Here is a 70217-nt window from a genome sequence, read left to right on the forward strand (position 1 = left end):
GAGTCGGGCCTAACCCGGCCTGCCCTGGTTAGGCTCGCCTCTTTGGTCAGAACTCAGAAGGGTTGGCCCAACCTGACTCATTAACCCTAACCTGGTGGGTTTTTGTTTGGGCCAGGTCAGATCGGCTGAATTTTTATTTTTATTTTTTTTCTTTCGTGTAATTTTTTTGCTAGCTTTTTAAATATCAATAATTAAATTAAATTAATTTTTTTGTTAATATTTCAAATATTAATTCAATTTTAATACAATTAAATTGTAATATAAGAAAAAATAGATTTATTCATTTATCAAAAAATAAAATAAGAAATAAGAAATTACAACAATTATTGCCTCGTTAAAAACCTTACCAAGAAAAACCCAATTGGGACAAAAACTTGGTAGGAAAAAAGAGTACAATAATTGACAGTTAATTTACAAATTATAAAGTTACAATTTACAAAACAATTAATTTGAAGGTTGATTATGACCTCCCTCATCTGTATCGTCTAAATTACAAAATTGAAATGATTATATTAAAGTATCGCCAACAATCTCATATTGATCTTGATGACGCGATCGTTCACAATCTCAAAGACATGCGAGAACTTCAATCAATTTGGTGAAAGTTTAGTGCTCCTATCATTTAAAATTCTTTCACTTGCACTAAATGTTTGTTCAGATGAGACGGTTGAGACAGATCAGAGAAAACAGCTAGAGCAAGTCTTGATAATATCGGAAAAATACATTTTCTAGTTTTCTAATATTCTAAGACATCAAAGTTGACTCTTTGTTATGGATCTGTTGGTAGCATGTCGGGGTTTCCAAATATTGGTGAAACTTATTACTCTATAGCATGGAGGACAATATATTTGTTGTTGATGCTTATGAAGAGAAGGCTATACTTCGGGTTCAAGTTCTCTTTGGCCTACTAAGTGCACTCCAGGAGTCGAAGTCTTTATTTGTGTTTTCTGATGCTACTTCCTCGGGTATTTTGCCTCTTCGCTAGTTTCTATACCTGTTTTTATATTACAAATATACCTCTGCAAGACACTGTCTTATCTCTCCTAGTTGATTGACATATGCTTCGTCTTGTAAATTTTCATTTAACGTGTCTAAACCATTTTCTAAACCCACTAATTTAATTCTATGATCAAATATGGTAGTTAAACAAAAAAAAAAAAAAAAAAAATGAATAGGTTTCCAATATTTTTTAAATTTTAATTCCATTGACTCTGTTAGTCTTGTTAAAATTTCATTGTTTATGTTTTTTTTTTTTTTTAAATAAATCTGAAATTTTTATAATTGTATGTATTACCAATGGACTAGTATGATAATATACAAAAAAAAAGTTTTAAAGTGGATTGATAAAATTTTTTAGGAAAATAATGAAATTTTTGAGCTATATGCCAATCACTGTCTACCAAATAATGAGGACTCCTATTATTTGCTACAAAATACTAATTAAATTTGTATAAGGTAAACATGAATGAAGTATTAAATAAGTATCATTCCATCTACATGCATGTTTAATGCAAAAGTTTTAGGAGACATATTTGATTTTATACAAGCATCTTGAAATTTAACATTTCTTCTAGTATTACTAGTAATTCAAGCTAAAGAATCCTTAATTTTATCAATATTATTTCTAATTTTTTTCATATGACTTTTTACGATTAAATTAATAATGTGACATGCACAGCGTTGGTGAAAAAACTTCAAATTGTCATTAAAAAAAAAATTACTTCTAAAATTTTTTATAGCTCTACTATTAACACTTGCGTTATCTAAAGTTAAACTTATCACTTTGTGAACAATATCATAATCTTCTAAAACTTTAACAGTTTTATTATAAATTTGTTGACTACTATGATCCACATCCACTAATCTAAATCCCAATAAAGATTTATTTAATTTACATTCGTTATCAAAATAATGACTAGTCACACAAATATAATCTTGTTTAGCTCTACCACTCCAAATTTGTCCTCCATGTAGCTAAAGAGTAATGAACTTCACTAATATTTGGGAACCCCCGATGTGCTACCAGTAGATCCACAACAAAGAGTCAACTTTGACGTCTTAGAATATTGGAAAGCTATAAAATATATTGTTTTAGTATTATCAAACTTGCCCTGGATGTTTTCTCAGTTCTCATCTCAACCGTCTCATCCGAACAAACATTTAATGCAAGTGAAAGAATTTTAAATGGCAGGAGCACTAACCTTTCACCAAAATTGATTAAAGTCCTCGTATGTCTTCAAGATTGAAAACGATCGCGCCATCGTGATCAATATAAGATTGCGATGATACTTTAATAGAATTATTTTAATTTTGTAATTTAGATGATATAGATGAGGGAGATCCTAGTCAACCTTCAAATTAGTTGTTTTGTAAATTGTAACTTTATAATTTGTAAATTAATTGTCAATTATTGCACTCTTTTTTCCTTACCAAGTTTTTGTTCCAATTGAGTTTTTCTTAGTAAGGTTTTTAACGAGATAATAATTGTTGTAATTTTTAATTTTATTTTTTGATAAATGAATAAATATAATTTTTCTTATATTATAATTTAATTGTATTAAAAATTGAATTAATATTTGAAATATTAACAAAAACATTGAATTGAATTGAATTATTGATATTTGAAAAGCTAACTAAAAAAAAATTAGACAAAAGAAAAAAAAAAAAAAAAATTTCGAGTCGATTCAGCCCGGCCAGCACAAAAACCCGTTGGGTTAGGGTTGGTAGGTCGGGATGGGCCAACCCTTTTGGCCAAAGAGGCGGGTCTAACCAAGGCGGGCCAGGTTAGGCCCGACCCGCAATTTGGCTTAACCCGCCACATGGCCGGGTTAATTTTCCACCTTTATATTTGTCAACTAAAAGCATGGTTCTTGTTAGTTACATACAATGATGTATACATCTAGAAAAAGAAAGAAAAGATTATTTATTTCTATTCAATGTGATCACATCATATCAGAATCAGATTCCATATAATTTATTTTGTTTAAAATAAATCATGAAATACCAAACCCTCTAAAGTATTAGCATGATTTAGGTAGTTTTAAAAGGTTAAATAATCCAATATATAAAGAAAACAGAGAATCCGTTGTAAAAGATAAAAATAACTAGACGGTCACGTGGTTAAATAAAAAATTTTTAATATATTATTTAAGAGATTATAAATTTAAACTTTTTTTTAGGTGTTAATAAAAATAACTACGGAAAGTTTTTACTTGTTCGATAATTTCAGAACATCGAAAGTTATATTGAAACTGTTAATACTTCTAAGATGTTGAGAATTAATTAAGGTTTACCAAACCTAACTGCCCAATAAGTCGGTTAAAAAAAAAAAAAAAAAAAAAGAAAAAAAACAGTGAGAAAAGATTGTACCGTATCGCTGTCCATAAATATAACGTACTGGAAAGAAAAGTGTCGTTGAGTTTTGGTCTTTCACTTGACATCAGAACTCTCTCTCTACAATCTTCTACTTACTGTCACTTTCTCGTGTGGAGCTCATAAGCTATCCATTTCCTTCCCATTTTTATTCACCTGGAAAATCACGAGTTACACTTCACTCTTCACTCTTTTTCCTTTAAACAATAATTTTTTACTTTCTTTTTTCTTTTCTTTCGCAGCATCATAATTCGCTTCACATTGTTACTTCGTGATTTAAGCTTTTTGTTGTTCAGTTGCTTGATAAATTATAACACGGAGTACCGACTACTAAAAGGTTAAAAACAGAGCAAACAATTGAAGGTTGAGAAATGGCTGCTAGAAATCTGGAGAAGATGGCGTCAGTTGATGCTCAATTGAGGTTGCTGGCACCGTCGAAGGTCTCTGAAGATGACAAGTTGGTGGAGTATGATGCTCTATTGTTGGATCGCTTTCTTGATATTCTTCAGGATTTACACGGGGAAGATATCAGAGAAACGGTAACCTTTTCTTTGTGGACGTATATGTCATCCGTTAAAATTGATTTCTTATCATGTTATGAGACTTTTATTTTGGTTCTGTTTTGTCTTTTGTGTGCTATATTTAGTTAATTGTGCAAACTTGAAGCTATAGTTGCAACTTGCAAGTTTAGCTTTCGTGATTATGCTCATGGATCGATAGCTTGTTAGAACAGTGAATTTATGAGATTCTGGTCTCAGTTTGAAACTTTGTTCCTCATTTTACATCAGTTGGTTTAAAATCAAAGTCACTTTCCGTTGCAACTATAGCTCATTGACTCTTTCAATCCTATATGTTCTACAGGTTCAAGAGTGTTATGAGCTTTCAGCTGAATATGAAGGGAAGCAGGATCCTCAAAAGTTGGACGAGCTTGGAAATGTTTTAACAAGTTTGGATCCTGGTGATTCTATTGTTGTTACCAAATCGTTTTCTCACATGCTTAACCTGGCCAACTTGGCTGAGGAAGTTCAAATTGCTTTCCGACGAAGAATCAAGTTAAAGAAGGGGGATTTCATTGATGAAAGTTCAGCAACAACTGAATCAGACATGGAGGAGACCATCAAGAGGCTTGTCATGAAACTGCATAAATCTCCAGAGGAAGTTTTTGATGCTTTGAAGAACCAGACTGTAGATTTGGTGCTAACTGCACATCCTACTCAATCTGTTCGAAGATCTTTGCTTCAAAAACATGCTAGGTTTGTCGTCCGCTTACCTCACTTTTGCACTTTCAAATCAACTGGATCAACCTTAGCAGCTTACATGTTAAAGCATTTGTTAAAGATATATATTTTTTCATTGATAATTTGGTGGGATTCGTACAATGTCATCAACTCATTCGAAGTTATTAAGATGCAATTTGCTGGGTTTTCTATGATTAGGTTCTTGTTCATAGATCTTTTATCATTTTTGGTTGGGTCTTTTCAGGATAAGGAATTGTTTGTCACAGTTGTATGCTAAGGACATTACTCCTGATGATAAGCAGGAACTTGATGAGGCTTTACAGAGAGAGGTATGTTGATGTTGATAATAACAAATGGTCCTTACAGTATATAACCATATGAATACTTACAAATAGATCATGCCATATATAAGCTGTATCATAACAGATGACCTATCACCATAAAAACCATGATATACTCAATTGGTGAAAGCTTTTATTTTACATGTTGACATTCCTGTATTAACTTAATTTGATGCATAAACTTGATAACATCTTGATGGTCATCTTAATTTACAGTTAGACCAATGCTCGTTTCTAGTGTCCAAAAATCCTAACTCAACTTTGATGTGATCTAATCTATGTGAAGTTCTCTTTAAGATTGGGATCAAGATATTACTTTTGTTTGTGTACACCACCATTATTGAATTGCTATGCTTACTGTTGATTTTTTCCTTCTCATGCAGATTCAAGCTGCCTTTCGTACTGATGAGATTCGAAGGACTCCTCCTACTCCACAAGATGAGATGAGAGCAGGAATGAGCTACTTCCATGAAACAATCTGGAAAGGTGTACCAAAATTCTTGCGTCGTGTCGACACAGCTCTGAAGAACATAGGGATAAATGAACGTGTTCCTTATAATGCCCCTCTCATTCAGTTTTCTTCTTGGATGGGTGGAGATCGTGATGGTATGCTGTTATCCATCTATTATAATCATTCTTGAGGATCTTATCAAAATATAATCATACTTTGTGTGCATACTACCTCTTGCGTACCCCAGTAGTTAAAAACATCACAATTGTAACTGTAGATGTTATGTTATCTTCTTCCAAGATACATGAAATAAAAGGAAGGAATAAGCAAAACTAGGATTTCCCCAAGAAGGAATATAAATTGCTACTTGAAAGTTCATGTACAGAAATGTTTGTTTGGATTATTACAGTGGGGCCAAGGCTTCCTATTGATTAGCTCTCTCCCTCTCTGGGAATTATATCTTCTATGATGATGATATTTTCCAATCTTAACATCTGTCTATATGGACTGTAGGAAACCCCAGGGTAAATTCTGAAGTTACAAGAGATGTATGCTTATTGGCTAGAATGATGGCAGCTAACTTGTACTTCTCCCAAATAGAGGATCTTATGTTTGAGGTATCAAATGAATTAACTCTTTCTTTTGGACATTTCGATTTTGACCTGGGTTGTTTTGCTATGGTGGTAGCCTGTTAGGGTGTTAAATGCCCTAGGTTCAAGTAAAGAACGATTACTGCTAATTCTTGTTACCAATTATCTCGTTTGCCTTTGTAAATTGTATTTGCAGTTATCAATGTGGCGCTGCAACGATGAACTTCGTGCTCGTGCAGATGATCTTCATAGGACTTCAAAGAAAGATTCTAAACACTATATAGGTTTGTGATATTGATTCTAATTTCTGCTCGTGCTCGTTTTCTTTTGTAAATTGTCTTTTCTTTTTAAGATTTCAGAGTGTTTCTGCTTATTGTGATATTCAGATTTTGAGAATGATAATAATCTCATCAATACCGGTTATTTAGCAGAAAGCTTTACTCATACACGTGGGCAAACAGTTTGCTTTAGAATGTTGCTTTGCTTCTGTATGATCCGCATACTCTGTTGGAAAGATTTAATTTCTGTAGATCTTGGGTACCAATTCAGTTAATTGGGAATGCCCTTACTCATCATTGTTATTGGAATGCAGAATTTTGGAAACAAATTCCTCCAAGTGAGCCCTATCGTGTTATTCTTGGTGATGTCAGAGACAAACTGTATAGCACACGGGAGCGTGCTCGTCAGCTATTAGCCAATGGGATTTCTGACATCCCTGAGGATTCAACTTTTACTAATGTGGAGCAGGTCTCTTCTTCACAACTTGTTAAATCTCCTTGTCAAGGAAATTCAAATAATCAAATTGCCTAGTCTGATTGGTTTTTGACAATATATCAAATTGAACCATCTTTATAAGTCAAATGACCTAGATATTGCATTCTACATTTCTTGATCGTGATTACTGGTAGTGTTTTAAGTTTCCCCCTAGATGAGGTTCAGACAACAGGACTAGTTTCCAAAGCAAAAGATTAGTATTCCCTTGGCAATGTTTGATTCTGCCCCTCATTTTTTAATCTTATTTTTTTTTAAAAACTTTTGAGTCACAGGTTTTTGGTTTTACCTGCAGTTTTTGGAACCGCTGGAACTGTGTTACAGATCACTGTGTGTTTGTGGTGACCGGCCAATAGCTGATGGAAGCCTCCTTGATTTCTTACGGCAAGTTTCTACCTTTGGGCTTTGCCTTGTGAGACTTGATATCCGTCAAGAATCTGATAGGCACACTGATGTCCTTGATGCTATTACAAAGTACTTGGGCATAGGATCCTATCGAGAATGGTCCGAGGACAAAAGGCAGGAATGGCTTCTGTCAGAGCTCAGAGGCAAGCGCCCAATTTTTGGCCCTGATCTTCCGAAAACTGAAGAAATTGCTGACGTGTTGGACACGCTCCATGTCATTTCAGAACTTCCCCCAGACAACTTCGGTGCCTATATAATTTCGATGGCTACAGCCCCATCTGATGTTCTTGCTGTTGAACTATTACAACGTGAATGTCATGTGAAGCATCCATTAAGGGTTGTTCCATTGTTCGAAAAGCTTGCTGATCTTGAAGCTGCTCCTGCTGCTGTGGCCCGTCTCTTCTCAATAGATTGGTACAGAAACCGGATCAATGGGAAACAAGAGGTCATGATTGGTTATTCTGATTCAGGAAAGGATGCTGGCCGTTTGTCAGCAGCTTGGCAGTTATATAAGACTCAAGAAGAGCTTGTTCAGGTAGCAAAGCATTATGGCGTTAAGCTCACAATGTTTCATGGACGAGGAGGAACTGTTGGAAGAGGAGGGGGCCCCACTCATCTTGCTATATTGTCTCAGCCACCTGATACAATCCATGGATCACTTCGAGTGACAGTTCAAGGTGAAGTAATTGAGCAGTCTTTTGGGGAGGAGCATTTATGCTTCAGAACACTTCAGCGTTTTACAGCTGCTACACTTGAGCATGGAATGCATCCCCCAGTCTCACCAAAGCCAGAATGGCGATCACTCATGGATGAGATGGCAGTTGTAGCGACTAAGGAATACCGCTCCATCGTATTCCAGGAACCACGTTTTGTTGAATACTTTCGCCTGGTAAGTATTTCACGCATTCATCATCACTTTCTCCTTCAGTTTGTTGAATCTGTTTTTTATTTTTTATTTTTGATCTTTGGGATGCTGTAGGCAACACCAGAGTTGGAGTATGGTCGAATGAACATTGGTAGTCGTCCATCAAAACGGAAGCCAAGTGGAGGCATTGAATCACTCCGTGCCATCCCATGGATCTTTGCATGGACTCAAACGAGGTTTCATCTACCTGTGTGGCTCGGTTTTGGGGCAGCATTTAAGCATGTGATTGACAAGGATATAAAGAATCTCCACATGCTTCGGGAGATGTACAACATGTGGCCTTTCTTCAGGGTCACAATTGACTTAGTTGAAATGGTGTTTGCTAAGGGAGACCCCGGCATTGCTGCTCTGTATGACAAACTCCTTGTATCAGAAGAATTGTGGCCTTTTGGAGAGAAATTAAGGCGCAACTATGAAGAAACAAAGCACCTTCTTCTCCAGGTATCCTATACTGAAATTAGAAGAGAATTTAAAAAAAAAAAAAAAAAAAAATTATATGGGTGTATATAGTCTGAATTATTTTTTCTTGTAGGTTGCTGGGCATAGAGATCTTCTTGAAGGAGATCCATACTTGAAGCAGAGGCTCCGACTCCGCGATGCATACATCACTACACTCAACGTTTGTCAAGCCTATACTCTGAAGCAGATACGTGATTCCAACTTCCATGTGAAGGTGAGGCCACACTTGTCGAAAGAGTACATGGAATCAAGGAAGCCAGCTGCAGAGCTGGTGAGGCTTAACCCTACAAGTGAGTATGCTCCTGGTCTGGAAGATACTCTCATTTTGACGATGAAGGGTATAGCTGCTGGTATGCAAAACACTGGTTAAGGCAGCCTACAATTAAATTATTCATAAATTAGAGAAATTCTCTCGTTTTTCTGTAATAACAGTAAATCAAACTTTATAAGTAACAATATATTATGTAGGTGCCTAAAAGAAATACAATGTTCATCCTTGATTACTTAATAAATTTTATACATATAATAATTTATACTGGGAGGGGTCCCTTGACGAATTCTTTTACCTTTTTTAGATCACCGAATCAAAATATATATAGTGTGAGAATTTGTGTAAAAAATGTGATAATATTAATACTATATTTTCAAAGAGTCTATTCATCTCCATAAAAATGATTTGGCAACACTTTCTATGTCATTCCCTATCATTTAATATGTGTTTATTAATTTAATTTTTTATATTAATTTATCTAATCATATTTAAACACATCACTTATACAAAAGACTTTATATAAATGTTATTTTATATAAATTCTTTTGTAAGTGTAATATTGTTCCAATGTTACTCCTGCCTCCACATTATTTTTCGAAACTATGACGTTCTGGTAATGTTTCAGACACTGGGTTTCGTGTCCTTGAGCAAATTCTTCATTTTATTTTATTTTATTTTTTGCCAAAAAAACATAATGTCAACTGTCAAGGAAGAACAATTACGTTATCATGAAAGCAAAGCACATGATACAATAGTTTCATCAGATGAGAGAGGGTAATTAATTATCATATAATATGAGAATTATACAAGAAAAAATATAATATATTGTTTGCTTTCTTCAAGTATGGAGACTAGAAAAGAAAATAATGATAGCCAGCCTTCCACCGCGCCCATTATACTTCGATGCCAAAAAATCCCAATCAAAGTGCCATCATCATCAGTTTCCTTCACCCAGAACCACGCAAGACCATTACACTGATAAATCAGAATATTTTAAAGCAGCAAATAGAGAAATATCAGAACACAATATTGTCTTATCAATTAGAACAAGAAATTTCAAAATTGGGGGACAGTGTAAAGTAGAAGGACAAATGCATAATAAATAAAAATCGATGTGGGTTAAGGAATCTCCTTATTCATTACTTTATATTACACTTGGGCCTTCTTATCAACAACAGGAATTGCATCCTCTAAAGCTTGAACGAAAGTGGCGATCTTGTATGTGAAAAATCCAACTAGCATTGGTATCAAATCTAAGTGCATATATCCAAATTCAGGGACGAGGATCCTGCACCGAAAATGATAAATGTCAGCATTATAACAAGAAAGGAATGAGAGTTGACATTACTACCTTTAATCCTACAATAGATTAATCCACTAATAATGCAATTTAAAAATCGGCTTAATTTTGTAAATCTGATTCTCATCACATTTCATCAGTTTACTAAGAGGCAGTCCGTGTAATTAGAGTTTTATAACACGTCATACTTAAACTCATGAACACAGCAGTTGCAAAGCTTATAGATAGAGAAAGAATGATTTAAAAGGGGGAATTTCAAGTTCCAGATCATGGTTTAAAAGGATTTGATCAATATAGTACAAAAGACATTTTTTCATTCAAATGAACTATAGCAAACTAGTACCAATATATAACAACAAAACGAAAGGAAATGAATACATGTCCAAGGACCATTTAATGCTCCCAGACTATATTTTTCTCTCAAATTCTCCATTCAAACACCCATTTCTCAGCATAGATTAAGTTTTCAGAAGAGAATGGTAAGACAAAGCAAAGGTACTTACCCATTCCACCGGTTATAGATCATGACCAACACAACAGGAACCAGCAGCCTCGGCTGCCCAGCTGCTCCCCTGCAAGCAGGACCCAGTGAGCTAAAAACTAAAATGCAGCCATCTACGTGCATGAGAATTAGAAATGCTTTTCTGTTTCAGCCATGCATATTATTTCCCTTATTTGTATATTAACAACTTAGTTCAATTATCAGCAAAGAAGTATCAAAGAATAATTGACGATTTATAGTACAAGTATGTCGAGGTAAAGCAATAAGTATGAAGAAAGGCATCAACAGAAGATAGTTAACATCTGATGGTAAATGCAAACTAAACACATACTTAATAAGCCCCTTGGCTCCATCTGCCATGGAATCCACAGTACTGCCCAGCATGCGTATATAAACCAACGAACCGAGCAAACCAGCACCAAAGCTGTATACAGGAAATAACCAAAGAATCAAGTATCATGGTTAAAGAATGAACTTCAAACATCATTCTCACTCCTAAATTGCTTGATAGATCCCTTTTAGAAGCCAATGGTTTGTGGGCTTTAAGTCATGTTTGACATTGAGAAAGCTTCGCGAGCTACTGTCAGGTATATCATACATTTTAATTATCAGGAATTGATGAAAAACAACATTGATATCAATTCTAACTTATAAACCAAAAGCTGATAGACAAGTGGCTGGGCTCAAATGTACTAAGGAATTCAAACATTTGAGAGCATACTTACCTAGCCGCAACTTCAGGAGAATAAGAAACATAAGCTGAGATCAAACCAACACCACCTATACCAAGTGTGAGAATCTGCAACTTTCTCTTTAACTGCAAAAGAGAACAAAACAAAAATTAGAAACAAACAACAAGACTTTCATGAATAAATGATGAAATGGACCTAAGACTGAAAAAAGTACCTTCAAATATTGCTCCCTTGATTGAGCAGCCAATACTTCTGGGTCCCCTCGAGGCCGCCTCAATTCTCGAAACATTACATCCTACACGCTAAAGCTAAATTAGAACCCTGAAAATCAAACAAATCCTTCCAAATCATAGTGGAATGAACACAAGGAAATTTTATTTTCTCAGCCAGAAAGAGAAAATTCAACAACACTTCGAAGAGCAAGGGAACTCCAGGAGTATGTGTGGGTGTTGCTTCTCTCAAAGGAGGAATGACAATTAGGTGATGAATCCAATATAAAAGGTAGGCTCATAACCTAATGGCTTAAGGCTTATTGAATGATTATCAATGTATATGTCAGAGCCTAGCTGAAAGGTTGGCCCGCAAGTGATATCAGACCCTGATAGCAAATGCTAATCTCCTAAATACTAGATATCCACGAAATGTAAACCAAACCATCTTTCACTCCAGTGGTTAGTAGACGTATCCTACCTTTTCTAACTTATTCAACTTATAAGCACAAGTTTACTAAAAATTACCAGTAAAGATGCTGTTACTTACACTGCCTCCAGTTGCAGCTTTAGTTGCTTTATCCCACTTCTCTTGCTCACGGCGTGTAGGTGCCAATTTCCACCTGCGAAAAGGGCTGCCATTGCTCTGGTGATTGTTCAATTCCCACCCAACAAATACAAAAAAAATTGAGCAACTTATCACAATAATATAAACAGTATGATTGTAAATGCAAAATCATTCATTTTACCTGAATGGCGGCCTCAACAGGCTGCTCTAATACAGTCCTCGAAGGTGCTGTAAGCTCATTGCTTAAATCAACTTCAAGACTATCAATATATGCCCATAATTCAAACAAATTTTTAGTAGAAATTAAAGAAGAAAAAATACAATTTCTGAAATTATTAGTGAGAACAAACCTGTCAAGGGTCATAACTCTATTTAAGCTTAGAAACCCAGACGACTCTTCCTGTAAACACCAAAAAAAAATAAAAATAAAAAATAAAAAAAATAGAAGTTTTAATGGTCAATTAATAAGAATTATTAACTAATATATAGAAAGAAATGGAGAAGTACCTTAACAGGAGTGTTTTGAACAGAAGAAGACTCATCAGGATCCTCAATCAATCTCTTCATGCGGCCCATGAATTCATTGTTCCAAATAAACTCATCAGAAGTTAAAGGGTCCTCTTTTTCTCCGCCCCAGTACTTGCGGAGCTTAGTGGTGGTGGGTGGGCCACCATAATCACCAGGGGCGACACCGGTGGACCATTTCAATGACTTCTTCTTTGGGAGAATAACTTTGGTCTGTCTTGGGTCAGGTATTGCAGGTGTTGAGGAGTCTGGAGAGATTGGGGCTGTTGTTGAAGTAACAGATATATAGTTGAGAACAGTCATGGTTTGCTTAATGTTGATGGTGATAAGAAGCTAAAGCATAAAGCTGGTGAGAATATGTCTTAGATTGATAAATAAAAATAATTTTGTGATGGTGATGGTGATGATGATGATGATGATGACGACGAAGGAATATATCTGCGGGTTGTGTCCATTGATTTAACACATGTATGCAATACTCTAGCCGTAGTTCTATTTTTCATTTCTTTTTCATTTTTCTAACAAGTATTTCTAGTTTTCTACAGAAACGGTGGCGTATGAAGAATCAGAGTCGGGATCAGAGATTCAGGATCCTAGAACTTTCATCTCTTGTATAAACGAGACTATAACAATATATAGTAACTCTGTGTCACCCAACCATTAGATAGAGGAACTCTCTCCGTTCCGATTTGGGATCGGTGGCATTCTCCCCCCAATGCACTTTCGATGTCTCGTGACAATTGGCATTCTCCTTCTAATGTGCTTCCGATGTCTCACATGTGGATGCCCTTTTGCACGGGTGTTTGACAGACACCAAAAGATAGATAAGGTCTACTCTAATAGCAAAGTCATAAGTTGAGAGTTTTATACACAAAAGATTAACTCTTAGTGGAGATACTCTCTCTTAGAAACCCAAGACCTTCTTAATGCGCTTCCAATATGGGATCTATGATAGTTATCTTTCATCGAAAATGTTATCAAAAGAACTTAGAAAAGAATTTAATAAAAAATAAAAAAGTTCATACATATGTGCGGCATATATGTTGATCATTCAGTCATCCCATATGAAAAAAAAAAAAATGTGATGCTTCTTTTTATTTTAAACTGGAAGCAACTAACTATCTTTATATTAATGAACATATGAAATTATGAATAAGTGAAAAACATGCTTCCATAGTCCATATACAAGCCTAAGTGCCTAACAGATTAGTTTTAGCAAATACAAGCAATATACCGTCAGCTACACCTGAAAACAGAATAGCTATTGGCAAATTGGAAGCGCTTCCCATAAAACTTATCTAAGTGTTTTTGTTTTGTTCCTCTTGCAAAGGGCATAGAGATTAACCAAGTTTCAAATCTCCGTTAAGGGGTCATAACAATTTCATCCCTAAGGTTTGACTTACGTAATGTTTGTCCAGTATAATATATTTTGTAATGTTTTGGTCCTTGTTAGACTAACATTTTAATCCCTATTCAACGGGATGAAATTTACTTTCCCATTAAGTCAGCTACAATATGTTGTTTTCATGTGTTGTGTGTAGTTTTTCTGCTAAGCTCGGGTCGACTCGAGGATACAACTCAACCCAGAATGACCTCGGTGACTATGATTGATCAACCCAGCATAAGCTCATCAAGCCATAGCTCGACCCAGCACAAGCTAGTCGCGAAGAACCCGAATGATCATTCAATCAATTCCCAGATAACTTCAGATCCCAAATATTACGGGAACGATCGGATTAATAACAATCTTTGCGCAATCTTAGCGCCTAATCGTGAGAATATCGAAGTTGCAGTCCCAATCAATTGTAATCCCTTTATTTTCGCTCTTTCCTTTATGTAAATCTTGTATATATATCCCTTAAAACGATGAGAAGGGGGATACCAAATTCTATTGTAGAAGTTCTATTGTAAGCTCATAGCAAATAAGCAAAACACAACGGATGTAGGCTGTTAAACTTCGCCGAACCACTTTAAAAGTCCTTATTGCCATTTATTTTCTAGCATTTTCGCTTACTCATAGCTGATTACCCATAATCACGCACACATCCGTTCCGATCCCTACAAGGTCTATCGGATCTCACTGGTTGGTGCAGATTTATGTATCAACATTTTAGCACTAGAAGGAGGGCCTCCGCCGCTATTTCAAAAATCCTAGCAGACGTTCACCGCGATTTACCTATCCCAACACAAAAATGGTGTTCACCAGATCAAGAACTACCATTGGAAATCACGAAAACATGGAAGCTTCCCACTAGGAGGTGCAATAGGAGAACGTTGGGCGTCGACCACTGGTATCACCGGCTCAACACACCATAAACAATCAGGGGGCAGGGACGTCAAATCCTTAGAACGGCCAGTTGATGGAGATTATCAAAATAATGGTTGCACAGGCGATACAACAGAATGTGGCTGAGCTGAGGAACCAACAGCTAGTCACCCAGAACCTTGACTCGTTGCACTTCACAAACGTTACCCTAATAGGTATGAACTCTGCAGGTCGACAATCTGTTTTGTCACCGCCAGGGGGCGACCAACAACGCCAACCTCGCAAGCAACCCCTCATGCACGAGTGAGGGTCTCGCGAGCAAACAAACCTTAGGCGGCGATTAGGGAAACAACCAATGAAGGAAAGTGAAGGCGACGGACACCACCGAGAAGCTCGACGGTATCCCTAGCATCAGCGTGTCGGTTTTAACCCACGCCTAAGACAAGATCGCTCTTTGCAGGCTCGCAAAGCGAGCCATGTGTGTCATTCTGCCAATGATCGACGTTTCGGTCATGATCGATGTCGCAAGCAACGCACTGAAGAGCTTGATAACACCTACCAACCCAACCATCACGACTCAACCTCGCATGTCCACACACGCCTTGGAGGGGCTTCGCAAGCAACAAACTTGCGAACCCACTTGCTCGAGGTACAACTCAATAGAGCCAACCAGGGGAACCAAAATGAAGACTTGGATCGCATGCAAAAGATGTTGGACGATCTAAAGGCTCGCCAGAATAACCTGGTGGAGGAAATAGTAAGTTCCCCATTTACGGAGGAAGTTTGTCAGGCCCCGCTTCCACAAGGATTCAAGGCACTAGAGAGCAAGTTCGATGGGAGAGGGGACCCTAGGGAACACCTCGACAACTTTAATGACCTGATGGAGTTGCAACAGGTCAATGACTTAGCGAAATGCTAGTGTTTCGCAGTCACCTTAGTCGGGGATGCCAAAATACGATACAAACGACTCAAGGCGAACTCCATCAACTCTTGGCAACAATTCTCCGCACTATATTTGTAGCAGTTTTAGGCAAGGAGACAATTCGCAATGCCGCTCAGCTACTTTAGTAGCATTCTCCAAGAGCGCGACGAATCGCTAACCTCGTATCTGACGAGGTTCCAGAACGAGCAGGCAAAAGTCGCTGATGCCCTCAAAGAATCCATTCGGACTCTTTTGATCACAGGGATCAGGCCTAACTCGGAGCTGTGGAAGGAGCTCTAGAGCGAAGGCCATGTGAATCTGACCAAATTCTACCAGATGGCCGCAAAATACTAACAAGTAAAAAGCTCGTTAGCAGCATTAGTCGGAACCTCAATACAAGGGGTGTCAGACAAGAGACAAGATCACCCTCGGATAAGCGTGGGGGCCAAGACTGAAGTGACAGGGATCGTAACAGGTTCCCAAAGAAACCGAGAATGGATAATCGCGAAGACAAGCAGCCTTTCCTACGATATGTAGAGTATACCCCCTTTACTCAAGACATCGTCCACATCTTTGAGGTATCCCGAGAGGCAAAGAGGTTGCTCGCTCCGGAAAGAATGAGGGGGGGCTCCAGGGAGAAGAGATCGGCAAAAATATTGCCAGTATCATAAGGATGTGGGGCACAATACGAATAACTGTCGGGCTTTGAAGGACGCCATCGAGGACCTGATAAGAAGAGGTCATTTGAAAGAGTTTGTTAAGATAGAACCACCTCGAGAGAATCCTAGTTAGCAAAGTAACCCGGTCCCAAGCCAGACATAGACCCTGGGTCAGCAAGCTCCGCTAAACCCCAATGAGGTATTTATGAACATAATCTACAGAGGACCAAATATAGCGGAAGCTCGAGGTGAGCCCGCGAGCAATATGCTCGGGAGGCCAGAACAGACTTGGTCTCCCAAATAATGAGTTGCGAATAGAAGCCGCCCAAGCAGCCTAAACAAGAAGGTGAGGTTGTGGAGTTCACAGTCGATGAGTGCGAAACATCCCCTCGTCACAATCATGACGCGATTGTAATCGTAGCAAGGATTGACAATGCGAGAGTATTAAGGGTTGTGGTCGACAATGGGAGGTTAGCGAATATTATTTTCTTGGGAGCCTTCCGAGGAATGTGATTCACAGAAAGGAATCTACGAGCGTGCCCTTCGTCGCTCTATAGGTTCATCGGGGATAGCCTAGTTCCCAAAGGTACTATCGACCTCCTCGTAACTTTAGGGGTCAAACCAAAGGTCAAAATTGTGATGGTCGAATTCCTGGTGGTGGATTGCCCGACCACATATAACGTTATCCTTGGAAGGCCAATCTTGGATGATTTGAGCGCAGTCACATCAGTGCGCTGTCAAGTAATGAGGTTTTCGACTCCCGGGGGAGTCGCAATGTAAGTAATTGATCTACCATACACAATGGAAAACAAAAATTCAATCGGTAAATCAATTACCTTTCTTTGCCTAGATCCGAGTATAGATTATACTGATTACATGTTTATAAACAAAAATATGTATAAAGTAAATCCATTCAAGGATTAAAATACTTACGTACGTTTGGAGGCTCCTCTGAATATCTCTGACTTCGGACATGAACACTGTTCACCGACTACTATTCACAGTTACTGTTATCAGCAACTGTTTACGGTTACTGTTCACCGTCTACTGTTCTCAATTACCGCTACTAGCAACTGTTCACCATCTACTGTTAACGTGATTTTTTGCCACTCGATCCAAATTAGGATCACACTCACGGAAGTCTACACGAAGATAATCCGAAGAACCCTTGATTATTTTGCTAGAACAATCAAGGGATTCAAGAATAAAGAAAGAAGAACAAGAAAAAGTTTTCTTCTTGAGAGAGAAATATAGGGAGGCTAGGGTTTTAATTGAATGAATAATTCTCCTTTATTTTAATTTTAAGTTGCACTTATATAGTACAACAATTAAAACCCCATTCCACTTAGGAATAGCCATGGACTCCAACCCTAGTTCACTCTTGCAACCAAACACACCTTTTATAGTATTTTAGTTAATTAATTATTATTATAATTAAAATTAATTAATATATAATAATATATTAATATTTAATTAATAATAATAATTCATTTAAATATATACAGAGATATATTTAAATATAATCTCACTAATTTAATTTTAATATTAAAATTAAATACAGGCAATAACCTCAGCAAATTTAATTGCACTGTGAAATTACCAAAATACTCTTTCGTCCCAAAAGACGAAAATACCCTTCTCACAAACTGATTCTTAAATTATCTTCTAAGTATGTGATCCATAGGCTCCTCATCATATTGGTAGTGTGTAGTATCGCAATTAGCACCAATTAATTGTCTCACTACACACAGACTAAGATTGGCCCCTAGCAAGGCATCATGGCCACCCGATAGATTCGGATTTAGCAAAACTGTAGCCTGTCAATGATATGGTTACCGTGCAATCAAATCCTTTCATCAACTGTTATCTCATCGAGACTGAGATACATAAATAGTGTCAACCTCAGATATCCTCGACATGTTTGTATTCAGTTACTGGACCAATGACAGGAATATTAAATTGGATTGAGCATCAACTCAATCCCACTGTGGCCATATATTTAGTGTTATTGCCATTTACTGACTTACCCAATGAGATAACTTCTCCCGTACCCAGGAGTGATAATCCTTTGTCGATCCACTATAGTCTCGATACACTTCTCAATGTAGCCAATCACTACCGTATTGATAGCTCTTGATAGAACTACATTGGGGTAGTGTCAAACAACACCAATTGGTGCACAAGGCACTCCGGTGATCTCAGATCTAAGGATCACATGCACCACCATCTGTTAGAGGATTTATTCCATAGACACTGGGTTTACCATCCATATGGAATCCTCTGGTGGGTCTGTCCAGTGAACTTGCCTCTAGCAAGCACCCATGCGTTGCACCAGGTTGTTGGCAAACAACCTTGACAAGTGAGACCAGTCACTGCCTTTCGACAGGGTTATTCAACACTATGATAGCCTTACTGTATTATCTGTGTCCTTGGTCAGAATAATACGGGGGCTACGGACGTTTCTAGAATGGCCACCATATGTGATTATAGAGTTCTCACTATCAAGATTTGAAACACTTGATACCCTCGTCACGGTTCTACCATTCTAAAGACATATATCATTACATACACGATATAGAAGAATATGTCTTTTATTGATAAATAAACATTTATTACAGAGTAAATGTTACAATAATTGATTGGCTCTAGGGCACCTACTTTAAGACGCAACAGTCAGGAGCTACTCTAAAGAGTCACGAGAATGTTATAATCAGGCCATAAACACCGCACAGAAATGGCCACATCCAAAGACCATGATCATCGCAAAATCCAAGCCAAACCTCGGACCACTAGAAGACTCCATTGATCCTCGCAGTCATAAAGAAAAGTCCGTAGTGGGACCGACCGAGAAGTTGATAGGAGTAAGTGTTAGCAAGGAAGATTTGACTCGCATACTGAAGATCGGTGCTAGCCGATAAACTAGTTGATTTCCTGAAGAAGAACCTCGACGTATTCACGTGGGTGCACGCTGATATGAGCGGGATCAACCCTGAAGTGATATGCCACAGGTTAAACCTCGACTCAGAGGCTCGGCCTATAAGACATAAAAGAAGGGCCATAGAGGCAGAGCGCTCTCAAGCGCTCAAAGATGAAGTCGACAAGCTCCTAGAAATCAACTTCATTAGGGAAGTTAAGTACCCAAACTGGCTCGCCAACCCAATCCTAGTCAAGAAGCTGAATGGCAAGTGGCGGACTTGCGTTGACTTCACAAATCTAAACAAAGCCTATCCAAAAGATAGTTTCCCACTACCCCGGATCGATCAGCTTGTAGATGCGACGGTGGGAAACGCACTACTTAGCTTTATGGACGTGTACTCAGGATACAACCAGATCCCGATGTACCAGTCCGACGAAGAGCATACTTCTTTTATTATTGACCGTGAGCTTTATTGTTACAGGGTTATACCATTCAGCCTCAAGAACGCTAGCGTGACCTACTAGCACTTGGTGAACAAAATGTTTGCCAATCAAATCAGCCACTCCATGGAAGTGTACATCGACGATATGCTCGTCAAATCAAAGGTCACGGAAAGTCATATTGAGCACCTCCAGGAAATGTTCGACATCCTTAGAAAGTATCAGATGAAGCTCAATCCATTGAGTGTGCTTTCGAAGTGAGCTCCGAAAAATTCCTAGGCTTCCTTGTTAACCAACAAGGCATATAAGCTAACCCGGAGAAGATTTAGGTTTTGCTCGACATGAAAAGCCCGACTAGCATTAAACAGGTAAAAAATCTAACTGGACATGTGGCCGCGCTCAACAGATTCGTTTCCTAAGCCACAGACATGTGTTTACTTTTTTTGAAACCTTAAAGGGTAAGAAAGGTTTCAAGTGGACCAAGGAGTGTGAGAAAGCCTTCAAAACCCATCAGGGCGAGCCGCTACTATTATATCTATCCGTATCCAAATCCGTCGTCAACGCGGTGTTGGTACGCGAAGAGGAAGGAATACAATGGCCCGTGTACTATGTGAGCAAGAAGTTACTCGATGTAGAGACAAGATACTCAGAGATGGAAAAGCTTGCCTATGCCCTCGTAGTTACTGCAAGGAAATTGAGACCCTACTTCCAAGCATACTCCATCCATGTGCTGACAAATTTCCCTTTAAAGAAAATAATGCAGGAGCCTGAGGTATCAGGTAGATTGATCAAGTGGATAATAGAGATGAGCCAGCATGACATTAAGTAAGTCCCAAGGACATCGATCAAAGGCCAAACAGTGGCAGATTTTATATCTGAGTTCTCTTATCAGCCAAACGCCGAGCCAAGCCTGCCAGAAATAGATATGTCGGAAGAGATCAAGCAACAGACACCTAAGAGTGACAACTTATGGCTGTGGACTCTGTATATAGATGGCTCCTCGAATGAGAAGGGAGCAAGAGCAGGCATCTTGCTCGAAAGTCCAAAGGGAAATCCAATCAGGGCCGTAGTAAGGTTCAATTTCGATGCCTCCAATAACGAAGTTGAATATGAGGCATTGCTAGCAGGTCTTCGTCTCGCTAGAGAAATGGGGGCAGAGTCCATCAAGGTCTACAATGACTCGCAGCTCGTCATCCATTAGGTTACCAGGGAGTACCAAACAAAAGAAGACAGGATGGCATCTTACCTCCACCAGCAAGTGGAGACCAAGCTCGGTCAGTTTAGATCCTTCACTATCCACCAGATCCCAAGGGAGAGAAACTCGTAGGTAGATGCATTAGCTCACTTGGCTTCTGCTATGAACAATGAGAAGACCGATTCAATCCCGGTCAAATTCCTCCCAAAATCAAGTATCTCTGCTTCACAAAATCCGGTGTTAGCCACAGGTCAAAGGTATAGCTGGATGGATGCCCTCATCGCGTACTAGAAGGATGGCACATTGCCAAAGGACAGAACCGAAACTAGAACACTCTGCACAAAAGTAGCACGGTACACGCTTGTCAATGATAAATTGTACAAGACATGCTTTAACGTACCACTGCTGCGATGTGTTGACCACGAAGATGCAAATTATGTCCTAAGGGAGATACATGTGGGCATTTGCAAAAACCACGCAGGAGGCAGATCTCTAGCTTACAAAGTGCTCTGCCAGGCATACTATTGGCCGACGATTTATAATGATGCAGCAGACTATGTCCACAGATGTGACAGATGTCAGAGATTTGCAGACATTCCGTGAGCTCCCCCGCAAGAATTGACCACTCTGACAAGCCTTTGGCCATTTGTGATCTAGGGAATTGACCTTATTAGCCCCTTGTCTTAGGGAAAAGGAGGCGTCAAATTTGTTGTCATTGCTGTAGACTACTTTACCAAGTGGGTGGAGGCCGAGCCCCTGGCGACGATAACATCGAACAAGCTGAAAGATTTTGTCTACAAAAGCATCATTTGTCGGTTTGGAATCCCCCACACAATAATAACCGACAATGGGAAACAGTTCGATTATGATGACTTCAGGACTTTCTGCGAACGGCTCGACATCAAAAAGAGTTTCATAGCCGTCTACCGACCTTAGGCCAACGGATAAGTTTAAGCTATGAATAAAGTGATCAAACACAGCATAAAGAAAAAGCTCGACGACCTTAAAGGAAGGTGGACCGACAAACTACTAGAAGCCTTATGGTCCTATAGGACGACTGCCGGAGCTCGATAGGCGAGACTCCGTTTTCCTTGTCTTACGGGTGTGAAGCAATGGTCCCAGTTGAAGTGGGAATTAGCTCGTTCTGCGAAGAAATCTTTGAGGAAGAAGCCAACGAAGAGCTGCTTCGACTGAGGTTAGATTTGATCGAAGAATATCGGACTAAATCCCAATTAAGGCTTGCCTTTTATCAGCAACGGGCCAGGCGACACTTTAACACCAAATTTAGAAACAAAGACTTTGAAGTGGGCGACCTGGTTTTGAAAAAGGTCATCCAAAATACCCAAAACTCGAACTTGGGGGCACTGGGACCTAGGTGGGAAGGTCCCTTCGGAATCTCCGAAAAGCTTGCCCTAGGATCTTTCCACCTAGAACGCCTCAACGATGAAGTGATAATGCGAACTTGGAATGCTAAGCACCTGTGAAGGTATTATCAATAAGTAGCTCGGATTCTATTTATTTTTGTCGACTACATTCGTTGTAAGGTTGTTTATGACCAAAACACTTTATTAATGAGAGAGATATTATTTAGTACTTGCTTTGTTTATAATTTACATTTTAGAATTTGTCGACAATTAAGTATCGATCGATAAATCATGACCTACATGATAAAAAAAAAAAAAAAAAGACTCGGAGTCAAGAGTTTTGGAAAGGCATCTTACTTCGAAAAAGCCACGCCAAAATCTAACTCTTTGAGGATAAAATATCTTAAATCGATGAAGTTAAACTTGAGTTTTAAATCAAGGAAAAAACACGTCGAAAGAAATCGGCTCTAATCCGACAACCAAAGAACTCGAAAGGGACAGTAAAGTCTAAAATTGAAGTTTATCATCGCATCAGATTTCCTCATATAATTCGGGGTTGAAAATCCCATGTTGACGAAATTAAACTTGGAAATTTCCGGGAAAAAGCACGTCAGAAAAAAATCGGTCCTAAGCTGGCGACAAAGGCTTGAAGAGGACAACGATTCCAAAATCGATTCCAAACGTTGCATAAAGGTTTTTTTCGCAAAAATCCAAAAAGCTCACAAAGAAGGGAACTACACATGACTTGGAGCAAAATTCGGAAAGTCCGATTGAGACGAATTAAATGACTCTGCATAAACCATTGCTCGAATAAGAGACGTTAAAAAATGTTACTTCATTGACTAAAAGGTTTAATTAATATATATATAAACAAAACAAGAAAAAGACTAAGGGTCTTCAGGCCGATAGGGGAGCAGGGTGTTCGTCTTCAACTTCATGTCTGAGAACCTCGCTCGAACGGAATATGGTATGAGGATCCGGGTCTTCGACCTCCAGCTTGGGACCAACCTCCTCGCCACCTTCTCCGACCTCTTCCTGGCCCTCGCAAGCATTCCCAAAGTTATCCGAGTACACATAGGTCATCCCTTGGGCCTCGACCTTCATCCTTTCGACCTCCTTTTGATAGGCACGTGGGAGGAAGGAAAAGTCAATTGTCGGATGAGCCTCCCACAACCTCTGCACGAGGAAGACCGATGTTTCCTAGGATCGGGTAGTGACGACTTCATCCAGCTCCTCAATCCTAAGCCTGAGTTGCTTGGCCTCAACTTTGACATTTTGCCGACCTATGGTTTCCTGGGTGAGGTCGAGCGAAGCCTGCTAGAACTTGGCGTCCCAGCTCGTTGCTGTTTTTTGGGCCGATGAAAGCTCGGAGTTTAGCTTGTTGTTGGCTCCTTGCTGCGGAGCAAAACTCTGATCGGCCTCAGCTGCCTTGGCTTTAGCCTTGTTCCGAGCAACCTCGCTCGCCTGGAGTTTGTTGAGGAACTCCCTTTCCTTGACCCCAAATGACATGACCCATCCCGAATTTTCTCATCCCGTAGGATCCGGGCGCTCCCACAAGACTTGGATACCCGAGACGTGCCATGTAGAAAAACTGTGAAACCTGTTAAAAGACTTACTTTTCCTGAATAACATCATAGTATTTCCATTTCCAACATCTCAAAAAAAAAAAAAAAAAAAAAAAAAAAACATACACCATCTATTGTTTTACAAAAGAAAAGATTTAGGGAAACTTGTGGTATCAATTTTTTCCACTTATACTACACATTTCAATACATAAACAAAGGAAATACATGATGGGAAACATGAGTTTTTTAAGCGGAAGTCCAAAATACAATACGACATAAATATAAAACCCACATAAAAAGATGTCGATGCATGGCACAACCCTGAGCGGAGACTCATTGCTCGGCACGATCTCCGGGAGGTCCTGGTGAGGGGGGAAAAACATTTAAAAAGGGGGTGAGCTGAAATACTCAGTGAGTGGGGGAAAGGGAAGGTTTATAAAAGTTCCTTAAAAAAAAAATAATGATAACATACAACAATTCTTAAGCAAATCCTGACGACAATATAATTCTATGAATATGCAATGGAAACAACCACCCATTCACGTATGCAAGATGTGATTTATTTCTAACCACCCTGCACTTAGTAAACTGTACTCTGACTTACTTCCTTTAACTGTATCAGGTTCTGAATAAAACCTCAACATTTGTATTAGGAACTCTCACCACAACTAGTACCTTGGGGAAAATCTGTCATACCTGGTGGGTGTCCCACACGTATGCAGAGCGAGGGACGTATCTATCATACCCGACAAGATCTATCATCGCGCGAGCAGAGCCTCTGAAACTGTCATACCTGGCGGACTGCTCAACGCCTAGGCAGAGCACTGATAACTGTCATACCTGGCGGACTGCTCAACGCCTAGGCAGAGCACTGATAACTGTCATACGCATGTGTAGAGCCAAAAATCTGTATTACTGGGGGATGGGTACTTTGTAGGGTGGTTGTAGCACCACAACTATCTCATTTTTCTATCACAAGCCATCATTTTCCATAAAATATATGCCACTTTTCATATAAGGATAAATCATGCCAACATATGAGATTTCATGGAAAATAGGGGGTAAAATGCAAGTTTTTAAAGCATACTTTCAAAACTGACGAAAAACACACCATTTTCCCTTTTTACCGAGAAGATTATTTACCACATCACATGTCTCAATCCATATACAATTCAACCAGTTCTCAACTCCCAACAGTAGCATTTTATTCATATAGCATGAATATATACATATATACCAATAAACAAAAGGGTTAAAAAAATTATAGTAATATCTCATCTTAATATAAATATACCCATTTAACATTTTAACAGCCAAATTACCTTAATTCCCAGCATGTTAAAACACCATTCAATCAATTATCTCAAAGGTATTCCAGCCGAGAGCATGCAATTGGATTTACCTAGCCAACATTTTAAAACAAAGTACAATTCAAGCACCTTTTAAAATATTGCCCAGCCGAATTACATGCAGTTGAAGTACCTGGTCAACATCACATTTTAGTCAATCAAACGAATGCAAACAGATGCAGCTAGCAAGCAAAATAAACTCCATTTTAAACCTCAAATTAAACAACCAAACATTCATCCAGAAGCATGGAGAGGAAAGCAAGTTCAGCAAGCTTCAAATTAGCTCAAAACTCATCAAAAAGCAAAAATGACCAACTATATTTAACATGCAAACATAAATCTGAATTTTTAAAGAAAACTTTCATTTGATCCACTCACAATTCTAGCTCAGCTGCAACTCAAATGGACTGTCAAACACTCTTCTCTTCCGTACCTCACCCAAAAACTCAAGATCAAACACTCACTTTCAAAGCAAAGAAGAAACAATTAAAGAAAAAGCTTCCTAACCCCATGCATGCACTACCCGAACCCAGATTTTGGAGTGATCTGCTTCAAAATTCTCTCCCTAATCTTTGCTGCATTTCACTCTCACTCCTCCTCTCTCACTTTACCTTTCGGTCTCCACTCTTCTTCCTTACTCTCCTTTCTCTTCTTTCTCTCCTTTGCCTCTCTTTTCTTCCTTTCTTCTCTTCTCCTCTCGTTTTTTTTTTTTTTTTTCTACTCTATTCTCGCTTTCTCCCTCTGCTCTTGTCTTCTTCTTCTTAATTTGGGCGAACATCCCATTTCTTTTTCTTTTTAAACAAAAGTCTTTCCCTTTTTTTTTTTCTCTGAAATCTTAAATTTGCCCCCCAATTTCTCTTAATTCCACCTAACCTCGCCACATAAGCTTCTCCTTACAAAAGTGTCCTGATTTTTCCCCCTTGATACATGCAAACCCATCAGAATCTATTTCTTTTGTTTTCACCCCTTAACGCAAGTTTTAAAAAATGACGAAATACCCTTTCTGACAACAATACCATAAAATCAAATAGAAAGAGTTAAATAACTAAATTAAGAAATGGGGTTTTACACCAAAACCCACAATTTCCTCCCTGAGGCGTTCAAGCTCGGCTTGCCTTGCCTTGCCTCCTTCTCTTTCTCCACTACCTCGGCCCTGGCCAAGGTGTCCTCTTTTATCGTCTTCGCGAGCAACCATCTCTTGTGAGTTCCTTCCAAGGTTTGGCCGCATTCTTCATACAGGAGTCAGCTCGCCATGGTAGCTGAAAACGAAAAGGTGAGAAACGAGCACGAAAGAATAATAGAATTCAGAAAAAAGGGAACTATCAGTATCTTAGCTGCGTAGCTATAGGTTAAAGTCAGTATCTAGGAGGAAGCCGAGTCCCTGACAGCCTCGAACGTCCGCAGGGTGACACAATCTTTGGCCACCGCAGCCCCGATACCGATATGGTCGAGGAGTTGGTCGATCAAAGCATCGATCGTGGCCTCGTTCTTGGCGTCTGTCCCCCCATCCTTTGGCTTGGACGGGCCAGGTTTACTTCCCCCTAGAGCGGCTGTCGCACCTATAGAAGCGAGCTTCTTCTTGGTCGTGCTTTTAGATGCGCTCTTCTGAAGGCCGCCAGCATGCGTGGCGACCTCTTTCCCCGAGCCCCCATGAGGCTCGCTCACCTTTTTCTTCCCCGAGCCATCGTGCTACTTGGGTGCTTTACCTTTTATCAAGCCTCCAGTTAGCTCGGGCGTCTTCTACGCTTGCCTATTAGGGGGCTCGGTGACACTTTTCTTGCCAACCGCCTTGGAAGCGGTCGCGGACTTCTTTACGCAGGGGGCCTCCACCAGCTTGCTCCCAGCACGCTTCGTGCCAGTAACATCCGTGGGTTGTTTTGTCACTGAGGCAATCGGTGCTTTCTGGGCAGGCGCTGTTGCTGTCGTTTTCTTTTTAAGGCCCTTGGGTTTTCAGCCCATATGTCTACAAGAAAAAAAAGGGAAAACGCATTAGCGATCAATTTGCATGAGAAATCGAATGTGAGCAAGCAACAACTTGCCTTTCTCCAAGAGCACTAAAAATCTGGCCTCGTCCCTGCAAAAGCTGTAAACCTTTAGGTATGGAAGCGTAAGAAGCTTGTGGATGTTGCGCAAGCTGTTAGGAAGCTCGTTGAAACGCTGTAGCCTTTGCAAGCTCACTGTAGGGTGATAGTTCTACTCAACGTTAACTGCAATGAAAAGAAAGTCGGTTAAATAATGAAACTAAGTTTGAAATTCATCCTCCTATACATGAGCGACCAAGGCCTTACTCACTTTCGAAGCAAAAACGTCGCTCGTCTCGGCTTCGTAGAAGAAGAATTGGGAGTCCTAGTGTGGGACCTTCTTCGAGATGTCAATCAGACCATTGAAACTTACCTTCCTCGCCTTGGAAAGCTAATACATTTGGCCTTGCCCCTTTTTAAGCTTGTACAAGTACACAAACTCCTTGACGGACGACTCGCCTAGCTCAATGATCATGTACGTGATGTATACACCGGTAATGATCAAGTAGAAGTTGGTCGTCAGTTGAAGATGGGCGATGCCGAACCTCTTCAACAATTTTTTGATGAAGGGGTGCGGGGGGATGGATACCCCGCACCTGAGGAGAGTCTCTAAAGTAGCCACCCATCTGACTGGAGGGTTCTTCCAAGAATGTTCCCCCGGGCCATCAGGTTGAGCTGCGGCGCATAGGCCACCCTAATGCGCTCAAGATCCCCGAGGGTGATCGAGGATTGGGGCTCTTTCCGCAGCTTGTGAACTGGAGATGGCAGAGATTGAGTCAGTTGAATAGAAGCACGATCGGACAAGTAAGCAGCATTGGGGTCCGAGCTTCTGGCGACGAACTCTTCAGATATCTCGGGGGACACGTCCCCCAATATTGCCGATCCAACTGGTGAGTCGAACATCTGGTCCATTGTGCAACTACTAGACGAAGACATGGTCAAAGCTCGACTTTGGGTACCTAAAAAAAGAAGCGAACATGTGTTATAGCTCGAACAACACGGCGATCATTCCACATTCGCTCCCATCTCAGGCACCCAACGTAGCTCGCGCAACACAAAAAAGTCACGCGACCTACCTAGGACACCGGTGGCCACCACGGTTAAACTCTTTTTAGCACCCGAGACCATCGGAAACGTACCCCAAAAACCCTACTAAAATCTCAAAACAACCAATGTGGCTACTATAGTGGCCACCCTTTGGCACAAAAGTCAAAAAAGTAAGTAAATAAGGGAAAGAAATCTTACCAGATTAAAGAGGTACATTGAAAACTTGCAAAAAAGTCTACCGCGATGACAAGAGAGCAACGACAAGAGAAAAGCAAGAGGGTGGAAGAATTCTCAGAATAGTTGTTCTGAATATTTGCCACCTTTTATAGTGGTTTTTGCATGGAAGACGAAAGGGCGAAGTTCAATCTCGACTATTGAATCACAATCAATCCTAGCCCTTCATTCGTCGAACGATCTCAGCCCTTGGACATGGTCACGTGTCGACCATCCACAAGGTGAGACGAACCGTCGAAAATGATAACCGTCGTGGCACGACGTTCAACTTTGCTCGTGAACAGCTGTCATCGACCACGCGCAATGAAACTTAACTGACAAAGGTTGCCACATTTAATGCGACACGACCACGTGAAAATTACATGTATACCCTGACCTTTTTGTATTCTGAGTTTTAACAGGTGGCGCAGGTAATAATGTCCAAGTGTGAGGAACGTCGACTGGATGTAAGATTGATCGTGGAAGCCCGATCGAGCATCATCTCAGAGACTCACTACTAAAGCCGAGCTTGGTGTCAGATCGAGCGATAGTCTCCGAAGCCAGGAACGAGCATCGAACACTAGGGGGTAGATGTTGTGTGTGGTTTTTCCACCAAGCTCGGGTCGACGCGAGGATATAGCTCGACCTAGAATGACCTCGGTGACTATGATTGATCGACCCAGCATAGGCTCATCGAGCCATAGCTCGACCCAGCACAAGCTAGTCGCGGAGAACCCAAATGATCATTCAATCAATTCTCAGATAACTTGAGATCCCAAATATTACGAGAACGATCAGATTAACAGCAATCTTTGCTTAATCTTAGTGCCTAATCATGAGAATATCGGAGTTGCAAGCCCAATCAATTGTAATCCCTTTATTTTCTCTTTTTCCTTTATGTAAATCTTGTATATATATCCCCTAAAACAATGATAAGGGGGATACCAAATTCTAGTTTAGCAGTTCTACTGTAAGCTCTCATAGCAAATAAGCAAAACACAGTGGACGTAGGCTGTTAAACTTCGCCGAACCACTTTAAAAGTCCTTCTTGCCACTTATTTTCTAGCATTTTTTTTTTTTTTACTCATAGCTGATTACCCATAATCACGCACACATTCGTTTCGATTTCGACAAGGTCGATCGGATCTTGTTAGTTGGTACAGATTTCTGTATTAACATCATGCTATTACGTCATTTAAAATTAAATTATGATGAAGAGGTGCTCTGCTTCATCTTTTTAATAATTTAGGAGGTCGGCGGCTTGGAGTTGGAGATTGTAAAGATGAGATGACAACAAGCCATGTGAGCACATGTACCACAGTATCAGTGTTATTAATTTGGTACTTTTACTTATTTAGGCATAGCCGTCAACTTGAAGCCATGATCTGAACCATAAGTAATCTCTATTTGCTTATAAAGATTACGTTTATACTACTAACTGCTCTTCTTGTTGGATTAAAGAAAAAGTCACATATTCTATTTGCTTATAAGTAATCTCTAATAATTGCTTCTGTTTGTACTAAATATTGTTCTTTTTTCCCAAACTGTCCGGGAAAGATTAGGCATGATCCGATGATAGAGGGTTGCTACCATGTGCACTAATTCAGCTTTGACTAAGGGAGAACGGCATTTTTCCACCCAAGATTACCCTTCAAGTTTCAAAATGACACTTTTTCACCCTTCATTATGTTATGTTATGTTTTCTATTAATATTTTATTGAAAAAATGAAAATACTTTGAAATATTTAACTTTATAAATTTTTATTATTTTTTAATTAGTTAAAAAGTTAAATATTAAAAAAAAAATAGTTAACCCCATCTAAAAAGTTAGGAGTAATTCTATAGAATTGTTTAAAATTAAATGACCTTAATATTTATTTATTTATAATGTAATCAATATCCCATCACTATTATTTAATAATCTATTAAATTCATAATATAATGTTTTTCATTTTTACTAATTAACATAGAAAATCAATATTCTTAATTAATTAAATAAAAAAAGGAAATAAGATATCTTTACATTTGAACTAACAAATAATCGAGTAAAGACTTTGACTTAACTAAATTTTAATTTATAATAAACTAATTAAGAAATAAACTATTTAAAGATATTTTTTTCTTTTTAATCAAATATTAACAGAAAACACTAACATAACTTGATATAGGGTGTGAAAAATGTCATTTTGAAACATATCAGGTGGAAAAGTGTAGGTTCGCCAAACCTTGGGTGGGACAATGTCGTTCTCCCTTTAATTAATTTAGTTTTGTATTCATGGTCGTTGAGTGTTTTATTGTATAAGTCTAGAAAGTCAAGGTACGTAACGTTATATCAAGTGCTACACGGTGGATCCCCATGCAAGGTATACCATGTGGCAGTCTTCTATTGGAGTATAACTGGGTCAACTACCATCCAAAGTAATTAATGTCCCCTTAAAGAAAACAGTCGGTGCCATAAATCATAAACTAACCAAACCACGATAAGGAAAAAAGGGAGAAGAAGGAAATTAACCCATGGAAAGGAGAAATAGACAGAGTGGACATACGCTTTAGAAGTAGTGTATATATATACAAACATTACCTTAAACGTCTCTCACATTTATACATCCATCCATCCCTCATTGTGAAATATATAGATCACACACAACACAACTTTGTAAACCTCCAAAAGGCAGTAAATTTTGTAAAGCACTTCCAGCCAGCAAGATGTCGACGGTAAGCAACATCTATCCTTGAATCAGTCTATAAGATTAGCTAATAAAATAGGGTTTAATTGAATTGCCTGTTCTACTCAGGTCACAGAGATGAGAGTACACATGGACTGCGCCGGTTGCGAGAGCAAGGTCAGAAGTGCTCTTCAGAAACTAAAAGGTACACATATATATATATATATATCGCCAATCAAACACAATATATATACGCCACACCGACATGCATATTATTCATCTTCATTGAGCTGCGTAAACTCTTTTTTTGAACTAATCATTTTATTTCTCCTCAGGCGTGGAAGACATAGACATAGACATGGCAATGCAAAAAGTGACGGTTACCGGATGGGCTGAGCAGAAGAAGGTTCTGAAAATAGTCCGGAAGACCGGCCGGAGAGCGGAGCTATGGCAGCTACCGCACAATCCAGATAATAACAGTTTATTTAATCAACACGAATGTAATGGTCCAGTGAACCACTATGCCCCCCAGCCTTCTTCTTCATACAACTACTACAAACACGGATATGATAGCCAGAATGCCGCCTATTACAATTACACTGCTCAGTCTTCCGTCTTCTCTCATCAAACAGGCGCATCGTTTAGTGATGAGAACCCCCATGCTTGTTCTATAATGTGATCCATCAACTATTCAAAAAGAGTGATAAGTTATATTGTACCCTTTTCTCTAGTTTCCCCCAAAATTGATCTTGATTGAAGAATTGCTAACCGCTTACAATAATACTATATATCTCCTTTCATCTTGATCGAATCATGAATTCAAAATAATATATGAGTTGCAGAGTCCAGAAGCTGGAATTTTATTGATTCCTTAGCTCACAATATAAATACTAATTAGATGTAGATCTAACATTTTTTTTTTCAAGTTAACTATAAGTTATAAGATGTTGATGCTAGATTTTGACACCAACAATTCGCATGTGTAAAGTGCTAAGTTGACCTAGAAATTGCACGTGAATGAAAAATGCAATGAAGCAAATGGAAGATGATTTTTAAAGTAGTTTGGATGTTTAAAGCGAATCCTACGTCCACTGTTCTTTTATATATATGAGGTTACAAGATGTCGCGTATAACGAACAGTGAGCAGAGGTACAAATGACTAATTATTTAGAGAGAATATCTAATCAGTTTCTTTCTCGCAGGTTATCTATGTTCTGAGAATAAAAGTTACAATCATAATGCTGGTTTTTTTTATTAAAATCTCGAAAATGAGAGGGGGAGCCCTCTATTTATAGTAGAGGGTTTCAGGGTAATAATTACAAATCTGCAAGTGGGCAAGTGTAGTACAATTCCTACTGCACTTCCCATTAGCTGATTACATAGAAAATATCTTCAAATTACGTAGGGCTTTGACATGTGGGCGACTCCTATCCACTCATAGACAAAGCCTGAGTCTGCCAAGTTGATGACAATCATACTCTTTCTGTCTTTGGATGACGTAATAACTCCTAGACGACACAAAACCTTCTTGAACTCTGATTGGTGCTTGCTGATGTAAGCTCGCATCAGCCTTAATTTTTTAGGTATAATATATATATATATATATATATATTGTACATGTGCCAACATTTATAATCCTTGCAAACGAGTTAAGACAATTATTTTTTCTTCACAAGTGAATCGATATAAGATGCACTCTTCTTAATTAGTTGAACCAGTCATTCAATTTGTCTTAATTACTATTGTTTGTAACTTGTGTATATATATACACGTGTACATACATGATTTAACTAATTATCCTTAAACCTAGGTCAATTTTTAATCAGACAACAATACTTTAATATTTTTCTCGTCTCAAGCAAGCCCTTGTATGCCGGGAAAAAAAAGTTCTGAAAATAAAGATAGGGAATGATGATTCCTTCATAAAATCCAAAACATATAATGATTTATGTACCTCGCACATAGAATCCGAGTCAGTGCTCAACAAGGCCAAGAGTAAACGGCTCTTTCCCACCCAAGGTTTGCCTAAATAACACTTTTTCACCTGAAAAATTTTAAAATATTATTTTCTCACTCAAAGTTAATATTCCGTTACTACCCAAAGCCGATGACAAAAATTCTCTTTGTCACTATCATATGAACCTCCAATCTCTTCTCTACAAAACACTTCTCACTTTGGCACCTAGTTTTTCCCAGATTATCGGCCACCGCAAAGGTAAGGTTTCCTGATTTTCAATTGATTTCCAACTGATTTCGATAGAGAATATTCAATTGGTTACCACTATTCGATCCACTGGCCTCTACTTTATAAAATCTCTCTCATCCTGGCTCATGGTAACTCACCCAATGTCGGCTGAGAAAGTAAAGTGTATTTTGCATATTTAATGGAATATAAACTTTGGGTGAAAAAGTGATATTTCAAAACATTTTTTTTTGGAAAATTTGTTGAAGCAAACCTTGGGTGGGAAGAAGTTATTTACTCACACAGCAAATGGCCAATCACCTCACAAGTGGCCCAATTTATCATATCTGAAACCAAATCTTTTTCAAGCCACCTCATAATATTACCATTGACTAGTCGCTGCTCACTCACGTCACTAACACTTTGTGTCCAGCCTAGGGGTGCATACGAGCCGAGCCGAGCCGAGTAGTAGCTGGCTCGAGCTTGGCTCGAATGTATTAGGAGCAGGCTCGAGCTCGGCTCATTTAAAAAATAAACGGCTCGAGCTTGGCTCGGCTCGGCTCGGCTATTTACAAGGATTTAACAAAACGACGTCGTTTTGAACCCTTTTTCTTCTTCTTCTTCTTCTTCCACCGCCTCTCCAACTAACTTCTCAGTCGAATCTGCTGAGACCAAAGTCCAACTCCTCATCTCCACCCAGTCATAATCTTCAGTCGATCTATGTCATAAGAAAACTACTCACCACCATCTGAGTCTACCCCACCGTTATCGAACTCGTCAGATCTCAGCTTTACCTCCGACCTCCTCTTCTGCGACACCTGCGTCAGTGGCCTTGACTTACGAGCTGAAACCTTACCGATCGATCTCACGAGCTCTCCTACTCGAATGACGAAATGAGTTCTTCGAACAGCTTGTAAACAGTTCGAATCGAGCTCGAAAAGCTCGATATTTTTCACAAGCTTGAAATTGAGCTCGAACTCGTGAAATACTTGTTCTCCGATGAATCAAGTCTGAGCTCGTCACTTGTCGAATCCAAGTAGCTCACGAGCTATTCGATTTGATTGCACCCCTAGTCTGGCCCATTACCCAATCCCCAAATCAAACAAAATGTGGCCACCAAGGTTACGTCAAATCCTCCGCTCGTTTCAGAAGGTGCTATTATTAGATTTTTCATTTACAATACATTGTCCCAAGTATTCATATAGAAATTAAGTCCAGGATCATTATACTATAGTTTTTTCATTTAATTTATATAATTATATGCACACATTTTCAAAGTGGGTACAACAGATGAAAAATTCAGTAGCTTTAGATGGGTGTGACACTGTAAAATACAGTCCCTTTCATTCTTAAATACGAGTCTCATTATATTCAAGCGAATGTAATGACTCGGCACCTACCATATTTGATCTCTTGTTTCACCTACCATTTTGTCCAGACAAACAATTTTCTATTATTTTCAATTTCAAAAGCCCACCTACCTTTATACCATATATTTTATTTATTCCTGAATTATCTTATCAACTGTTACTATTTTAATGTAATTATCATTTATCCAACTACAGCCCTTAAAAAGCAATAGACAGTGCCTCTTTTTTTCTCTTTTTAATGCCATTTATTTATTTAAACCGATAATATAAAATACACTGAGAAATAGAATTCAAAAACACTTTCAACCAACAATTCTAATAATGAATTTGTGAAGTGGAATTGGTCCACGGCTATCCCAACGAAGGAAAGAAATGATTATTGGACCATACCATATACTCGACGGTAGCAAATCTTAAAAGTACAAATCCAAACAAACAAAATTATTATTTTAATTCAATACTGGTAACGAACAATGAACGTGCCATGTTGTGATTGGCTGATTCTTGTCCTAATCCGCAATTAAGCATCAACTTAAATTCAAATAATCGTAATAAAGAAGTTAAAACCGGAAATTAATTATATAAGTAAACAAAATCTCGAACAACAACACTGGTTCTAGCAATAGCAAAGAAAGAGAGAAGAATCTCTAGAGACCTATATAAAAACCCTAATCTCTCTCTCAGAGATCGGCCATGGCTTCCTCTAAAGATCGCGAAAACTACGTCTACGTCGCCAAGCTCGCTGAACAGGCTGAGCGCTACGACGGTTAGAATTCACAGCACTTTTATTGCTCTTTCTGTGTGTGTTTTAATTTTTTCGGCTGTTTAAAGTCAATATCGATTTTAGTTGCTTTGATTTTGATAAAGTTCAAGGAAGGGAAAGTTAGTTGATTTTTTGTGTTTGCGGTTTTTTTACTTTTAATTGTTGAAAAACACTTAGAAAAAACTTGAATTGATGTTATTGAGTGTATTTTGGAGTTATGCATGGATCAATTGTTATACCTTTGCCCGATTTGACAAGAGATATCGCCTGAAAATAGATTCTTTTTTAGGCTCCTTTTATCTGATGCATACTACACTATTCTTTATTAGGATCTGGATTAAAATAATTAATAACAAAAATTGTAGCCTTTTTTTTTTTTAATAGAAAATAGCTTCTGGAAAGTTTTTTTGCCTCGATGAATTTCACCTGTGTTTCCGTGTTATGCTATGGTGAATTGCTCTCTGCAGTAGAGTGATCTCTCATCTGAAGATAAAATCTGTTTATTTGCTATATGTCCGTATGTATAAATTAGAGAATTAAATCTTGTTATTCTTTGATTTATTTGTACCTGTTTTTTTTCCTGGACAATTGGGCAGAAATGGTGGATGCAATGAAAAATGTTGCAAAGCTTGATGTTGAGTTGACCGTTGAAGAGCGCAACTTGCTCTCTGTTGGGTACAAGAATGTGATTGGTGCTCGAAGAGCATCATGGAGGATACTCTCATCAATTGAGCAAAAGGAAGAAGCAAAAGGAAATGAAGTGAATGCAAAGCGGATCAAGGAGTACAGACAGAAAGTTGAATCTGAGCTCACAAGCATTTGCAATGATATTATGACTGTCATTGATGAGCACCTCATCCCTTCAGCATCTGCTGGTGAAACATCTGTGTTCTTCTATAAGATGTGAGGGATCATACACTGCCAAGGTTTTGGTTGTGTAATGTGTATGTCTGTTTCCAGAGTTTGAGGATTTTGTTCATTGATGCAGGAAAGGAGATTATTACCGATATCTTGCTGAATTCAAGGTTGGTGATGAAAAGAAAGAGGTTGCTGCTAATTCAATGAAAGCATATGAGGTACTATTGAACTCTTAATAACTTTTTACAGTCATGGTTTGAGTGTGTAAATAAACTAATGGTCACTCCCTTCTCTTTTTCCTGATTTATTTTGAGTGAACTATAGTATTGCCGCATTGTATAATGTTTCTCCCATTTGAAGTAAAGTTTATTTCTATTTTTATCTATTTGCAGAAAGCTACAAGTGCTGCAGAGGCTGATTTGCCTCCTACACATCCTATCCGATTGGGTTTGGCATTGAATTTCTCAGTCTTCTATTATGAGATCATGAATTCCCCTGAAAGGTTTGTAAGAAGCTCTTCTCGCTGTAGTTAATATAGAATTCTGTTCTTGCATCTTTTTGTTCGACATAGAAGCTGACTTTTTAATTCTCCCCTTGTTTTCTCAGGGCTTGCCACCTTGCAAAGCAAGCTTTTGATGAAGCTATTTCAGAACTGGACACCCTGAATGAGGAGTCGTACAAAGATAGCACCTTAATTATGCAGCTTCTTAGGGACAACCTCACTTTATGGACTTCTGATATCCCAGAAGATGGAGGTGATTTGTTGAGGACTTAGTTGCAGTTAAACTTTAGTTCAGATGTGTGATTACTCTTTGATAGTTTCGTTGATGAAGTTTTATGTTTTCTGATAGTTGCATCTAGATTTGGCTCTCTTTTTTTTTTTTCAAGTATGATTTCTTCAAATGATATCAAGCTTCATTTGTTTTGAGACTTCTTGCTTATACAGTTTTCTATATTTTTACCTTATTTGATTGTTTTAAGGTATATGGATTTTGTGTTGTTTGTTCTCATGCGTGTGATAATTTGTGGAGACTAGTGTTTTTTGTGTTATGACATATTTGCTATGTCATCTCACAAAGAGTAAAACTTGGATATGTGGACTGATTTAATAGAATGAGATGCAGAAGGGATACAAATTTGCTATCTGTGAACTTGATGGAGATGATTGATTTTTCAATGTGCTATATGTTTACGTGAGTTGAAGTTAATGAGTGGAGCTCTGAGTAAGGTTTCATTCCATTAATCAACTTTCTAGTCTGCCACACTCGAGTAATGGGAAAGCCAAGTCAATCTTCTTCTAATGTGCACAAAAAAAGAGTTGGATGCAAACAAACTAGGCTTAAGAGTTTGTGATCCATGACAAAATCACCATACGATCCATATGTATATAGATACACTTATAGGTATATAGATACACTAATAGATAAAATACGTACATATGTAATCAGATTCTAATGTCACAAATCTTACATTTGAATTATGCATCTATCAAACTTATCATATGGAGAAGTGGCTCGTTAAAATGAACTTGAGAATATTTAAAGTATCAAATCTAAGAAACCTTGGGTTGCAGGTATCAGAATTAAAGTCCAATCTATCTCTGAGTCACAGGCTGATAACCACCCTAGATCATTGATAAAAGAGAAAATATGAGAGGAAAATGATGGGCATGGACCAACCTTGGTGGTGGAAAAGGAAGAAAGTACAATTATTGAGGACTAAATTATCACCGGATGTGTGCGATCTATATTTTGTTTGGAGAGAGACATAAAATGGTATTGCCATCAAGAGTAGCTATGTTCACTTCGGGGGTTTTTGTGATTGGCTCATGTTGTAATACATGTCAATACTCTTTCAGTAATGTGGTGAAAATGCTAGCTGATGATTGAATGTCTACATAAATCTGATCCTAAAAGATGTTAATTTGTGCGTGTGTAGAAGCATTCGTAGAAGACTGCTCTCCTAAAGAGTCTTTAAATAAACAAAATTTCCTTTCTGTGTGCAAAGTAATTTGTATTTGCCATTTCAAACACATACATGCCAATGTATTAACATGTGAACATTATCCCACTTATTTTCTTTTTCCATTACAACACTCCAGCATCTTCTGTCTAATTTCCTCTTATTTGTTACTGTAACAGAAGATGCCCAGAGGGTGAATGGCACTACCAAAGTTGGTGGGGCAGAGGATGCAGAGGTGGGTTATACTCGTTTCAAAGCAATAATTATTGTTGTTATTTTTCACTGTTTGACATAATATTTTTCCTTTTGTGCAGTGATGAATTGGAGCACCTTGGTCTTGCTACGTGTTTGGGTGGCAAGGGACAAGACTTGATGGTCAATCTAGCATTTACTTAAAAAGTCCCCTTGTTTTTCGCTTGCTGTCTTTTTCTTTTTAAATTGCCATATTATGGTGTGGTTTACTGTTAGCATGATATGTCCAAACATGATGATTGGTCCTACTTGTACTCATCCAAGCGTTTACTTACTGTGATGGCGAATGGAGTGTAGAGGCTTGGCCTGATTACTCTTAAGGTGTTTCCCTAATTTGATGTAAATGCCACAGGAGCATTCTGCTCTTTGGGTTTCCTCTGTGCTGCTTATGTTTGAAGTTCGTTGAAACTGCTTGCATCTTCGATTATTATTATTGTTCGCTGTGATATTGTTCCTATGAAATGTGACACATTCTAACTGGTGACGGATTGCATAAGTCCTTGCAATATGGCTTTGGAGCTTTTGAGCATTATTAGCCTTAAGGATTGCAATGATTGATGAAGATGATTTTGAGTATGGAGTTGATCGCAACTGGTCCCTTTCTTTGCAGTAGATGAAGTAGCGAGATTGTATGAGCAAAAATGAGTTGGCAGCGGTGTACTGGAGCTAACAACACGGAAACCTTAGCATGTAGGCTGTGTACAACATTATGGATTGAAGTCCACACAGCTATGTTACACTCCAGTGCCCACTATGACAAATTTTCATATCGAAGTCACACTCACACTTGGCTATTGGAGTCATTCATTGAGAATCATTCTGTGTTTGAACAGTTTGTGCTTTCCATCATCTGTTGTCTGATACTGAATCTAAGCTCGTAAGTCTTCGCTGTTTTGGAGCTTCTTTAATATTAACAAGTGATACATTTTCAATTCTGGAGGAATAGGATTTGACAAAGTTATGTCTAATCAATTTAAATTAAATCAACCGGTTTAGACATATAAAGGGTGATGATTGAGAAGCGCAAAATTGCTAATAAAGTAGTTTCAAATAACAAGAAGCAAAGCCAAATAGTATCAACTTGATGATTAAGTTTTCATATACGAGTATTGGATTCAGCTCTAGTCCCTCACTTCTCTGTTTCTTTATTTCTTAAATTCAAAGGCTAATAAAAATCTGCTTCAAAGAATTATCAAGGTACTCATTCAAATGTTAAATCATTTTCCGAGTTTTTCTTGTCTTTATAGTCTTGTTTTCCCTTTGATTGAATAGGAATTACACAGCGCTGGTGGCTCTATATTATATCCTTGTTGCTTTATAGGTGCTATTTAGCCTTTTGATCAAATGCAATGGCAAACATTATTTCGAATATTAGTCCATTTGAACCATATCTATTACAATATCTACATGCTAATATAATATAATAAAATAAATAACACCTTCGTTATTTTTTATTATATACGAGTAATATCATTAAACTAATTTTTTATCAATCCATTTCCGTATGATCAAATTTTTATTTGTATTTTAAAACTCATTAAAAAAATCACTTACTGGATGTAAGGGAGAAATGAGAGAGTTGCAGAAGTAGAGAGAATTTTGAGTTTAGGAAGAAGAGAAGTATTGACAAGGAAGTAGAGGATTATTATTATTATTCACTGCCAAAATAAAAAAATGACATCCCTTATAAATAGAGTCTCATCTATAAGCAATCCTTCTTACTTTAGGAAATAAAATCAAACATTCTCTTTACGTCAATTACATGGGAAATTAAAAATAAATCATCCTCTAATTAGTCTTCAATCTTCCCTTTAATCCAGCAAGCGAGCTGGCATCCTCAAATTGCGCTTGGGTCTTGTCACAACACCATCCGAAACATCTGCTAGCTGTTGAGAAGAATTGGCTTAAGGTTGTAGTTTTGTTACATTCCCCACCCCATGAGAAACGGCCTTGTCCTCAAGGCCATCAATTAGAGCATCTTCCCACAGTTCCCACGAAGCATCTTCTAATGGTAAGTGTTCCCATTGAACCAAAACTTCATGAACAGGCACACCTTGACGCAAAATGGTCCTTTCCGACAAGAAGGCTAACGGCTTATGACAAGGCTTATTGGCATCAGAATCTTCCGAAACTGGATGGATAGTTGTAGTTGATACTCCATAGAATGGTTTGAGAAGTGAACAGTGAAAAACTAGATGAGTATGAGATTGAGCAGGTAACCGAAGTCGATATGCCACAGAACCAATTCGTTCCACCACCTCAAATGGCCCATAATATCGAAGACTCAATTTGTTGGATGACGGTGTCCCATAGAAATTTGACGATATAGCTGTAGTTTGAGCAAAACTTTGCTGCCAACCTCAAAAGTAACCTCCTTGCGATGCTTATCTGCTTGAATTTTCATTGCAATTTGAGATTTCAACAAATTATTACGAAGGTGGGAGAGAATTTTATCTCTACTACGCAAATCATGGTCCACTGCTGCAATGACACTCTCACCAGCACAATTATTGAACAAGGACGGAGGCTTCCTTCCATATGTGATTTCAAAAGGAGACATACCAACGGATGTCTGAAATGATGTATTATAATGATATTCAGCCCAACTCAAAATCTAAGACCAGCGGCCAGGTTGTTTATGCACAGAAGACCGAAGGTATTGCTGAAGACAACAATTCACCCTTTCAGTTTGCCCGTCGGTTTGTGGATGATAGGCCGAACTAAATTTTCATGTCGTCCCTTGTAATGTGAAAAGAGATCGCCAGAAGTTACTGACAAAGATTAGATCCCGGTCACTTATAATCGAATGTGGCATGCCATGCAACTTGCCCACCATATCCCAAAAAAAAGGAGCAACTGAAGAAGCAGTGTAATGAGTCGGAAGAGCAACAAAGTGAGCCTCTTTCGAAAAACGGTCCACCACTACCAGGATTGTCGTGAAGCCATTAGATTTTGGAAGATGAGAGATAAAGTCCATAGAAAGATCTGTCCAAAGCATGTTGGGAGGAGTAATCGGTTGTAGCAAACCAAATGGAGAACGGTTTGTTGGTTTGCATTTTTGGTGGCACATTCTTTTACAGACTTTTTGACGTCCTTTTGCAATTCAGGCCAAGTGAAAGACATATTAATCCGTTTAATTGTGCGGCTAACACCCGAATGACCACCCTGTAAGGAAGCATGAAATTCCTGACAAAATCTTCTGTATGAGTACAGAATTAGGAGGAATATATATTTTACCTTTGAACAACAACAAATCAACAACTAGCTTCCAATTTGAGTACGCACTGGGATTAAGTGGGAGTTCAGAGATAATTTTATTTAGAGCTGCGTTTTGAGATATTTCCTTTTCAGTGTAAGCAAGTCATCGCTTGTTGGGTAGGAAAACACAAGGAACTTACCCATTGAAGTGGATTCATTACACTCATGTGCCCTTGACAAAGCGTCAGCATCGTGATTTGAAATCCCACGCTTGTACACAATAGTAAAACGAAACTCCAATAATTTGGAGAGAAACTGTTGTTGCTCCGGTATCTGAATTGTTTGGGTCATCAAACTGTGCAAACTCTTATGATCAGTACAAATAACAAATTATGTACCCAATAAATATTGACGCCACTTTGCCACGGTAGACGTAATGGCAAATATCTCTCTAATATATGTTGATTTGCCTTGCATCATTTTTGATAATTTTCTGCTGTAGAAGGCTATGGGGTGATGGTTTTGCATAAGAATTGCTCCAATAGCAACCCCTGAAGCATCTGTTTTGAGTACAAAGGGTAAAACAAAGTTTGGTAGTGTTAAAACGGGTGTGTTAACCATTGCTTCTTTGAGAATTAGAAAAACATTTCTTGCATTATCTGTCCAAATAAAACCATCCTTAGTCAGAAGGTCCGTAAGAGGGGCAAACGTAATGTGTAACACCCACATTGAGGTACGTAACTCTACTTATATCTTAATGCCTTCAGTATTACTTTTTCCAAGGTGAAAGAAAGAAATTGACATTTTCACTTTTCGCGACGATAATGAACTCATTGCCCAAATTCGTGTGTCAGAAATTTCAGACTTCGCTGACGCAAAGAAAAACGTTTGCCGGGGCAAAGAATTCTCTAGAATTTTTGAGAAAATTCTGGAAAACTTGTTTAAGGGCAAAATGGCCATTCCATCCATAATTAGTTGAAAGTGTGGGAGTTAAAAGAAGTAGAATGCAATGGAAATGAGGACATTGTTGTAATTGATTAAAGGGCAAAGATGAAATTTCTTAGAAAGTGCAAGGGTAAAATGAGAAAGTATAAATAATATTATGTGTTATTAAGGGTTCAAGAGATGAAACCCTAGCCACTTCTACCTCCTTTCACGCCACCTTCATCCCCAAAAGCTCTCAAATTTTCTCCAATTACTTTCCAAGGAAATCCATAAAATTTGGTTCACTTTTGGTAGAATTTCAATCCTAAGCATCCATAGATAAGAATTCTTGCACTAAAGTGTGAGATTAAATTTTTAAAAATGTTGAATTCTTATGGTTTATATGCTTAGGGTTTAAGAGAAGGGGAGTTGTATCAAGGGAAGACTAAAGTGCTTGTGTTGCTTACATCTAAGGTAAGTAAATCCAACCCTAGTTATGATTTGAGCAATAATTGTGTAAAGAGATTCTTATATGTATGTATGTGTTTGTATGTTGAGAATTGTTGATGGAATTGATGATGATTGATGGTTAGAATTCAGCCATGAGAAATAGTGTTTATGTATGTGGTGAATTAGTGGAAGTTTTGATGATCTATGAAAGAATTGGAGTAGAATTGTAGAGTGTGAATTCCTGGCTAGGTTTGAAGTTGATTTTAGGGAGTTTTGCTCCAAATTTTGGTGGCTTGAGAGAGATGCAGAAGTGTAGCCAATTTGGTGTTTGTATGTGTATGCAAATTGTTTGATGAAATATCTAAGTGAAGTGCATGCATGAATATGATAGCTTGTTATCTTGATATGAGTTTGTAGATGATAGAGAATGACATGTCCACATGCCATATTGCATTCTTGCATTTAAACATTTGAATTTAGAAAGAATAACAAGAATAAGCCCATCTACATGCATACATACCTATATGTGAACACTAAAGAACAAAGAGAAAGAAGGAAAAGAAAATTCTTATAGATTTAATTATTAAAGAAAAGAAAAGAAACTGAATTCTTATGTTGTTGTGATGGGGAGCCCGTAAGTGATAGAGAAACAGAATAGCCCCACATGCAAGCCGCCTTCAGTGAGCGGCCTCAGAATAGAAAGAAGAATTTGTACAGTCCGTTAGAAGTGCATGTGGATGAGGACTGTACGCAGAAAGAATTTCATAATACACTCACACGGCCAGGGTTCCAAATCCATGCCTCAACCGAGTCCGATCAGCAAACCAGAATAGAAGGGAAAAGAAAGATAGAAGAGAAAGAAACAAAGAAGAGAAACACAGAAAAAGAAAGAAAACAGAATCACAGAAAAGAAAATGCATCTCCTATGCATTTGTGCATATGCATTATGTCATTTCTACTATCCAGAATTAGTTTTACTAATTATGCTTACATGTCAATAAGTAAGAAACTAGAATCTTAGAGAGAGCAAAGAAGAATAGAAAAGTTTGATGCAAGGAAAGAAATTAACAATATGAGTAATGGAGGAAGAAGGGTAGCGTAGTGGGTTTACTTACTGAGCAATTAGTGCTCACTCCGTTGATTTCACTGTTTTTGCAGGTAATAGATGAGATGCGATCGGATGGAATGTCAAGAAGCGGAGGAGTTTCACAACACTGTCTGATTGTTGTAATAACTGCTTTATACTACTGTACTCACAAACCACATACAATAAAATAAAGGTACATTAATAAAAATAGTTGGGCCCAAAAGTTTTTTTTTTTCATTTAATATACATAGTCTTTACATAAATTTAGTATCATTTACAAAAGTTCTTAAAAGTGTGGTGGACAGTGTAACTACTCTCTCTCGTCCGCTGACGTCCATCCGACTACGTACTCACCTGGAACCTACAAAAACATATAAACAACGGGGTGAGCACAACTAATGCTCAGTAAGTAAATCCTCTACTTGTCTATCCCCGTAACGCTTTCTCTTAATTCTTTCCTTACACTGTTCTTTTCTCATTTCTGTTCTCTTTCTGTTTCTGTTTCTCATATTCTTTGCTATACACCCTCTGGTGTATGTCACGGCCTCATCTTACCAGAGGCACGGCCGGGAACTCAACCCGCTTTTTGTGACTTTACTCTTTACTCTTTTCTCTTTCTGTCCTTTCTATACCTTTATTTCTCATTCTTACTCATTGGAATATCACGGCCTCATCTGACCGTAGGCACGGCTGGGTGCTACCACTCTACGTGACTTCTGCTCATTTCTCTACCGATCGGATTTGGTCATGCATGGATTCGGAACCCTTGGCCATGTGAGTGTACATTCTTTCTCTATATCTCTTGAATGTCACGACCCTTTCTTACCGAGGGTACGGCTGGAATCTCGTGTTCCACTCTACGTGACGGTCACGGCCCCATCTTACCAAAGGCACGGCTGGGGATCACAAAGCACCCACTCTCGTGACTCTACTCATCACGCACGAGTTCCCCATCGTATAACTTATTCTATTCTCTTCTTTAGCTCTTAGAGTAGCTTGTGCACAAGGTCTCTACTCTTTCTCTAGCTACTCATCATAATGTAGCTTAACTCTTAGAGTAATTCTCTACTCTTTCTCAATTTTTTCTCAAGTTCTTTCTCAATGCACAATTAATGCATATGGATGGTTCATGCCTATTAATGCACTTAGGAATGCCAATATGCAATGTTGCAATAATTAAGGTTCATAACTCATTCTCATGCTTCTCTTAGGTATTTCATCAAATAACTCATGTGCATAACAAACTCTTCTCTAACTACAACTCTATTTCTCTTTTTAACCATCCAAAATTGGAAGTAAACTCCCTTCCATGGGCATAATCCCTTCCATAGAAGAACACTCCCAAAATATATACTCAATCTCGTCTAACTTCATCTCAACTCATCACACATTCACACTTCTTATAAAGGAAAAGTATCCAACAACTCAATTTGAATACTTATCTCAATTTAATTTCTCAACAAGTAGACATATATCTCTACTCAATTTCTCAAATACATACATAAAACATGCATACATCATTTCTACTAAATCTCTACTCAAAAGAATTCTCAAATCTCAACTTGGATTGGGATTTACTTACCTTGTGATGAAGAACTCTCACTAGTATTTCCTTTTCCTTTGCTTGCTTGACTTTTCTCTACTCTTTAAACAATAAAACCATACAACTTTAATATACAAAAATACACAAAACCTCACATCCAAAGCAAGAATCCTTACCTTAGGATGACTTAGCTTGATTTTCTACTCCAATCACTCCAAAAACCCTTTAAAAAACCTTGAACTAATGAAAAAGGAATTGAGAGGAAGTAGGAAAGGAGAATGGCGGTGGAGAAGAAGATGAATGAATGGGTTTCTAAAGTTAAACCCTTATCATCTCATATTTTCTCCATTCTTTCCCATTTTACCCTTACTCTTTCTTAAGAATTCCACTCTTGCCCTTTTACTTCTTTACATTTGCACCCCCAGTAAAACTATTCTCCATGCAATTCTCTTGCATTTCACTCCCCACTTTTCCTGCTAATTAGGGGTAGAATGGTCATTGTGCCCCAAAGGAAGAATTCTAGAAACTTCATTAAACTTTTTGTTAGGCTCGTTGCCGCGGCGAAGACTATTTCTTCACCCCGGCGAAACTTCACAGAAGCTACACCGTGGTTGCAGGGCCTCATCGTCGCGGCGACGATTATTCTTCACCCCGACGAAGACAATAACCCCAAAATTCCACCAAGTCTCTACAATTTTAGAGCAACCACTCAACCAAACCAAAGCATCCATTCAATCAAGGGCCAACCAAACCATATTAACAATATTCCAAGTCAAACAAGAGGAAAGTAAGGGACATTAGCTACGTACCTCGAGTGGGACGTTACAATTGTACCTTGAGTTTATTTTTGGGAGACTTTGTTACTTGATATAGAAATTTGTATATGAAAGTAAAGTTAGGTTTGGGTCCATTATCTTATACTTATATACATATATGTTTTTCTATGACATAATTGGTGAGTTTCACCTTATATTTCCCAAAGTACACTAGCTAGAGAGAACTATTACATAATGGCAAACATCTCTCTAATAAATGTTGATTTGCCTTGCATCATTTTTTATAATTTTCTGCTGTAGAAGGCTATGGGGTGATGGTTTTGCATAAGAACCGCTCCAAAACCAATCCCTGAAGCATCTGTTTCTAGTACAAAGGGTAAAGCAAAGTTTGGCAGTGTTAAAACAGGAGTGTTAACCATTGCTTCTTTGAGAGTTAGAAAAGCATTTCTTGCATTATCTGTCAAAATAAAACCATCCTTAGTCAGAAGGTCCGTAAGAGGGGTGGCAATTGTGGCATAGTGCTTGACAAACCTTCTGTAATAGCTTGTAAGGCCCATAAATCCCCTCACTTGGTGTTGTGTTTGTGGTTCTGGCCAATCCTTTACTGCCATTAGCTTCTTTGGATCTGGAGTGACTCATTTTGAGAAATAAGATGGCCCAAAAAATTTACTTTAGTTCGGGCAAATGAGCATTTGCTTAATTTTGCGAACAGGCAGTTAATACGGAGTACCCCAAATACAACCTTCAAATGTTCAATATGGTCATGAATGTCATGGCTATAAACTAGAATATCATTAAAAAAAAATTACCACAAAACAACACAAAAATGGTCAAAAGACTTCATTCATTGTAGCTTGAAATGTTGCTAGTGCGTTGGTGAGTCCAAAGGGCATCACAAGAAATTAAAATGCCCATGATGAGTGCGAAATGTAGTTTTCGGAATGTCACATCATGCATCCTGATTTGATGATATCCTAATCGAAGATCCAATTTTGAAAAAATGGTAGCTCCATGCAACTCATCCAAGAGCTTATCAATTGTGGGAATTGAAAACCGATCCCGAATAGTTGCGGCATTAAGGTCAGAATAATCAACACAAAATCTTCATGTGCCATCTTCCTTCTTACCCAACAACACTGGTGAACTAAATTCAGATTGACTTGGACAGATGATTCCCGAGTCTAACATCTCCTGTACCAGTTGCTCAATTTCATTTTTCTGAAAATAGGGGTAACGGTAAGGTTTCACATTAATGGCAGAAGTACCTTCAGTAAGTTGAGTTCTATGACTAAAGGATCAGATTGGAGGTAACTATGTAAGATCCTTGAAGATATCAGCAAATTCATGAAGAAGTGGTTGTACCTTTGACGTCACATGCTCAGAGACATTCATCACTTGTTCAAGCACCACATATAAGCGCATAAAGCATGAAGAGACGTTGTGGGCCATTAGCTTATGGAATTGAGAAGGAGAAACACCACCTTACGATCTTCCCACTGAAATGTCATTGTCATCTCTGCATAATTTGTTATTATTGGTCCTAACGTCTCTAGCCATTGGACCCCTAATAAACATCCGCCCCTTGTAAATCCAATACAAATAAATCTAAGGAAAAGAGAGCAGACTGCAGCATCAATGACACTGATCGGCACACCTCGTGACACGTCAATGAATCACCATTACCCACCTGAACCTTGAATTTGCTAACTGCGGAAATTGGCAAGCCAATGAAATTAGCCATGCGACCAGTGATGAAGTTGTGGGTGCTACAGCCATCAATTAAAACTTGTATCGTAGTTGAGTTAATTATACCTTGTAGCCTAAGAGATTTGGAAGAATGCTGTCCAAACAAAGCAATGTAGCTAATTTCTTGATCTGAAAGAGGTGTATCTTCAGGTGGCTGATCATTCTCGATATCATCATCTAGTCCTTCCAGATAAAGCAATGTGGATTTTCCTTTGCAACGATGGCCAATGACAAATTTTTCATCACAATTATAACATAATCCTTTCTCACGATGCAACTGAATTTCAACTGGACTAAGGCGACGAATGGGAAGCTTATCTGTCGTAGTGGAAGTAGGCAACTGTCAATTTGGAGACACCGCAGAATTAAACGTAGGGGAATTTAGTTTAAAATTCCATGGTCGGTTAATGAAACGTTCTTCTGTGAATTGCTCTTTGAAAACACGAGCAAGAGCAAACGCGTCATGGAAATCTCTCGAACGTTGAGCCCCCACTGCCCGACGAATGCGGGCTTTGAGTCCCGAGATAAAAGTACTCTTTAAAAAACCAGGAGATAGACCGGAGACCTTGCTAGAAAAACCTTCGAAAGCTGCTTGATATTCAAGAACCAATCCAGTTTGTGTAAGCTTTGTGAGACTGGCAACCGGATCATCATATTCAGAGGGCCCAAAACGACGATGTATCTCTATCACGAATGTCTGCCAATCCCTTATAAGACCATCATGTACTAAACCTTGATACCAACGAGATGTTGGACTATCCAGATGCATTGAGACAATGAGCAAACAGTCATCATGTGGAGTTTCACAATAATTGAAATATTGCCTAACTGTGAAAAGTCAATCTGTTGGATCTCCCATAGAAAATCGCGGACATATTAATTTTAGAGGTCGTGTAGGTTGGTAACCAGATTGTGTATTTTGGGAATGTGGAATGTGGTTTTGTTGTGGTTGAGGAGCAGGTCCAAAAAGGCCCGTTGACGTTGTGTCGTGATGAGAGGAAGAAGCGGATAGTTGGTTGATCTGAGTAACAATGGTGTTTGTGATTTGTTCGAGCATTCGTTTGTCTCGCTGTTCAATAAGAGCCAGCATGTTATCTCGAACATGTGCTAACTCACCGGCATGATCATCGTGTTGTTGTTGAAGTTCCTTAAGTTGGGTCTGTACATCGCGGCTACGCGTTCCGTCAGCCTTGGAGGTGACGTCGAAGGAGAGCACCAATTGTAAGGGAGAAATGAGAGAGTTGCAGAAGCAGAGAGAATTTTGAGTTTAGGAAGAAGAGAAGTATTAAGAAGTAGAGGATTATTATTATTCATTGCCAAAATAAAAAAATGATATCCCTTATAAATAGAGTCTCGTCTATAAGCAATCCTTCTCACTTTAGGAAATAAAATCAAGCATTCTCTTTACGTCAATCACATGGGAAATTAAAAATAAATCATCCTCCAATTAGTCTTCAATCTTCCCTTTAATCCAGCAAGCGAGCTGGCATCCTCTAATTGCGCTTGGGTCTTGTCACAACACCATCCGAAACATCCGCTGGTTGTTGAGAAGAATTGGCTTCAGGCTGAAGTTTTGTTACACTGGAATACAATTCGGTCATCCTCGTCCGTACCACTAATTAAATTGGCTTAGCGCGCTCCCGCCAAAACACAAAAACAGAGCAAACAATTAAACAATCAAAACAAAAACAAACAGTCAAGCCAAAGTTTATGACCTCTTCCTTTTCGTCAGCCATCTCACTAATCTCAAATCCACGATACAACGGCGTAGAAGTAGAAGCAGAAGCAGAAGCATTTGAAGTTGGGGAGATGTCGGTGTTGTTAAAGACATCGATGGAAGTGATGCAACACTCTTGCCAAAAGAGTTCATTTAGGTCAGCCAATATGTGGTTGAGAGTGATGGATGCGAATGGCGAGATGTTCTCATTCAGTGTGGATCCATCACATCCAATGCCTTTACGGCATTCATTAACACACTCTGTACAGTTATTTTTTAGATAGACAAATCGTTAATATATACTACATCCTAACCAGTTTGGTTGTCAAGAAAATTAGGTTTTTGATTAATTAAGTAATATTCTTGGGAATCAAACAGAAAATTTTAACGAAAATCTAAGGTGATTGAGTTCTGGCAAGCAATCTAACGCTGGGAGCTTTGTTGATTCTCTTGAAGCCATGCATGGCGATGATCTGCAAAATAAAATAACAATTAATTGAGTAGTCACCAGACCAGAAATGAATTTCGAAAAGTAAACCTGGTTGAGAAAATCGACTTTGAGATCTGCTTGCTTGTGTGAGAGAACAAAAACAATTTATGTTTCCATCGATAGCTTCTCCTTTCTCGCTTTCATTTTTGTGTCGCTCGCTTCTCCACTAGTACTAGTAGCTCACGTTATATTAGAAATTTAAAACAGACGCGGTAACGCGATTGTGTATATTAGCTGACGTGGCACAGCACCTCGTCTCATCAAAATGTCGCCATGGTAGAAGATAATTAACAACTTTGAAGTCTATTATATTAGCTGAGGTAGCTAATCAAATTTCAAGATTAATGGGACTTGTAATTCTCTAAGTATGAACAGTGGTTCAACCCGAGGTAGGGTTAGCTTATAAATTAATTTGGACAAAAGGTTACTGACAAGTGGGAGGAAAATTATATGAAACAGGAAAAGATTGGACGAATATCACAAAGAAACAAGCGCTTCGTTTTCACCCCACTAATTTTGTCATATTCTCTTAATCTAAAATTTTAACTATTATATAAACAAGCTTCCTAATTCTTGTTATCACAAAATACGAAAAATTTAAGTTAAGCAATGGCAGAGAAAGAAGGAGGCATTGTGAAGAAAGGGCATGAAGAAGGCCTGCAATTGGCAGTCTCTCTTCTTCAAGAATTTCAACTCCCAGCGGGGCTTCTCCCTCTGGCCAACGTAATCGAAGTTGGGTATGTGAAAGAAACCGGGTACATGTGGATCGTGCAACAAAATAAAGTGGAGCATGAGTTCAAAATGATAACGAAGCTCGTGAGTTATGATACCGAAATAAATGGGTATATTGAGAAGAAGAAGATCAAGAAGCTCAAGGGAGTGAAGGCCAAAGAGCTCATGCTTTGGCCTCCTGTTAGTGAAATCAAAGTTGATGATCCACCAACCGGCAACATTCACTTCAAAAGTCTCGCTGGCATCACCAAGACTTTCCCTGTTGAAGCATTTGATGTTGGCCAGTAATTAATTAATCAATGCTTGTCCTTGTGTTTCTGTATCTGTTGTGATCGATGAGGCCTGTTTATATATAAATACCAGGCTTCTCTTAAAGGGTTTCTTTGAAAATCACTCTTGTTTATATGGAGAATAAAAACTAGAATTAATTTCTACTTCAAATTTAATTTGATCTAATATATATATGCATGATCGGTGATGGTGATGATGTGGCACCATCACCAAAATCAAAAAGTTGCTTTAGTATTTCAAGGAGAATCAAACAGAACAGAACGGTCATATTTACCAGAGGAGACTGGCCTCTCCTGCCTTCCAACAACCACACTAACCTATATACGTACACACCGTACGAAAATGACCATCTCCTTGGATCTCTCTCCCTCCTTCCTGTTTAAACTTTAAAGTAAAACAAGTACCTATCATCCAGTCAGGCAAGGGCATTTTTCGTAATGAGCCTAAACCCAAATTGTTGGCTTCGAAATACAGGAGTCCAAAACCATTTTGTTAATTTCGGTACATTTTATCGACTCCCGCTTTAACAAAAGAAAGAATACTCTAAAATATCAAAAAATTAATGGTAATTTTTCACAAAATTTACAAGCAAGATTTTGTTTGTAGCTTTCTGTGGGTTCCTCCAGTCTGCATTCCACAATCTTGTTTAAAGTAATTCACGAGTTAAATTAATTAAGTAAAATAATTTCCTCGTTTAATTAATTTCTAATATTTTGGAATGACTGGATTTATCTCGATCCTGACGAAATGCATCTGGGTAAAAAGAAATATAAATTAAGAGAATTATAGTTAAAGCCAGACAGGAGAAAACTCAGCTCAGCTGGGTGAAAACGAATATTGAGGAGGCAGAAAAAGGTGAAGAAGTTAACATGAAGATTTTAAGGGATAAAAAAACACATCAATAATTCACCCTCTTTTTTCAGTACAATCCAGCAGGAATCCAACAATTCAACAGTGTCACCAACCAGCCAGATCACATCTCCCCATCTCTCTCCATCAACAACACATCAAAACTAGAGGGGATCATATAATTTAATTGTAATGCTTTTTTCCAGCTTTTCTTCAGACACTAAAAAAAATCTAGCATCATATGTAAGCAAAAGTTTGTTCTAAAGAAAGGTGAAGGAAAAAAAAAAGAGAGCTAATAATGGCTTTAAAATTGAAGGATTAAAGCAGAAAGTATATATATTTATATATATAAAGAAAAGAATAAATAATTTCAAATGTGAACTAAAGGAGCTATTTTCTCTCTTTTAGTTTTTCATTGCCTTGAAACTCCTGAAACTATTATATAGCATGATTATGTCACAGGTAAAAATTGGTAGTCCTAGTATGAATATTGAATTGATGAATAAATTCACTGGAAAATTACCATTGGATGTGGGGACTTGAGCCATCACAAAACATGAATGAATATGTATTCTATAGACTATAACTTCTCACTGATTCCTCCAAGATTTGATGGCTTGGACAGATCATCTCCTTCACCTTATCCCCATTCTTGTAAATCTTAAAAGTTGGAATGGTTCTTATTCCCTCCGCTTTCGCTACTGCCAAGCTCTCCTCGACATCCACCTTCAATATGTCAAAAAAACCAAAACTATTTACATATCTATTTTAGATAACATCCATGTTTGAATTATTTTGGTAAATTAGTATTTTATTTTATTCTTTGGTTAAGAACATTTAGAATCCCCAAACCATTTAATTCCTACACAAACAAAGTCAGAACTCGTTCAAAAGGTTGAATTCATAAGCCAACAGAAAATATATGGGTAAAAAACTAAAAATGGCAAAGATGATGCAATTAAACTCATTTAAAGAAAACTTTTATAATTAAGAGTACTGATCCAGTCAACTAAGGGCAAGTGAAGATTATTAAATTACCTACCTTAAAGAAATGCACCAATGGATATCGGATGCAGAGTGTATTTACGAATGGGGATATTTCTTCACATTTTTCACTGGACTCTACTTTAAAATGAACTATGGAAACACCTGAAATCGGGGAACAAAGATGAGTTATGCTGCATAGCACAAGAGAAGAGACAAACAAATAACACTAAGTCAAGAGACATCTCACCAGGTGATGATATTGCAGCTTTAAAGTTTTCTAAGCTTGAAACCTCTTCTACCTCACCACCCAATTTCATATTATTTGTGAACTCACCGCTAGATTTCCTCAATGCAATCTGTGCATGGTGCAGATATTCAGCAAACTCATTATCTCCAGGAAGTTCTTTCCTCAACACCTCATAATCTCTGACAGCTTCTGACCACCGCCCAAGCTACAAAGCCAATTACAAAAGATGCAAAAATCAATTAGAGACTTACAAAGAAAGAAAATACTATGTAAATTGTAAAACACACAAAAAATACTAACATAAAAGCAATATTTCTATTCACCTTTCCATTCGAGGCAGCCCTGCGAAGAAGAGCCTTTGTGTAATTTGGTTGAATTTTTAGGGCTTCATTGCAGTCCTCTATGGATTTTTCATAAAACCCAAGCTTGGACCAACAAACTGCTCTGTTACAATAGAGAACAGAGTTGCAAGTATCATACTTGAGGCCTTCCCCATAAGCTGAGCAGGCTTCTGCATATCTTCCAGAACTGAAAAGATCATTACCACGAGTACGAGCCCTTGCCACCATTTTCACATTCTTTAACAATGTTGCAATATCTAAATTGTTGCAATCAATAAGTTCAGCTTTCTCTGTGGCGGAAACTGCATTCTCAAATCTGCACCACATCTATCATCTACTCTCACTTACCCCAAATAAATATGGAAAAGAAAATGAATTTCAACATTCATAGTTCAGAGCTCACCTTCCCAGTGCCATCTCAACCTGTGCTCGGACATAGAGCACGTAAGCTTCTGCAACCATACCAAAGAACTTGACTTGTGATGTAGGAGGATAATGTTCAAATCTGGGCATGTTTGACAGGCAAAAGTCTGCATCTTCAATTTGGTGGAGTTTCAACAGGGCTTCAGCTTTGCATGCAACAAGCTGTAAATTTCATTCTAAAATGTTCAGGCAATCTGAAATCTAGTTCTATATCAGTCAGAAGAAGAAAAAAAAGGTCAGGATAGTAGTTACACCTGAGGAGAGGAGTCTACTCCAATTGCCATCGCTGCATCAGTTTCCCTGACAACGCTCTTCCAATCGCCAATCTTCCTGCTATCTGCACATCGATTTAGATGCTTCTCAAATGATTGCAACTTATGCAACTCAGCAGGATCCGGGTGTTGCCCAGGGAAAAAGAGGTGACGTCGGACATTCTCAACCTGCCCTAATCTGAAAAGGTAACCCAGTTAAAATTGCTGCTTCATAAAAATTGATGCTTAAACATTGAAAAACAAGGTGTTCATGAAAATCATATGAACCTAAATTGGAGAGAAGCATGAAGATCCATTAAATGCATTAGAAAACTGAAAGGTAGCACATCAAGCATAACTAGATAACCTATGACAATCTTAAAGTTGAGTGGAAGAAGACAAGTTAGAATAGAAAACAAAAATGATAAAAAGAATTCTCGAAGAGCACTAGAATATCTAGACGATTGATGTGAAAGCCAAAGGAAAATTATAAAGTGAACCAATCACATAGCAAAGTAAAATGAACCGTACATTTCAACCACTTAAATCCAAGAAACCAACCAGATCAACCTATTCAACACTCCTATAAATGATAGGTACTGTTAACAACTCTAGACAGCTAGCAATTCAAGCACCAAATCAATCTAAACGTGTAACTTAAAAAAAAAGAATGAAACAAGACCGGTAAGTGGGAAAATAGAAACATAAGATCTAATATCCTAATATGACCAAAACAAAAAAGAAAATTCACCAATGGAAGATAACACAGAAGCTGATCCTAAAGCCAGAGCAAACAGACACCAATATCACAATGCCCGTGAGAGAAGCCCACGGAAACAGATCCAATCCAAGGCAAAACCAATAGGAAACGCAACACTAAATCCAAGAACAAAAAAACGCAACAAACCAACAACATTAACATTAACATTTCTTCCAAGAAAAAAAAAAAATAAAACACTTCATTACACAAGAACAGAAAACTAAGCAAGAAACGAACAAACTCACCTAAGATAAAGAGAAGCCAGCCTCTGGTGAGCCCTCATATAAGCAGGGTCCAATCTCACAGCCTCCTCACATTCCGAAACAGCCTCACTCAACCTCCCCATTGCCGTCAAAGCCGCCGCCCGGTTACTCCTATACGCGGCGTTTTCAGGCGACATGGATATGGCCTTATCGTACAACTTCAAAGCCTCAACAAAATTACCTCTTTTATACATCTCATTGCCCGCCCTCTTCACCTCCTCTGCATCCACTACATTACTTAATTTCGCATTATTATAATTATGATTATTGTTATTATTATTGCTATGACCGCGCATTATGCTGCCGTGTCCATAGTTTCCCGTGCCCGTACCCAACGTGTCAGTTCGGGTAGAGACACGACAAGCCATGCCAGTTTTGAGGATCTTCCCAGATGGACAAATGTTGCCACTTGGGAGCACACTTGCGGCGTTGGGATTTGAAGAAACTGAATGTGCTCCATTTCCGTTATAGATACTGGCACTACTGCTCACTGTACTGAAACTGGAACCAGAATAGATCAATGGTGGACCAGCAGAGACTGATCTCCGGTGACCCGGTTTCAAGTTACGTGGAGTAGGGCCGGATCCGGGTGAGCCCGAGAGCTCGCCGGAGTGATTTTTTGTTTTGTTTTTAGGCAATTGAGGGGTGGTATTGGTATTGCTTTTGCCTGAGGCTGAACCAGAGGAGCTGGAGCTGCTGGTTGATGTAGTGACACCATTGGCGTTACTAACAGAGCCACGGGTTAACAAAGGTGAAACCGGCGAACCCAGATCGAGCTCTTTGAAATCTGGCTTGTTGTTGTCGTCATTAAAGGTGAGTGAGTCAGCGAATCGGTTGGTTAGAGAATCAAAGTTTATGTCTTGTAAGGATTTCTTTGAATGTGACATTATAGATTAAACAGACACTCAGGTTTGGTTCGGTTCGGTTCGTTGTTTCTCTCTATAAGAATACAGTGAAAGTAGAAGAAGAGAGAGTTTGTGAAGAAAACATGAAGGAGAGAAAGAAAAGAAAAAGAAAGGAAAGATGGGGATCTCGTGATATTAAAGGAGGAAGCAAAGAATGAATGTGAGAGAGAATGAGGTTTTAATAGTGATCTTCACTACTCACTCCCTTACAGTTTACCTCCCCTGCTCCTTCACGAGACAGCTCCAAGCTTCCCCTCCCTCTCTTTCCTCTACGGCTCCGTTTTTATTTTTCATCCAAATTAATTCATTTTACAAAAGGGATTATTTTAAAAGAAAGATTGTCAGATAAAAATAATTAAAATTGATGTTTGTGCGAGTCCACTACGCCACTCTTTAATTTGCCAGCAAATTCCATTTATTTGAATTGAATTCAACACAACTCTTGCTCTTGCTCGCGATTTTAGGGGCAAACCAAAAGCAATACATTAACAAAATCCATAATCATGTATCATTACCGAGAAAACTTCCATTTACTTATTCAAAATCCAGAAATTGCCTTTTTTAATTAAATTTAGCTCCTTACACCATTCCGTACTTGCCACATTTCTCTACTTACCCTAACTCCGTTTTTCACATTTACCAATTTATTCTTAATTTAAAATATTTGGATTTTATATTTCGTATTGTTAAATTTATATAAGATTGGTTCCCTTAAAAAGGAAATTTCAAATAAGTAATTTGGGATTATTAAAAAATTAAGCTAATCACTGACTAGAACCATTTTCTTTTTCTTTTTATTTACTTCATACTAGTGTAAAAATAAATCATAAATATTGTCCATTTATTTAATTAAATTAAAAAGTGGTCCTCAAATAGATGTTGAATTATGGGAGTATATTGATCACCGAATATTTCCTCAATTACGAGGACCATCACTACATATTTGCAAGAGTAAAGTTAATAATGTCTATAATTGGCCACCAAACTTCTATGTTTAACGTAACCATCCTATTCTATTTATTAATATCCAAAACCACCAGCATCTCTTTCCATAACATTACCAGACATGCCACCAATTCCACCTTTTTTCTACTTAGATAAATTAAACAAAAACAACAAATGTGAGGGAAGGTTTAAATGAGTTTTCCTATGAAAATGGTGATTGGAAGAAGGGTAAAGATGTGAATGATGAAATCAAACGAGGATAAAAAAGGGTTCTGAAATGGAGACAGGAGCAGCTGGCCATGTGCAGAGTGCCGTGCCAGCTGGGCCATTCAGGGAACCCTAAGCAATAGCATTCCCCAGCGGCCTCCAGCTAAGCACATCAGACACTCATCAAATTGACGCCGTCTATTAACGTTGACAGAATATTTTCATTTTCTTTTAGGAATATTTTTTTTGTTCTTCAGCCGAGCCGAGTTAGACTTGATGTTGACTACAGAGAAACAGCCACGTCCTAATTCCTTATCACTTTTTATTTTCTTTTCTTTTTCCAAATCCCAATCATGTTCCCTGCTTCCCGCTCACTTTCCCAGGTTCAGCTCAGCTCGGCTCGGCTTTTGCAATTTCTTAGGGCGAAATTGTTTTTGATAATTCAGTAAATTTATAATTACAAAGTAAATATTTTTGCGTTTCAGAAATCAGAAATTTACAATTTAAATTGTTTTATTTATTTTAGACATTGTACGTTGTAATTGTGACTAAGAATTATTGTTTTCCTTAGAATTTGAATATACATTTACAGCTTTAATATATATTAGTTTATCTTATTCCCAAATAAATATTTATTGAATAAGATACGGATACAAAATTAATTTATAGGATAGTTTGTTAGATTGAGTATTAAGGGTTGAGAAAACGACAGAAAATATTTTTGAACCCCCCAAAGTATATCTTAATCACAAAACCCCTTTCGTTTCAGAAATAGCTCCTGACAAACAGCAGGGAGTTAGGAGTTTTTTCCGAGACAGCATATTTAGGGCATACATCGAGGGGTTTTAAAGTAATTTTGTCACAAAATAAATATCCACTACTCACTAACACTTCATTTATGATAATTTTTATTTTATTCTTTGTACACACTTTTAAACCAAAATTTGTCAAGGACATCAAATTGTTTTTTGCAGTTACTTTTAGTTGTTAGAAAGTAAAAGGTAAATCATGGAATAACTTTTCAGTTATTACTGTTCTTTCTTTTTTATTTGGAAAGAGTTAGCAGCAGCAACACCCATCTCTTCCTTTACTTTTCTTTTCTTTTTTTCTGGGCTTTCTTAAATTTGAGAAAATTAATACTTTTTTAATAATTTATATGATTGTGTCTTTCTATCTTTAGCTGCAGAATTATAATCATTTATATTTCTTGCATCTAAACTCTCCTAAAACTAAAAAGATGTCATAGGTAATACAGTAACATTAATCATCATTGGAAGATCAAGCGAACAATTAGAACTTTTGAGTGTATTATTTTAATCCATCCGGCTCTTAATAGGAGTACCACTGTAAGCTTATTTGATCGTTAACTTCAAAAGATAAGTAGAGGTGTACACAAATTGACTCGAACATCCCCAATTATTAAAAAAAAAAAAAATACAATAAAGTTGAAATATCATGAAGCAGAAGAATTTCAAGCTTATTATATAATGAGAATAGAAGATTGAGTGGTGATGATGGTAATGGGATATGGTGTTTTCCATTTATGATCTTCTAAGATCATGGGGGTCCAGTTTGAGAATTGTTATTAACATAAAATTGGTCACATGATCAACAGCTAGGCTTAATTTAAGTAACAAAAGGCTTGGATTATGGTATCCTTGTACTTCACTAAATTAAAGTAAAAAAAGGACCCACTTCCACCTATATCCATCCTCATCAAACTGTTTTCCATTTCTTCAATTTATTTGCAAGTGGTAATTATGAATTTAAAAAAAAAAAAAAAAAAAACATTCCAATCTATTGGATGGAGTTCTTACACCTATTTTTTAATTTGTTCATTCTGTCATTCATTAACAAATTTGTACGGAACTGTTTACTGGGGGCCTTGAGAGTTGAAATGAACTTGGAAAGTCTGAGTGTTTTGTCAAAATATGAACCATTTTGGAAGCATCTGCCAATGAAGCTGAACAAAACGACACCACTCTTTATCTTTTTCGTGCTAAATACGAAGCAATATTATTAATATTAAAGATGAAGTTGATTCACATGAAGAAGTGGTTTTGAATTTTGATTTAATATGGATGCAGGCCTGAACTAGGCCCAAAATTGAGGAGATTATTAATGAAGATGGAATTTGCTTGAGAAAGAGACTGTACATGCCATCCATGTGATTCAAATGATTGTGATGAAATTTGAGTGCTCCTAAACAATCAGTGGCCAGAATAGTGGGGATCACAAGGAGTGTGCTTTGTAATTTATGAGCATTTAGAACTTAGCCAAATCCATAAATTATAAAATATAATATTGCATGACAGCTTATTTAGGATGAAAATTTGAGATGGGTTCAGAATAATTCTTTGTTTTCAGTGTGTTAATTGCATCACTTCATATCATCATAAACACAACTTCTGCAACTTTACATCAAGGAACTATAACCAATACTTAAGGGTTAATAATGGATCATGTATATGATTCTTTGAGGCTGATGGTTCTAGTTCTATTCATGTTTTATTATGATGCTTTAGATACATCGATCATTTGTTGCATGTGATTGGGATGTTGAAATATTTACATGAATGAATGAAACGGCACACCACATATCATTTCTTTTTATTCCTTTTGGTTTTATGTAATTAAACTCCAATGCGTCAACTCATTTTCATATAAAGCGACAAGTTTGCGGAGTGTGGCTCAAACGGAACAATAAGTAATCAGATCAAATCATCAAATTTTATCCGGCACGCTGATGTGTAATAGGCCTTCCCGGACAAAACTTCACACCACAGAACATGAATTTGGAGAAGAAAATTTCTATATAAATGTCAAAAGAAAGTGCATATTCACTCACTACTTCAATTCATCTATAGTTACTTGCAGCAAGAAAAGCTACAATGGGATTCAGAAACCAGCAGTTCCAATTCCTTTGCTTTGCTTTGATCTTCGTACTGGGAGCTTGGGCTCCGCAGGCCATGTCTCGTAGTCTCCAGGATGTATCAATGTACGAGAGGCATGAAGAATGGATGGCTGGTTATGGGCGTGTGTACAAGGACGCCAATGAGAAGGAGAAGCGCTACAATATTTTCAAGGAGAATGTGGCACGTATCGAGGCTTTCAACAAGGCCAATGACAAATCTTACAAACTAGGCGTCAATGGATTTGCTGATCTTACAAACGAAGAGTTCAAAGCCACACGAAATAGATTTAAGGGCCATATGTGCTCTGAATTAACAAAGACAGCTTCATTCAAATATGAAAACGTTACTGCAGTGCCGCCTTCGATGGATTGGAGAAAGAAAGGCGCTGTAACACCCGTCAAAGACCAAGGACAATGCGGTAACATATATATATATATATTTAATGAAGCGAAATTTTGTGTTAGAAAAATAACAATCTTAATTTCTAAATTCTAACTCTTGTGTGTGATGGATACACAGGATGTTGCTGGGCATTTTCAGCAGTTGCGGCTATTGAAGGAATTAATCAGCTAACAACTGGAAAATTAGTATCTCTGTCTGAGCAAGAGTTGGTAGACTGTGACATCAAGGGCGAGGATGAAGGATGTAATGGTGGTTTAATGGACGATGCCTTTAAATTTATCCTACAGAATCATGGGATAGCATCAGAAACGACCTACCCATACCAGGGAGTGGATGGAAAATGCAGTGCTAGCAAGGAGGCTAGTCGTGCAGCCAAAATAAAGGGATACGAGGATGTGCCAGCCAATAGCGAAGCGGCACTATTGAAGGCTGTAGCTAATCAACCGATTTCTGTTGCCATTGATGCTGGAGGTTTTGACTTCCAGTTTTATTCGAGCGGTGTGTTTACAGGTCAGTGTGGAACTGAACTAGACCATGGAGTTACTGCTGTCGGTTATGGAGTGAGCAGTGATGGGACCAAGTATTGGCTGGTGAAGAACTCATGGGGCACAGGGTGGGGAGAAGGAGGATACATTATGATGCAAAGAGGTATTGCTGCTAAGGAAGGGCTTTGTGGTATAGCTATGGAAGCCTCTTACCCCACTGCATAAAATTATTATAATCGAAATTAAAGGGCAGCTGCCGTCTATTTCAATTCCTATATGTAGACTACTACTCTTTATATATGCCTCCTGTACTGTCTTCTAGCCTTCTATTGCCAAGTTTTGGCTGTTCAGAATCTCAGAAGAAACTTATGTACCTGAAATGAATATGTAGAACTGTCATTGTATAAACGTATGAAGATCGTTGCAGTTTCTTTCTAGCCTTTGTTTCAGAATCCTGGTTCATCATACTCAACTCCATTTTCAACCAAATTTTAAAGAATTTTACGTTATATATAAAGAAATCGGGATCATAGTACTCGTTAGCAAGAAATTGCAAAACTAGATGTAAACACTAAACACTTGTAAGCTAGGAGAACGAACTCTACTTGCACGAAGAATTCGTATCAATAAAAACGTATAAGTACTTGATTTAACATTCTCAAAACATTTATTTTCTTAATTCCGCTTAAATTTCTGAGAAGAAAAAGATAAACGGAGAGAACGTTGAAAATAACTTACACTCTTTATATCGAGTCCACCATGAAATCAGTAAAATTAAGTAAATTCTGACTGCAAAAGGAGATCTTCCTATTAGTTTGTTAAAATCTTTCAAAGTATATATGCTTCTCTTTCCCTTATGAATTATGATCTGCCTCCTTTATTCTCAAATGGGCTGCAAGAGGGAACGAAAAAAAAAAAAGAAAAACAGAAAAACCCGAAAAGCAACCCTTTTCTGAAAAAGATATTACTCATTGAAATGCATGAACTATTATAAAACGCACTCTCTACTCGGGACTTCTCTCACCCCAAATATAGAAAGCATTTCCACATCTCCTCCAACATCAAACTCATAGATAATAGTGTCGTTCTACATATATAGAATACCACTTAACAAAGCAAACTAGATAGATAAATACAACTACAGCTCATAGATAGCACAAGGTTTCTGCCCCGAATATCCCTGTAGAGGGAATTTTGTTGGCTACTTCAAGCCAAAGGTTGCTCCAGGACTTAATTGCTAGATTGACGCAACTCTGGACGCACAAAATCTGCATCTGGTGGAACTGAAATGTCGACGGTAGGTCTCAATTGAGCACAGACTTCAATGGCTCCATGCACTGGATCTGAAAGGAAGTTGCTGATGAGATCTCGGTTGATGGGGGCACCACTGTCCACTGCCACCAAAGCCTGTTGCGTGAGGACGTAATCAAAACGAGGGGCCCATTTCCTTGATCCTAGCCGAGCTGTTGTAGAGCAGTTATCCACCATAAAAGAAACACCACGAGCATGCATAAATGGGTTCAATGAATCTACAGACTCGATCACACTTTCATTGATGATCTCAGAGTATGAGTGCCCTTTCTTCCTCAAGATTTCAATCTGGAAATTTTAAATCCAAAAGTAGGATATCACTAAACAGAATGAAGTGAAGGATCTAAATCTACAAACCTTATAATCACGAAAAGTCAATTTAAAATTCTCAGAATACTGAATTCCAGAGCTACCAAAGTTGATTGTATCCATTAAAGATTATTTAAAATTTTTAAATAATGTCAATTTTTTTTTTTTTTTTAAATAATCTCTTCTTTTTTCAAGAGAGCATTCCACAGAATTATCCCATGGAAAAGGGTATTTAGCCACTATATTCCTGTTCAAGTAACTAACAATATCACAAATTACTCTAAAGGGGATCCCCATACCTGGGCCATCATTAAAGCCACATAGACACCTGCAGTAAAGGGATACAACGGACCTAAGTCACCAGCTGGCCGTGCTGATCGGACTCGCTCACCAACTTTCCACATGCGAGTCTGATCAATTTTTCCCATTGGGAAAGCTGGTAGACCATCCTTTTCCTATAAATCAAAAGCATATCCAAAAATCAGTTTTATTTCAACATTAATATTACTTAAAACCAATTAAAAGATCAGAGTTGACAACTACTTCAAAAATCAGTTTTATTTGAACATAATATTACTTAAAACCAATTAAAAGATCAGAGTTGACAATTACTTCAAATTGATCCAAGTTATAGTATAGTAACTTACATAAAACCGACGCCCAGCCAAGACAACACTGCGGATCTCACTACAACTGGCTACATCTTCATAGCACTCATACAAGATGTCCATGCAAGGATAGTATGAGGCACTATAAGCTGTCTCGAATTCCTTTTTCTCCTCTTCAGACAGGGAGTTGTAAACAGCCAACATACCCTGTTAACAGAAAATACAAAATTGGAAATGGTTACACTGTGAAAGACACATCCATCAAAGGAAAGAAGCAACTGTTTTTATGTGTGTAGAGAAAACAAATTCTACAATTTCATCACAAGGCTACCTGAGTTGAGATGGTCTTTGATATAATTCCTGTTATGCACTCAACAGTATTCTTGTAAGCCTGATCTTCACTCATTCCATTGTCAGTGTACCTTCTAAACAAGGACTCCACAATTCCATGAACAGCACCAAGTAAAATGCCTAGAATCCATAGAGAAGCAAATGTCAGAAATTGAGAATTAAGTTCATAAAATTAGAGATGTGGGAAAAGCACTCACCCCGCTCCCCAAAGATATCACTCTTGTACTCCTGCTCCAAAGTGGTGGCAAATGTGAAAGGAGAACCCAGGGCAACTGACCATCCCAGGGCAACATCAGTGGCTCTGCCATCAACATCCTGCGAACATAATATTTAGTACCTAAAGTCTGCTAAATAGATTGGGTTACAGGGCACAAAACCTACAGGCACATGAGTAGAGAGCAAACCTGGTGGACTGCAAAACTGGAATTAATTCCAGCACCATTAATCTCTTTGCCTTGAACATAAAGTCTCCTCACAGATGGACCCATTCCCTTGGGACACACAGCAATCACACTAATATTCTTTGGGAAATCAAGTCCCATAGACTGCAAATGCCCAAGAAGAAAACCATGGGAAAGTCCAAGGATGCTGTTTGGCTTCATGTGAGAGAAAATTTTCTCATAGTTGTCTGCCTGCAAAATAATATTAAATCAGATCCCCCGCACAAAATAATAAATGACAGAACCAAACATCATCAAGAGCAGAACAGTAGAACCTTTCAACAAAAAGCAACAAAGTTCCTTCAGTTCTAGTGATATATGGGAAGGAGGAAAGGGCACAACCTTATATATTTAATTTCTAGCATTTCACCTTCATTTCCCTAGTCCACACTCTCCAGTTGCAGATAGAATTTCAATCATTTCACATAGAGAAACAAAACAGAATAGGCATACAACCAGCAAGGAACTCAGCATTTAAAATAAAATAAAATAAAATAAAAAAACCTACTATCTTTGTTATTACTTATGACTATAGTATCTTGGTAATTTGAATACATAGACGTATTTTTGGACCATGGCAACCAATATAAAAACAGAAAAATCACAGAATTGTTCAGTCCTGTAAGCACCATTCAAATCAGCTAATATTTTAACACAAATCAAGAGTATGCTAAACCAACCTGTGCAGCATCAGAAATCAATAGCAACACCAGATCACTGCCAGATACAGTTTCCCATATATCACCCAAAGTTCCATTCTCTTCAGTAAAGCCAGCAGCACGAGCTTCAGCAAAAGAACGAGAGCCCTTCCTAAGCCCAATCTATGATGTATAAAGCAAACAAAGGAAAGGAAATACAGACTCAGACAAAAGAATTAACTCAAAGAGCACAAGGAGATAATCAGCTAAAAAACTAATGAAAAATCGATCAAAATAAAATGCAATTAGAGATTACCTTGACAACAATATCAGATTTTGCTTCTGCAAGGGAATCCCTCAAATTCTGAGCTTGAGCAGGTCCCTGAACAGAAAAAAAGAGAGCAAGGTAGCTTTAACATGCAGAATAAGATAGCCACGAGAACTCAAGCGAAAAACAATATAAATGATTCGGCTGTATAATTTTATAACACATGCAAAAAAAATTAACAGATCCATTAGCCATCCTATGAATCAATATTTTCAATAAGTATAGGTTAGATAATAGTACTGGAAAAAATTCCACAGTCACCATAACAATTAAATGTAACGCCCCAAAGATGCGTATCTTCAAAGTAAAATGCTGATTAAGAAAATGTTCAAAATACCTGAGAACCCCAACCGATAACGCCAATCTGCTTAATCCCCTTGAATGCATCAGGCAGCAACTTGAATAAATCCCTTCCTCCTCTCACAATGTACTACAAAATTAACAAATTCCATATATTAATATTTAGTTATCAAATCTCACAACACAATCACAAACAAACAAAAACTAATAAAAACAAACTGAAGTGTAATTATACCTCGTCGTGGCCAGCGAGAGAGATCTTCTCCTTCTTGAAGACAGAGGTCTCGAAATCGAGAGAGGTAGGAGTCTTAATCGTCGGCATCGACACCATGCGCACACCGAGAGCTGACCCCACACCGACACCATTTCCACCGGTGGTAGCTTTCATAGCTCTCAATGACTTTGAGGTCGACGAGAGAAACCCTAGGTTGAGAGTTGTGAAGGCTGGCTTTAGGGTTTCAGAAGAAGATGTTGCAGGTGTTGAGAGAGAGGGAGTGAAGGATGTCGCTGCAGCCGCCGCCATTCGTGACTAGTTAAGAGATAAGAGACAGCTGGAAAGGAAATGAAGGAAATCATTTGAGAGATTTTATAGGAGAGTGATTGTTTACAATTTGCTATTGTGCGCCTGGGGTTCAAGTCACCCCGGCCTCTTGATACTGCTTAGAGCCAGTGACTGACAACCAGTGATCAGCCGGATTGGATTGTGGTGGGTCGGATTAAGCGGTGTATGATTGTATTAAAACAAGGGTTTTGTACGCTATAAAACCCCTAACAAAAATTTAACCAACTCCTGTACTGGGTACCCTAGCCTAGTAATTGTTATAAGTATCACATATAAAAAAAAATTAACCAAACACTGGATGCATTACAGAAAATAGTAATAGAGTAAGGTTACCCAGAAGCTCTTTGTACAAAATTTTCTATATTATAAATTGACTTTATAGACAGTGAAATAAGTGAATCATGTATCAATTAAAATAATATTATATTTATTTATATGAAAAATTTGTATAAATGTCTCCTGTATCAAATGAAGTCATTATTACTACAAAATTGGTTGATGCGGACCACATACATCAACAGCATTAAATATGTTTATATAATTTAAGTAATATTGGTTCTTTATTGGATAATATAATACAAGTACAATTATAAAAAAGTTATTAAACTACTGTATAGTTTTATTTTATTGAAAGGATAATACTACATTTACATCATCATTTATACCATTTTCATTACACTATGACTATTTTAGTAAAAATAATTTTATTATAATATTAAAAATTCAAAATAATTAAAAATTTATGTGGATGTAGCATATGCCACATCATGATGTAATAAAAATGATGTAAAGAGTAATGTAAATATAACATTACTCTTATTAAATAAAATATTATATCATCTTTATGAGAAATCATCAGTTCTACAAATTTAATAAAAACCATTTGGTAAATTACAAAACTAGCCTCAGACGAGAACGATTAATTTAGGATTGGGCATCGGCACCAATGCTAGTACTACTACTACGTCACACACACCACACGTACAGGGAAAATATCTCTTAATTGAAGTACATTTTTTATTGTTAATAAAATAATATCTTCACGTGTGGTGTTGAGGGTAGAAAAACAGTGCCCACCAAATTTGAGTGGACTAGACGAGACCTTCAATTTGTCTTTACTCGTTAATTGAGGGTGTTATTTTCTTGTTCTTGTAGTCGTTGACGGCCAATTTGCGCATCTTATAGATCTATTGAACACTTTATAAGTTCAAAAGACTAGATAAGTCGTAATGTTATTATAATAGGTGATCCAAAAATTTGAACTCAAAAATTTAAAGAAAGATGTTATTATTAATCATTTTAAACACAAACTAACCATGTAACTAGAAAAACAAAAAACCCTAAGCTAATTGATTTAAACTAAGAATAGTAAATGGATTTATTTTTAATGGCGGATTATGTAAAATTTTAAATGCACCACCAAGTTATTCTTAAATCTAGAATTGCTGTTACATTTATTTTATATTGCTTTGGATTAAAAACATTTTTGTAATCTTTAATAAGAAGTTTTTATGGTGATTAATATTTATTTTACTAGAGTTGTTGTTGAAATGGAAGCTTGAAAATGATGTCACTTTGGGTTTAAGTTGGATGGTGTCATTTCTAAGCATGGTTAAGTGAATCCTGGTCGTCAATGATTCTCTAATCCAACGGCTACAATCTGTCTCTTGGTCAACGGTATATAAACTCACATATTCAACAGATTCAATCAAGCAAGCCATCTTTTTCATCGAGCAAAAGTTCTTAGCTAGGGTTTGGAAAATTTCTTGATCTAAACTTGTTGTAACTGGGTAGATTGAGTGATTAGGCTATAATCATTCTATAAGAGGGTTAGATCTCTTTGATTGGAGTTTCCAGGGTGAGATTCTCTAGGGGTCTATTACGGGTTGATCTTGATTTAAGGGTATTTTTTGTAGGATGTTCTTTTGCCGGTTTGTAACTATGATTCTTGAGTAATATTAGTGTAGTGAGCTCCTCCATTTCCGCAGCTCAACATGGATGTAGCTTATCTAAACATTGGATAAGTGAACCACGGTAAATCGCCATGTTCTTTTCTTGTTCTTGTGTGATTGATTATGTGTCTTAGGTTTGGAGTTTTTGGATTAATTCATAACATTGGTACCAGAGCTCTCGGTGTCTAGATTAGAATCTTGTGTTTCTAAAATTTGATCAGATTCAATTTCTAGAGATATAGGGTTTTTAATAAATTTTAGGGGTTTCTCAATCTTGATAGTCCTAGGTCATCATAAAAGGTTGGAGATCTGGGATTTGAGAGAAATTTGTCAATCTTGACAACATTTCGGGAAAAATCTAAGGTTTCTAGGATTGTGAAAATCTCAGATAAAATCTTAGGGTTTGAAGTCGGGTAATCCCTAAAATCAAACACCACACCATGACAACTACAACCACCACTCGGTTGGAGATCACCCAATATGATGGGAAGATCGATTTCGGAAGTTGGAAGAAGAAGATGAAAGCTCTTCTATCTCATAACAAAATAGTTATCGCACTAGAGAAGGACACCAAGAAGTGGTTAGAGGAGAAATTAAAGAAGAATAAGGAGATCGATGAGGAAGCTTACAACTTGATCGTGATCAACTTGTCAGACAGTGTTCTACAAAAGGTATATGGACTCGAAACTCCTCTTTAACTATGGGGTAATCTTGAATCTCTGTATGCATTACAATCTACACTGATCTTGCTTTCTTAAAAGGTGCATTATTCTCTTATAAAATGGACAATTCTAATCTATTGAGGATAATTTAGATGAATTCTTAAAGATGACTCTGATCTTTAAGAGTTAGGAGAAACTAGTCTTGCCATGATCTTATTAAATTCACTGACTGATAATTATCAAGTAGTCAAGAATGCACTACAGTACTCTAATACTGTACCTAGTTCAGATTTGATCATAGCCGAACTTAAGGCTGGGGAGTTAGAGCTTAAGGTCCATAAAAGAAATGGCAGTAACCTGTTTGTAAAAGGTAGAGTCAAGTCCAATCAACCTGGTAAAGGAAATTAGTTTAATCATGGGGCTAAGAATAAGAAAAAATGGAAAGGAAATAATAAGTCAAAAGTAGAAATAAGAAGTGTTTCTACTATAACAAAACTAGCCACTTGAAGAAAAATTGCTTTGAATGGATTAAGAAACAGAAACTAGGAAACACAGAAAGTAATTTAGCCTCAACTAAAAGCTTGATAGATGAACCTGAAATCCTTACAATGTTAGATCTGACACTGCCAAGGAGGGGGTGTTAGACTCTAGCTACACTTTTCACATGAGCCCTAATAGGAGTTGGTTTCAAGAGTTTAAAACCTCTGAGCATGAGACTGTTTTCATGGGAAATAACTATGCCTATAGGGTTAAGGGAATAAGCAATACAACTTTAAGGCTAAGTGGGGGTAAGCTAATTAAATTGACTAAAGTAAGGTATATTCCAAAACTTAAAAAGAACCTCATGTCCTGAAAGACCTTAGATGAAGTAGGATACTGCTATAGGGCTGATAATGGATGTCTAAACGTATATACAAATGAGAACCTGGTCTTAAAAGGAGAGAAGAAAAATGGTCTTTACATACTTTGTGGATGTTTCTATTCTGAATGCAATAGTTTTACTCTTATTTCTTCTAATCTGTCTGTGACTAAGAAATGACACCTAAGGTTGGGTGGGTCATATGAGCCAAAGAAGGATGAATGCTCGGAACAATCAAGGGCAAATTGGTAAGGACACAGTCTCAACTCTGGAGTTTTGGTGAGAACTGTGTATTAGACAAACTGAAAGTTGGAATGCATGGAGAATGACGCA

At 37.8% G+C, this 70217-nt stretch overlaps 8 protein-coding genes across 11 annotated transcripts; 5 read left to right on the forward strand and 3 right to left on the reverse strand.

Annotated features, from left to right (window-relative positions):
• Nucleotides 1-3743: 3743 nt before the first annotated feature.
• LOC116143123 (phosphoenolpyruvate carboxylase, housekeeping isozyme-like) lies at nt 3744-9080 on the forward strand. The gene is made up of 10 exons (XM_031428537.1): nt 3744-3911; nt 4234-4625; nt 4855-4939; nt 5335-5557; nt 5916-6019; nt 6189-6276; nt 6585-6739; nt 7059-8057; nt 8148-8534; nt 8626-9080. Exons 1-10 carry the CDS (start codon nt 3744-3746, stop codon nt 8920-8922), a joined length of 2898 nt encoding a protein of 965 aa, XP_031284397.1. The 3' UTR covers nt 8923-9080.
• A 488-nt stretch (nt 9081-9568) lies between these two features.
• LOC116143132 (protein CONSERVED ONLY IN THE GREEN LINEAGE 160, chloroplastic) lies at nt 9569-13032 on the reverse strand. Of its 2 annotated transcripts, none has more exons than XM_031428547.1 (10): nt 12602-13032; nt 12445-12494; nt 12276-12354; nt 12077-12172; nt 11532-11612; nt 11351-11442; nt 10957-11049; nt 10627-10695; nt 9967-10111; nt 9569-9768 (listed from the first exon to the last, which is right to left on the reverse strand). In XM_031428547.1, the coding sequence occupies exons 1-9, from the start codon at nt 12920-12922 to the stop codon at nt 9973-9975; spliced, it is 1020 nt and encodes a 339-aa protein (XP_031284407.1). In that variant the 5' UTR covers nt 12923-13032; the 3' UTR covers nt 9569-9768; nt 9967-9972. The 2 variants fall into 2 exon arrangements, with proteins under 2 accessions (XP_031284407.1, XP_031284406.1); XM_031428546.1 differs by having other exon boundaries at nt 9569-9798.
• An 18168-nt stretch (nt 13033-31200) lies between these two features.
• Nucleotides 31201-32044, forward strand: LOC116143095 (heavy metal-associated isoprenylated plant protein 28-like). Its single transcript, XM_031428503.1, has 3 exons — nt 31201-31292; nt 31373-31448; nt 31579-32044. The coding sequence occupies exons 1-3, from the start codon at nt 31284-31286 to the stop codon at nt 31920-31922; spliced, it is 429 nt and encodes a 142-aa protein (XP_031284363.1). The 5' UTR covers nt 31201-31283; the 3' UTR covers nt 31923-32044.
• A 3326-nt stretch (nt 32045-35370) lies between these two features.
• Nucleotides 35371-39076, forward strand: LOC116143103 (14-3-3-like protein D). Of its 2 annotated transcripts, none has more exons than XM_031428514.1 (7): nt 35371-35561; nt 36155-36461; nt 36547-36634; nt 36809-36918; nt 37023-37171; nt 38561-38613; nt 38693-39076. In XM_031428514.1, the coding sequence occupies exons 1-7, from the start codon at nt 35489-35491 to the stop codon at nt 38693-38695; spliced, it is 783 nt and encodes a 260-aa protein (XP_031284374.1). In that variant the 5' UTR covers nt 35371-35488; the 3' UTR covers nt 38696-39076. The 2 variants fall into 2 exon arrangements, with proteins under 2 accessions (XP_031284374.1, XP_031284372.1); XM_031428512.1 differs by having other exon boundaries at nt 35373-35561; nt 38558-38613.
• Nucleotides 39077-51170: 12094 nt separating this feature from the next.
• LOC116143136 lies at nt 51171-51581 on the forward strand. Its single transcript, XM_031428553.1, has one exon. It carries the CDS (start codon nt 51171-51173, stop codon nt 51579-51581), a length of 411 nt encoding a protein of 136 aa, XP_031284413.1.
• Nucleotides 51582-52697: 1116 nt separating this feature from the next.
• Nucleotides 52698-56847, reverse strand: LOC116143127 (inactive TPR repeat-containing thioredoxin TTL3-like). Of its 2 annotated transcripts, XR_004130089.1 has the most exons (8): nt 55688-56847; nt 54686-54881; nt 54412-54593; nt 53991-54324; nt 53668-53872; nt 53476-53582; nt 52957-53159; nt 52699-52862 (listed from the first exon to the last, which is right to left on the reverse strand). XR_004130089.1 is itself a non-coding variant. In XM_031428540.1 (7 exons), the coding sequence occupies exons 1-7, from the start codon at nt 56590-56592 to the stop codon at nt 53007-53009; spliced, it is 2082 nt and encodes a 693-aa protein (XP_031284400.1). In that variant the 5' UTR covers nt 56593-56847; the 3' UTR covers nt 52698-53006. The 2 variants fall into 2 exon arrangements, 1 of the variants encoding a protein (XP_031284400.1); XM_031428540.1 differs by having other exon boundaries at nt 52698-53159.
• A 3806-nt stretch (nt 56848-60653) lies between these two features.
• Nucleotides 60654-61789, forward strand: LOC116143131 (senescence-specific cysteine protease SAG39-like). The gene is made up of 2 exons (XM_031428545.1): nt 60654-61095; nt 61197-61789. Exons 1-2 carry the CDS (start codon nt 60654-60656, stop codon nt 61787-61789), a joined length of 1035 nt encoding a protein of 344 aa, XP_031284405.1.
• Nucleotides 61790-62512: 723 nt separating this feature from the next.
• LOC116143121 (ketol-acid reductoisomerase, chloroplastic) lies at nt 62513-66400 on the reverse strand. Its single transcript, XM_031428535.1, has 10 exons — nt 66085-66400; nt 65887-65979; nt 65538-65603; nt 65264-65404; nt 64548-64775; nt 64341-64458; nt 64124-64263; nt 63832-63999; nt 63484-63639; nt 62513-63163 (listed from the first exon to the last, which is right to left on the reverse strand). The coding sequence occupies exons 1-10, from the start codon at nt 66370-66372 to the stop codon at nt 62795-62797; spliced, it is 1767 nt and encodes a 588-aa protein (XP_031284395.1). The 5' UTR covers nt 66373-66400; the 3' UTR covers nt 62513-62794.
• Nucleotides 66401-70217: the final 3817 nt, after the last annotated feature.

The sequence above is a fragment of the Pistacia vera genome, unplaced genomic scaffold (genome assembly GCF_008641045.1).
Source record: "Pistacia vera cultivar Batoury unplaced genomic scaffold, PisVer_v2 Contig426, whole genome shotgun sequence".
Lineage (NCBI taxonomy): Eukaryota > Viridiplantae > Streptophyta > Magnoliopsida > Sapindales > Anacardiaceae > Pistacia > Pistacia vera.

Coding starts and splice junctions, on each gene's coding strand:
- LOC116143123 (XM_031428537.1), top strand. CDS start 3,744: ATGGCTGCTAGAAATCTGGAGAAGATGGCGTCAGTTGATGCTCAATTG. Junction 3,912..4,233: donor GGGAAGATATCAGAGAAACG/GTAACCTTTTCT, acceptor TATGTTCTACAG/GTTCAAGAGTGTTATGAGCT. Junction 6,020..6,188: donor TAGAGGATCTTATGTTTGAG/GTATCAAATGAA, acceptor TTGTATTTGCAG/TTATCAATGTGGCGCTGCAA.
- LOC116143132 (XM_031428547.1), bottom strand. CDS start 12,922: ATGACTGTTCTCAACTATATATCTGTTACTTCAACAACAGCCCCAATC. Junction 12,355..12,444: donor AGAGTTATGACCCTTGACAG/GTTTGTTCTCAC, acceptor ATATATTGATAG/TCTTGAAGTTGATTTAAGCA. Junction 10,696..10,956: donor GGAGCCAAGGGGCTTATTAA/GTATGTGTTTAG, acceptor TCCTGCTTGCAG/GGGAGCAGCTGGGCAGCCGA.
- LOC116143095 (XM_031428503.1), top strand. Junction 31,449..31,578: donor TGCTCTTCAGAAACTAAAAG/GTACACATATAT, acceptor ATTTCTCCTCAG/GCGTGGAAGACATAGACATA.
- LOC116143103 (XM_031428512.1), top strand. CDS start 35,489: ATGGCTTCCTCTAAAGATCGCGAAAACTACGTCTACGTCGCCAAGCTC. Junction 36,462..36,546: donor TCTGTGTTCTTCTATAAGAT/GTGAGGGATCAT, acceptor TCATTGATGCAG/GAAAGGAGATTATTACCGAT. Junction 37,172..38,557: donor TGATATCCCAGAAGATGGAG/GTGATTTGTTGA, acceptor TTACTGTAACAG/AAGATGCCCAGAGGGTGAAT.
- LOC116143136 (XM_031428553.1), top strand. CDS start 51,171: ATGGCAGAGAAAGAAGGAGGCATTGTGAAGAAAGGGCATGAAGAAGGC.
- LOC116143127 (XM_031428540.1), bottom strand. CDS start 56,592: ATGTCACATTCAAAGAAATCCTTACAAGACATAAACTTTGATTCTCTA. Junction 53,873..53,990: donor GGGCTGCCTCGAATGGAAAG/GTGAATAGAAAT, acceptor TTGGCTTTGTAG/CTTGGGCGGTGGTCAGAAGC. Junction 53,583..53,667: donor AGCTGCAATATCATCACCTG/GTGAGATGTCTC, acceptor CCCCGATTTCAG/GTGTTTCCATAGTTCATTTT.
- LOC116143131 (XM_031428545.1), top strand. CDS start 60,654: ATGGGATTCAGAAACCAGCAGTTCCAATTCCTTTGCTTTGCTTTGATC. Junction 61,096..61,196: donor CAAAGACCAAGGACAATGCG/GTAACATATATA, acceptor ATGGATACACAG/GATGTTGCTGGGCATTTTCA.
- LOC116143121 (XM_031428535.1), bottom strand. CDS start 66,372: ATGGCGGCGGCTGCAGCGACATCCTTCACTCCCTCTCTCTCAACACCT. Junction 65,604..65,886: donor TTATCGGTTGGGGTTCTCAG/GTATTTTGAACA, acceptor TTTTCTGTTCAG/GGACCTGCTCAAGCTCAGAA. Junction 65,405..65,537: donor AATCTGATATTGTTGTCAAG/GTAATCTCTAAT, acceptor TATACATCATAG/ATTGGGCTTAGGAAGGGCTC.